This window comes from Lolium rigidum, chromosome 4, assembly GCF_022539505.1.
Source record: "Lolium rigidum isolate FL_2022 chromosome 4, APGP_CSIRO_Lrig_0.1, whole genome shotgun sequence".
Taxonomy (NCBI): domain Eukaryota; kingdom Viridiplantae; phylum Streptophyta; class Magnoliopsida; order Poales; family Poaceae; genus Lolium; species Lolium rigidum.
In genome coordinates, this window is record NC_061511.1 from 138,260,837 (window position 1) to 138,326,063 (window position 65,227).

Below are 65,227 nucleotides of genomic sequence, written 5' to 3' on the forward strand. Positions count from 1 at the left end.
TTCCATTTTAAAACAAATTCTTCCTCTAGGCCCTTAATATCCGGGTATCATAGGCTTTTCAGTAAACCCATGCCGGCTACGTGTTCACTTGAAAACCTGCGGGTGGTAAGCCTTTTGTAAGCGGATCTGCGAGCATTTTCTTTGTGCTTATATGCTCTAAACTTATGGTATGATCCTGAATTCTATCTTTCACAACATAATACTTGATCTCAATGTGTTTGGCAGCATCACTTGACTTATTGTTGTGAGCATAAAATACTCGTCGGCTCATTGTCGCAGTACATCCTAAGTGGTCTTTGAATGCTGTCTACCACTCTCAACCCGGGTATAATTTTCTTTAACCAGTTTGCCTGCCCCGAGGCCTCATAACATGCTACATACTCAGCAACCATCGTGGACAGTGTTGTGATAGATTGCTTGAAGCTTTTTCACGATATAGCTCCACTGCGAGAGTGAATACATAACCCGATGTGGATTTTCTTTCATCTACATCTCCCTGAAAGTCCGCATCCGAATACCCTTCTATCTCAAGGGAATCGAGTTCTTCCGTATGTTAGCATGAGGCCTTTTGTGCCTTGCGCATAACACAATGCCTTCTTCACCATTTTTCAGTGATCTATTCTTGGATTATTTTGGAATCTGCCAAGTACCCCAGTAACAAAAGCTAAGTCAGGGCGTGTACATACTTGAGCATACATTAGGCTTCCGACAACTGAAGCATATGGAACCGCTTTCATTTGATCGATCTCATATTGGTTCCTGGGACATTGAAAATTTCCAAATCTATCGCCCTTGACTATAGGGGCAGGCGTGGAATTACTCGCATGCATACCATACTTCTTTAGAACTTTATCTAAGTATGCCTTTTGCGATAATCCTAAAACCACTCTATGTCTATCTCGATGAATTTCAATTCCTAGAACGAATGAAGCTTCACCAAGATCTTCCATATCAAAGTTCGAGGACAAGAACTTCTTCGTCTCCAATAGTAGACTAACATCACTACTAGCAAATAGGATGTTATCCACATATAGGATAAGGAAAATGAATTTCCCTTTCTTAAACTTTGCATATACGCAATTGTCCTCTCTATTCTCATTAAACCCAAAACTTTTAATTGTCTCATGGAACTTCAAGTACCATTGCACTGGAGGCTTGTTTTAATCCATAAATGGATTTCTTCGGATGGCATCCCATATGTTCTTTTCCTTCCACGACAAAACCCTTGGGTTGTGCCATGTAAACATTTTCCTCCAAGTCTCCATTTAAGAAGGCCGTCTTTACATCCATACGATGCAACTCTAAATCATAGTGTGCCACTAAAGCCATTATAATTCTAAAAGAATCCTTACATGAGCCCGGAGAAAATGTCTCATTATAGTCTATTACTTCTCTTTGAGTGAAACCCTTCAGTAACAAGTCGTGCTTTATATCTTTCAACATTCCCTCTAGAGTCACACTTTGTTTTGTAGACCCATTTACGAGCCTCATTGTTTTGGCTCCTTTAGAAATTTCTTCTAAATCCCAAACTTTGTTGCTACTCATTGATCTCGTTTCATCAACCATGACTTCAAGCCACTTCGATGAATGAGCACTTCTCGAGGCTTCTTCAAATATGGTGGGATCACCCTCCATTTGAACTTCTTCACTGACATAGATCTCAAAATCGGCAGTGGCTTTCTTGCTCTTTGAGACCTTCTAAGGTTTTCAACATCTGGCGCACTTTCTATGTGGGGTTGTTGCATCTCTTCCTCATGTGTGGTAACATTCTCTCTATTTTCATTCGCTGTTACCACAAGAGAACTAACAACATGTGTCGCAGTGACATTGTCCTGTGTCGGTGCAGCAGCAACAGGTATCGAGAAAAATGGTTCCTCGATCATCGGAGTGGGTGCATACACCCGCTTCTCCTCAAGGTTGATTTCTCGGGATACCGTGCTCCCCCTGATCATCTCATCCTCCAGAAACACAACGTGTCTCGTTTCTACAAACTTAGTGAGTCTGTATGGACAATAGAAACGATAACCTTTCGACTTGTCTAGATAGCCAATAAAATGGCAACTTACTGTCTTAGGATCTAATTTCCCAATGTTCGGGTTAAAGAGTTTAGCCTCGATTGGACATCCCCACACTCACAAATAATTGAGTGAAGGTTCTCGACTAGTTCACAACTCATATGGTGCTTTAGACACCGACTTACTAGGAACTCGATTAAGTATGTGAATAGCTATTTTTAACGCCTCCATCCACAAACTAACTAGGTAAAGTGGAGTAACTTAATATGCTTCTCAGACATTGAAAGGACACGGATGTCGCCTAGAGGGGGGTGAATAGGCGATTTAAAACTTTTACGAGATGGGCTTAACAAATGCGGAATAAAACAAGCGTTTACTTTGTCAAGCCCAAAGCCTATATACTATTGTTCACCTATGTGCACCAACAACTTATTCTAAGCAATGGTTCACCTATGTGCACCAACAACTTATGCTAAGCAATACAAGCCAGTATGTGATAGCAAGATATATATAACTTCAAGCACGATGGCTATCACAAGGTAAAGTGCATAAGTAAAGAGCTCGGGTATAGAGATAACCGAGGCACGCGGGGAGACGATGATTTATCCCGGGAGTTCACACTCTTGCGAGTGCTAATCTCCAGGTGGAGAGTGCGGTTGCTTAGTGCTCCCGAACGCCACAAGAGGCTCACCTTGAGGTGTGGTTGCTCGATGCACACCAACGCCACAAAGGCCTCATCCCAAGATGCGGTACTCACACCACACACCGAACGCCACGAAGGCGCCTCACCTAAATCTCCGGTGACCCTCGCCACAAAGGCCTAGGTCACGGTTCCACTAAGGGATTTCCTTCGAGGCGGAAACCGGGCCTTACACAAAGATTGGGGCACACATCCACAACTTAATTGGAGGCTCCCAACAAATCGCCACAAAGGCGTAGAATCCGTCTAGGGTTCCAAGAACCCAAGAGTAACAACCTTCTTGCTTTCACCACCACGAATCACCGCGGAGAACTCAAACCGATGCACCAAATGCAATGGCAAGAACACCACAAAGATGCTCAAGTCCTTCTCTCTCAAATTCCAACAAAGCTACAAAAGCTATTGGGGGAATAAGAGAGGAAGAACAAATAAGAGGAGGAACACCAAATTTCTCCAAGATCTAGATCTAGTGAATTCCCCTCACAAGAGAGGGATTTGATTGGTAGAAATGTAGATCTAGATCTCCTCTTCCTTTTCCCTCAAAAAGATTCAAGAAGTATAGGAGGAGTAGAGAGATATGGCAAGCTCTCAAGGTCAACAATGGTGGAGAGCACAAAGGGGAAGAGGTAGCTGCCCAAGGAGGAAGAAGGGGGCTTAAATACCCCCTCCCATCGAAATATGACCGTTTGGGTGTGCTCAGGCCGGATTTTCCGGGCCGGATATTTGCAAAATATCCGCCCCCAAAAACGACTAAGGACATGAGAAAAGCTGCTCGCGATGAGGGGTCGGATATTTGGCCGGATTTTTCTAAGCCGGATTTTGGGGGGGGGCGGATTATCCGCCCCAAACATGGGCGGAATATCCGCCCCCTGAAAGCTGAGCGAAACATCAAGCTGAAACGGGCATAACTTCAGCATCCGGACTCCGATTTTGATGATCTTGGGCTTTTTTAAAGCTAGGAACAAGCTCTACAAGATCATGCAGGGAACCATCATAATCCAACAATGTAGGATAGAAACAAATGATGAAAGGTTTGATCTATCTAAAAAAGACATACAGGTGAAAACCTCCAACCTTGAAAATGCAACAAGTTGTCTATGCGAAATCCGTTTTCGATGAACTAGAGCTTGTCATGAGAATAAGCACAAGCTCTAAAACATCACATGGATAAGATCCAAATAACAACCAAGAAATATGATGCAAGGATGCAAAGGTTTGAGCTCTCTCCGAACGATACGATCGAGTTACTCACTCGAGAGCCCTCTTGATAGTACGGCAACTAAACTATAAACCGGTCTCCAACTACACTATGAGACCGGTGAGAAAGAAACCCTATCAAGAGCAAACCTTATACTTGCGCATTCCACTTGAGCTCGATGATGACGATCTTGACCTCAACAAGATGGAACGCCTTTCTTGATTGTGCTTGCTTGACGAAGTCTTATGGATTGCTCCCCCATAATCCACCATGGGAGAGCTTCTTCTTCGGTGCATCTTCACATAACCATGACCACCATGTGGATTGCTCCCCCATAATCCACCATGGGAGAGTTTATTCTTCAGCGCATCTTCACATATCCATGATCACCATATGGATGGCAAGACTCAAGCAAAGGATCGCTTCGAGATGGCTCATCTTGAACTTGCACTTCATTTCTCCATGGCAAGCTTCAAGCTTATGAACTCTTCGAGTTGGCTCATCTTGAACTTGCACTTCATTCTTCATTCTTCATCATGTTGATGTCTTGAAGTAACTTGAGGGCTCACTTCATCTTCATCTTCAAGACATACTTGACACTTGATATCCTTCATCAAATTCTTCTTATTGCAACCTTGAAGCCAACAAATGGTTCAAGAATTTCCTATGGACAACTCCTACAAATATAAATCAATGCAAACATTAGTCCATAGGGATTGTCATTAATTACCAAAACCACACATGGGGGCTCCATGCACTTTCAAGCATATCCATCGGAGTACGGTTTTGACTTTCGACTACTCCATTCATCGAGGCTCGCCCGGTGTAGAATATCTGGGCAACTATACCATGTTCTCGTAGAAACCTTGCAAACGGTCTAGGAACTTGGCCATATGGGGTGTCTTGACCATAGTACTCACCACCACGGTTAGACCTTACTACTTTAATCTTTATGCTATGCTGATTTTCTACTTCAGACCTTAAATATCTTGAATTTATCCAATGCTTACGAACGATCTTTAATTGGATAAATATAACCATAACGCGAATAATCATCCGTGAATGTTATGAAGGAATCATAGCCATCCTCGGATTTCACGGAAAACGAACCGCATATATCCGTATGAATTATTTCTAAAACTCATGTGCTTCTTTTGGCGCCCTTCTTAATGTTCTTTATAAACTTTCCTTTAATGCAATCGATGCATTGTTCTAAATTCAAAAATTCCATAGGCGAAAGGATTGATTCTTTTACTAAGCGTTCTATTCCCCCCTCAAAATATGTGCCTAAACAACGGTGCCATAATTTCGAAGAGATTTCATCAATTCTCTTCGCTTATTATTTTCATTCGGGGATGTGGAGACATTCTCATTATCAGCTTTTAAAACATTCACATTCTCATCACAAAGTGACAACAAATAAAGTTTGTCTTGTCTGAAGGCAAGACCAACAATCTCATTATTAAACTTGATCTTACATTGACCATACCAAAATGGCAAGCAAAACCATCATCATCTAAGCGCGATACACTTATTAAGTTCCGATGCAAAAAGGGTACATAAAGCATATCTAATAATAAAAGTACAAAGCCATTTGCTAATACTAATGGGAGATCTCCAATGGCTTCGACTTACGCTTGGAGCGCCGTTTGCTACTTTAATACATCTTTCTCCTCTTTGCGAGGTCTGTCTCATACGGAATCCACTGTAATGAATTTGCAACATGAACGGTTGCACCGAGTCAATCCACCAAGTAGATTTTGCATAACTTAAAAATAAGGATTCATCTACAAATGTAATTAAATCCTCACCTTTCTTGCACGAGATGTTTCGGGAATGCCACACGGTATTTATGGTAGTGGTCCTTTTCCTTGCACCACTTGCAAGTGTCCTTGGCCACTTCCTCATGCGGGCTGGTGATCTTGAGCCTTTTCATGCGGATTAGCAGAAGGAGGATTCCACGAGGTTTCCCTTGTGGCTTGGAACTCTGAAAGTTCCTCTTCTTGGATGGGCTTAGGTAATTGACAGAATCACCACATTGCCCCTTGATCCTCTCTTCTTCTTGCACACACATGGCAACCATCTTCTCAATGGCCCACTTTTCTGGTTGTGCATTGTAGTTCACAACAAAGGTGTCAAATTCTTTTGGGAGTGAGGCAAAGATCAGATGGATGATGAAGCTGTTCGGAATCTCCATCTCTATAGACTTCGGCTTGGAAGACATATGGCTCATCCTTAATATGTGATGCCTTACTCCACCACCAACGTACTTTGTAGTGACAAGTTTTCTTATGAGAGTGCTAGCATAGGCCTTGGAAGACCCGATGAACTCGACTCTCTACCTTTTTGAGGTACTCACTTTGGTGGTGTCACATCGTGGGATTGCTCCCCTTATAGCCTCCAAAATGGAGCTCTTGATCACCATCAAGCACTTTACGTTGGACGAGTCCCACTTAGCACGATCAAGATCGTACTTCATTCTTTTTGGTCCATGGTCAAGAACCCTTTTGTTGAAGTCAACTTCACTTTCTTTGTCGCCCCTCACGGGGTCCTTAGGTTCTACGAGACAAGCCTCTATCAGTGCTAAGTCGAGGTCAAGCAAAGCAAGCCCCACCTCAATCTTCTCTCGCCATGAGCCATAGTTCCCTCCATTGAGGGGCTCAATAGCCAAGATAAAACTCATATGATTTCCCGAAACAAAATTTCCATCAAAATGAGTCAATTTAATGTTGGTCAAATCAAAACATGGCACTTTTCAATATCAATTCTACATCACCGTTGGGAAGAAATAGAACCAATAATGATAACTCTGAATCTTGCGGAATACAATTTTATTAACAACGTTGGTCATTAAATAAAATCATCATACTCAAAATTGACTCTCATTTACTAATTCAATTTCCCCGTTGGTTCCAATTAAATTAGGAAACAATAAATATGACTTCAACTTAATTAAACTTAACTTAATTTTCGAATTTTAACCCACTGGAAAAATTCCATATCTCACTTTATTCATATTACTAAATTATTTCCAGAAACTAAAAACAGAAAACAATTACTAGAAACAAAAGCAAAACATGCCAAAACAGCCCAGATGGGCTCTGTCACTCTCTCTTAAAAAGAAAACCGCGCACGGGCCGAAAACGAGATGCGGTGCTAGCTGGGCCGCGTCAAGCCTCCGGCCCACGGCCTCTTCTCTCTCTCCCTTCGCCCGAAACGGCTCCTGGAATCTGCTGGCCGTCGGATCGCATCGGACGGTTGTCCACTGGAGTCGGCCGAACAAAACAGTCCGGGAGAAACCCCGAAACCCTACCCCCTTCATTCTTTCCTTCTCTCCCTCTCGCCTCTCACCCTCACCCACGACGGCGGCGCGAGGAGACAAGGGCGATGCGGCCGCCGAGGGGCCGTCGTGGAGGGAGATCGCGACGCCGTGGCCGACCCTCTCGCCGGTGCGCGTGTTCCCCTTGCGGGTGGGCGGGCTGCCGTCGAGTGGATTAGCTACGGTGCCCTTGCGCGGCGCCTCTGCGGAGGGCCCTTCCCGGAGCTACGCCGGTAGGTGGAGGCGGCGGGTGTGCCGCCTCCCTCTATGTTCTTTTCTTTCTTATCTATTTCATGATGCGTTGTGCTTGTTCTACTCGGGCTATTACCGATCTAGGGTTAAGGTTTTGATTCTATCCCGGTTTGGGTTGCTACCTCAACTAGATCAACAACTAAACATGCTCTGATACCATTGTTAGCACCGCTAGGACCTATAGCTACTGATCTAGCGAGTACAGGGCTAACCGGGATGAAAACTAGAGGGGGCAGTAGTGTTCATACCATCGTGCTTGTTCGTCGAGGAGCTCGCCATGGCGGCGACGAAGAGGTGGCGGCGGTGTCGGTAGAGCTTACTCGTCGCTATATCGCCTCACCATATCGGATGGTCTAGGGTTTGGTGTGTCGGTGAGGAGGATGGCTGCGGACGAACCTTGGCGTCCGTGTCCCGGCCCCCACCTCTTTTATATGGCGCTGACGACAGAGGCCCACCAACCATACGTGGTTGCGCGCCCTGGATCAGGGCGCGAGACAGTGTCGTACGACCGTTGGGTCGAGACGTGGAGATCAAACTAACACCAGCGACGACGGGGGCCCACGGTGCGGTTCGCCAACAGCGTGTGGGTCGATGTTGCGATGCGCCTCACGCCGTCGTCTCCGAGCACTACCGCTCCCAGGCGCGCACGACGTCCTTCAAAGCCATGGTGAGTCCCGCCCCCTCTGGATCACTGCAGCTTTTGAGCAGGAATTCGTTCGTCGCAGTGCTCGACTCCAAATTTCCTTCGTGTCCTGACTCCTGAACTCTTGGATGCTTGCAGAGTTGCAGCCCGAGGAAGCAAGAACCCAGATCAACCAGTGGTTCGAGAGCGTGACGGCGGGGTGGATCACGGAGGCTCCATCGACAGCTACACGATGGGGCGCCTGGCGCAGCAAGTTCGACCCCCGGCGCACGCTGGACGGCACCTTCTACCTGCACGCCTTCGGCCACCACGTTCGTGCGCTCTTCATGTCGAGCGGCGAGCCGCAGTACATCGCCTGCCGTTCCGGCTACAAGGTGCTCAGGCTCCCGTACGCGCTCGGCCGCGGCCGCGGTGGCGAGAGCCTCAGCCGACGGTGCTTCTCCATGTACATCTACCTCCCGAACGAGCGCCATGGCCTGCAGGCCCTGCTGCAGATCGCTGGGGTCCAACCCGGCGCTGCTCGAGGACTCCTCGAGCGGTCGAGCCTGATGACCCAGGTCCGTGGGCACCTTCAAGGTGCCCAATTTCACCGTGTCGTGCAAGACGGACGCGACGGCCCTGCTGAAAGACCTCGGCCTGCGCATGCCGTTCGACCCCCGCGCCGACTTCTCGGAGATGCTAAACCCGGCGGCGCCGCTCGTCTTCTTGGCCGTCTTCCACCAGGCCTTCGTCGAGGTGAACGAGGAAGGGACCGAGGCGGCCGTGGTGACCGCCGTCGTTGGAGGCTTCACCTGCCCGACGCCGATGAGGACGCCGGTTCAAGTCGTGGACTTCGTCGCCGACCACCCTTTCATCAAGGAGGACCTCAGCGGCGTAGTGGTCTTCGCGGGGCAAGTCGTCAATCCTTTGCTTTCATAGATTGATCCGGATATGCAGTGCAGACACAACGATTTTCAACTCTTTGTACCCGTAGACACATATGTAAAGAGATTGCAATTCTCTATACCCAAAAAGGCGACCATGAACGGAGCATAGCGCACACAAGTAGATAACCTGCAATAAAGAACAATTTTTATCGTTAAAAGCCTTGTCATTCTACATAGCCAAACCGGTCAAATAACGACACACGCTCACGTCCTAATAAGTACTTAACCTATGGTCTAACCCATTTAGCCAATTGCTGAAAATATTGCAACACTACGTAGAGGGTATAAATTATAACCTATTTGGATGATTGACCATGTAGACCATGCAAACTGGCACTAGAAGAATATGTGTTTTATTGTCTCATCGTGATGATAAAAAGCATATTTTTTACTTCCCTACCATTTGTGTTTTGTAAGGTTGTCTTTAGCGAGGATGACCTCTCGACGAAGATACCGTGCGGCTTAGTTTTCAGCGGTATCTTCATCTTCCAAATTTTTTTATTGTTAACTAGCGAGTGTAATGGTTGAATAAACTCTAAACATAGAAGCCACGAAGAATTTGCCACTCTAAACTCATCCGCCCCATGCGTCAACTGGACGGAAGATAAACTTTGTAGCGGATGCATTCCAAGATGCAATCCGGGGCCCAACTATATCTATTCTCAACGTCACATTCGGTGGAAAAGTTTCGATTACCTTAGCTAAGGTGTCCCCTTTGGGACGAACGATGTTGTAAAGAGCATGATATTATTCTCGGAGCGTAGTATTTTCTAACCATTTATCCTCCCAGAACTTTACCTAAAATCCATCCTTAATACAGAAAGAACCATATGGGAAAAAAACATCTTTATCGCTATAAGGCCAGCCTAAAATGTGAATCCCCATGTTTCAGTAACTTGAGATATCGCACGGAACCAACATATTTGCTCATCGGAATGGTTTGCCAAAACCCGTCTTCGGTAATTACCTTGGCCAGCCATTTACCCAGAAGAGCCTTGTTCTTAACCTCAAGATCGTGAACGCTAAGCCCTTCTTGATTTTTTGGGCCGCAAACGGCACTTTATTTTCTAAGTCGATATTTCTTTTCTCACTATGACCTTACTAAAAGAATCTTGATTGGAAATAATCCAATCTATGCAAGACTTCCTTGAAAAGTTGGAAGAAGAAAATCATGTACACCATCATATTGGTAAGTACTAAATTAATGAGCACTAATCTTTTCCCGGTGATAGTAATTTTTTTCCAACTAATGAGGCGGTTTTAAAATCTCTTGTCGACGTATTTTCATTCAGCATATGTAAGCCTCCAAAAATATATCAAACTTCCTAGATAGCTAATTGGAAACCAAACCAATCCATAACCAAAAAGCTCAGCGTATAAGTTGGCATTGATTTGAGCCTAACCGAAAGAGAAGTGTTTAGCATGCTTGCACCAAAGGAACCAAATACCCTCCATTCTCAAAATATTCATGGCAAACTGAGCATCCAGTGGTATCCAAATCAACTCTCCGTCTGGAAATATTCACCTATCATCAAAATATATATATACTTTCTCCTGTATATGGAAAATGTATGGGTAATACATTGTGAAGGTCTTTTTAGGGTATCTTCAGCGGCGCGACATAAACGGACGCTGAGCGACCGCGGACCGGAAATGCGTCTGACACCACCTCCAGCGGGGCGACGCATCTGTTGGAGATATGCCCAAGAGGCAATAATAAAGTGGTTATTATAATATCTTGTGTTTATGATAAATTTTTGCATACCATGCTATAATTGTATTAACCGAAACATTGATACATGTGTGTTATGTAAACAACAAGAAGTCCCTAGTAAGCCTCTTGTATAACTAGCTTGTTGATTAATGGATGATCATGGTTTCGTGATCATGAACATTGGATGTTATTAATAACAAGGTTATGTCATTAGTTGAATGATGTAATGGACACACACCCAAATAAGCGTAGCATAAGATCAAGTCATTAAGTTTAATTTGCTATAAGCTTTCGATACATAGTTGCCTAAGTCCTTCGACCATGAGATCATGTAAATCACTTACATCGGAAGGGTACTTTAATTACATCTAACGCCATTGCGTAAATGGGTGGTTATATTCAAAAAGTGTGAGTTGATGCATATGGATCAATAGTGGGATTTGTCCATCCTGATGACGGATAGGTACACTCTGGGCCCTCTCGGTGGCACGTCGTCTGAATAGCTTGCAAGCATGTGATTAAGATCACAAGAGATGACATACCACGGTACGAGTAAAGAGTACTTGTCGGTAACGAGGTTGAACAAGGTATGGAGATACCGATGATCGAACCTCGGACAAGTAAAATATCGCGTGACAAAGGGAATCGGCATCGTATGTAAATGGTTCAATCGATCACTAAGTCATCGTTGAATATGTGGGAGCCATTATGGATCTCTAGATCCCGCTATTGGTTATTGCTCGGAGAGGAGTCTCGACCATGTCTCCATAGTTCGCGAACCGTAGGGTGACGCGCTTAAGATTCGATGTCGCATAAGTAGATTTGAATATGGTGTGGAGACGAAGTTTGTTCGGAGTCTCGGATGGGATCCATGACGTCACGAGGAGGTCCGGAATAGTCCGGACAATAAGATTCATATAAGGGAAGTTGATTTCTAGGTTTCGGTAAAAGTTCGGGATTTTTCCGGTGGATGATCTGGAAGGTTTTAGAAGGTTCCGGGGGTCCCACCAGTGGGCCCACGACCCTAGGAGGCCTAGCATGGGCCGAGGGGGTGCTCCCTAGCCTGATGGGCCAGGGGCACATGCCCCTCAAGGCCCAGCCGGCCAAACCCCTAGGGTTTCCCCAAAACCCTAGGGGGGATCAACTTGGGGGGAAGAAATCCCTCTTCCCCCCACTTGGCCGCCGCCCCCCTAACCCTAGATGGGAAAGGGGACCACCCCACCGACCTGGCCCCCTATATAAAGAGGGGAGGGGATGGTCGGCCACCATCCCATCCATTGTCCCCTCCTCTGGCCGCCTCTCTCCTCCACCATACGCTGGTCCGGCTTAGGCGAAGCCCTGTAGCTTTTCTTCCTCCACCACCACCATCACGCCGTCGTGCTGCTGGAACTTGGAGGAGATCTACCACACCTCCGCTGCCCGCTGGAACGTGGAGAGGAAGGGCTTCATCGACACCGTACGCGCGACCGAGTACAGAAGTGCTGCCGGATTGCAGCACCGGGGACGATCGTCTACACCAACAACGAGATTAATATCGTAGGCTTTGGAATCTTCGAGGGTTAGTCTCATCTCCATCTCGTTGCTCCGATCTTGTAGATTAGATCTTGGCTTTTCCATAGATTAGATCTTGGATTTATTCGTCTTTGCGGTAGGAATTTTTTTGTTTTCTATCCAACGAACCCATCAGTGGTATCAGAGCCATATCTATGCATAGATCTGTTGCACGAGTAGAACATAATGGTTTTGTGTGTGTTGATGCTTTTGTTTTTTTAGTTAGTGCACTTTGCATCTTGCGGGATGGTGGGATGAAGCGGCCCGGGCTAACTTCACATGACCGCGTCTCATGAGACTTGCTCCACGCTTGACATGCAACTTGTATTGCATAAGTGGCTTTGCGGGTGTCTCGTCTCTCCCACCATAGTGAAGATCTAATTTTCTCTTTCTATTGACAACACTAGTATCACCGTTGTGGTTCATGTTCGTAGGTAGATTGGATCTCACTCGAAAACCCTAAACCACGTAAAATATGCAAACCAAATTATAGGCGTCTAACTTGTTTTTGCAGGGTTTGGTGATGTGATATGGCCATGTGATGATGATTATATTTGATGTATGAGATGTTCATTATTGTATTATGGCAACCGGCAGGAGCCTAATGGTTGTCTTTAATTTTTGTTAAAGACATGCGTGTCTATTCATCATGTAATAGCTTTATTTCAAGTAGTTATTATAGTAGCTATAAGTGATGGACAACCATGAAGTGGCGCCACTGACCTTGACGCCATGCTGGTGATGATGGAGATCATATCCGTGCTTTGGAAATGGAGATCAAAAGCACAAGAAGAAAGGCCATATCGTATCACACATTATGAATTGCATGTGATGTTAATCCTTTATGCATCTTATTTTGCTTAGATCGCGACGGTAGCATTATAAGATGATCCCTCTCACTAAAATATCAAGATAATAAAGTGTTCATCCTTAGTATGCACCGTTGCTAAGACTTGTCGTTTCGAAGCATCACGTGATGATCGGGTGTGATAGATTCTACATGTGCATACAACGGGTGCAAGCCGAGCTTTGCACGCGCGGATACTAAGGTTGCCTTGACGAGCCTAGCATGTACAAACATGGTCTCAGAACACGGGATACCGAAAGGTAGAGCATGAGTCATATGAATGATATGATGAACACTTTGAGTGTTCGCCTTTAAAGCTACATCTTTTCTCGTGAAGATCGGACTTGGTGTAGTGGATTTGGTTCGTGTAATCACTAAGACAATGCGAGGGATGTTGTTTTGAGTGGGAGTTCACCTAGTTAATTTAAGAATTAAAATTGAACTCAATTTATCATAAACTTAGTCTAAACTCTTTTGCAAATATGTTGTAGATCATGGCGTCCTCCTCCATCACTTTTAACCAGTTCCTAGAGAAAGAAAAGCTTAAGAGAAACGGTAGCAACTTCACCGACTGGTTCCGCCATGTGACGTAAAGAATGTTTACGAGACTCGGGTCATTCGGTACTTGATACGTCTCCGACGTATCGATAATTTCTTATGTTCTATGCCATATTATTGATGATACCTACATGTTTTATGCACACTTTATGTCATATTCGTGCATTTTCTGGAACTAACCTATTAACAAGATGCCGAAGTGCCGCTTCTCGTTTTCTCGCTGTTTTTGATTTCGAAATCCTAGTAACGAAATATTCTCGGAATTGGACGAAACGAAGACCCAGGTGCCTATTTTTCCACGGAGCTTCCAGAAGACCGAAGAACATACGAAGTGGGGCCACGAGGTGGCGACACCACAAGGCGGCGCGGCCCAGGGGGGCCCGCGCCGCCCTATGGTGTGGCCCCCTCGTCTGGCCCCCGACTCTGCCCTTCCGCCTACTTAAAGCCTCCGTCGCGAAACCCCTGATGCGAAAAACCACGATACGGAAAACCTTACTGAGACGCCGCCGCTGCCGATCCCATCTCGGGGGATTCTGAGATCTCCTCCGGCACCTCGCCGGAGAGGGGATTCATCTCCCGGAGGACTCTACACCGCCATGGTCGCCTCCGGAGTGATGAGTGAGTAGTTCACCCCTGGACTATGGGTCCATAGCAGTAGCTAGATGGTTGTCTTCTCCTCATTGTGCTTCATTGTTGGATCTTGTGAGCTGCCTAACATGATCAAGATCATCTATCTGTAATTCTATATGTTGTGTTTGTCGGGATCCGATGGATAGAGAATACTATGTCATGTTAATTATCAAGTTATTATACATGTGTTGTTTATGATCTTGCATGCTCTCCGTTTCTAGTAGAGGCTCGGCCAAGTTTTTAGTTTTAACTCCAAGAGGGAGTACTTATGCTCGATAGTGGGTTCATGCCTCGCATTGACACCGGGACGATGACGAGAAAGTTCTAAGGTTGTGTTGTGCTGTTGCCACTAGGGATAAAACATTGGCGCTATGTCCGAGGATGTAGTTGTTGATTACATTACGCACCATACTTAATGCAATTGTCCGTTGCTTTGCAACTTAATACTCGGAGGGGGTTCGGACGATAACCTGAAGGTGGACTTTTTAGGCATAGATGCAGTTGGATGGCGGTCTATGTACTTTGTCGTAATGCCCAATTAAATCTCACTATACTTATCATGTCATGTATGTGCATTGTTATGCCCTCTCTATTTGTCAATTGCCCGACTGTAATTTGTTCACCCAACATGCTTTTATCTTATGGGAGAGACACCTCTAGTGAACTGTGGACCCCGGTCCATTCTTTAATACTGAAATTCAAATCTGCTGCAATACTTGTTTTACTATTTTCTCTCGCAAACAATCATCTTCCACACAATACGGTTAATCCTTTGTTACAGCAAGCCGGTGAGATTGACAACCTCATCTGTTTCGTTGGGGCAAAGTACTTTGGTTGTGTTGTGCAGGTTCCACGTTGGCGCCGGAATCTCCGGTGTTGCGCCGCACTACATCCCGCCGCCATCAACCTTCAACGTGCTTCTTGGCTCCTCCTGGTTCGATAAACCTTGGTTTCTTTCCGAGGGAAAACTTGCTGCTGTGCGCATCATACCTTCCTCTTGGGGTTGCCCAACGAACGTGTGAAATACACGCCATCAAGCATATTTTCCGGCGCCGTTGCCGGGAGATCAAGACACGCTGCAAGGGGAGTCTCCACTTCTCAATCTCTTTACTTTGTTTTTGTCTTGCTTTATTTTATTTACTACTTTGTTTGCTGCACTTATATCAAAACACAAAAAAATTAGTTGCTAGCTTTACTTTATTTGCTGTCTTGTTTGCTATATCAAAAACACAAGAAAATTAGTTTACTTGCATTTACTTTATCTAGTTTGCTTTATTTACTATTGCTAAAATGGCCAACCCTGAAAATACTAAGTTGTGTGACTTCACTAGCACAAATAATAATGATTTCTTATGCACACCTATTGCTCCACCTGCTACTACAGCGGAATTCTTTGAAATTAAACCTGCTTTACTTAATCTTGTTATGCGAGAGCAATTTTCCGGTGTTAGTTCTGATGATGCTGCTGCCCATCTCAATAATTTTGTTGAACTATGTGAAATGCAAAAATATAAAGATGTAGATGGTGACATTATAAAATTAAAATTGTTCCCTTTCTCATTAAGAGGAAGAGCTAAAGATTGGTTGCTATCTCTCGCCTAAGAATAGTATTGATTCCTGGACTAAATGCAAGGATGCTTTTATTGGTAGATATTATCCCCCTGCTAAAATTATATCTTTGAGGAGTAGCATAATGAATTTTAAACAATTGGATAATGAACATGTTGCTCAAGCTTGGGAAAGAATGAAATCTCTCGAGTTAAAAATTGCCCAACCCATGGACTCGACTACTTGGATGATCATCCAAACCTTCTATGCAGGACTAAATTTTTCTTCGCGGAATTTATTGGATTCAGCTGCTGGAGGTACCTTTATGTCCATCACTCTTGGTGAAGCAACAAAGCTCCTTGATAATATGATGGTTAATTACTCTGAATGGCACACGGAAAGAGCTCCACAAGGTAAGAAGGTAAATTCGTCGAAGAAACCTCTTCCTTGAGTGATAAGATTGATGCTATTATGTCTATGCTTGCAAATGGTAGGCCTAATGTTAATTATGATAATGTTCCGTTAGCGTCATTGGTTGCTCAAAAAGAATATGTTGATGTGAATTTCATTAAAAATAACAATTATAATGATTCTAGGCCATATCCTGCTAATGGTAATTCTCATGGTAGATATGTTTCACCTAATGAAGAGAAGATGTTGGAAATTGAAAGATCCACTAAGAGCTTCATGCAATCACAATATGAGCAAAATAAATTGTTTACTAAAACAATGAATGAGCAATCTACCTTGTTGAAGAATATAGGGAATCAACTTGAAAATCTGAATAGGGAGATCTCGGGGTTGCAAACTAAACTTGCTGATGTCGAAAACCGAATCTCATACATGTCTCGCATCACAATCTTCTTTAATTAATAAAATGGCTGCTAAACTCTGAGGATTTAGATGATAACATTACTACTACAGCAAATGCCATCCAAGTTAGAATTAATGAGAATATAAGATTAATGGCTGAACTGCGTGCTAGGTGGGATAGAGAAGAAAATGAAAAACTAGCTAAAAAGGAAAATGTAGCTAAAGTTTGGACTATTACCACCACTAGCAATGCTAATGATTCATATGTTGCTGCACCTCCTACTATCAATGGTAAAATAATTGGTGTTAGCAATGCTTCTACTCCTAGTGCAAAGCGCGCAAAATTACTCGAACTCGCTAAAGCTCATTGAACTGCTTGTGATAAAACTGCTGAAATTTTTTCCAACCTTGGGGATGATAATCCCATTGCTTTAGATTGTAATGATTTAGATTTTTATGATTGCCACATCTCTGAAGTTATAAAGTTCTTGCAAAAACTTGCTAAGAGTCCCAATGCTAGCGCTATAAATTTGGCTTTCACAAAACATATTACAAATGCTCTCATAAAAGCTAGAGAAGAGAAACTAAAACTTGAAACTTCTATTCCTAGAAAGCTAGAGGATGGTTGGGAGCCCATCATTAAAATGAGAGTCAAAGATTTTGATTGTAATGCCTTATGTGATCTTGGTGCAAGTATTTCGTTATGCCTAAAAAAGTCTATGATATGCTTGACTTGCCACCATTGAAGAATTGTTATTTGGATGTTAATCTCGTCGATAATGCTAAAAAGAAACCTTTGGGGAAAGTTGATAATGTTCATATTATGGTTAACAATAACCTTGTCCCCGTTGATTTTGTTGTCTTGGATATTGAATGCAATGCATCTTGCCCCATTATATTGGGAAGACCTTTTCTTCGAACCGTTGGTGCTACTATTGATATGAAGGAAGGTAATATTAAATATCAATTTCCTCTCAAGAAAGGTATGGAACACTTCCCTAGAAAGAGAATGAAGGTACCTTATGATTCTATTATTAGAACAAATTATGATGTTGATGCTTCATCTATCGATGTTACTTGATATACACTTTCTGCGCCTAGCTGAAAGGCGTTAAAGAAAAGCGCTTATGGGAGACAACCCATGTTTTTACTCCAGTATTTTTGTTTTATATTTGTGTCTTGGAAGTTGTTTACTACTGTAGCAACCTCTCCTTATCTTAGTTTTATGTTTTGTTGTGCCAAGTAAAGTCTTTGATAGAAAAGAAAGTACTAGATTTGGATTACTGCGCAGTTCCAGAATTCTTTGCTGTCATGAATCTGGGTCTATCTCCCTGTAGGTAGCTCCGAAAATTACGCCAATTTACGAGCATGATCCTCAGATATGTACGCAACTTTCATTCAATTTGAGCATTTTCGTTTGAGCAAGTCTGGTGGCCTAATAAAATCCATCTTTACGGACTGTTCTGTTTTGACAGATTCTGTCTTTTATTTCGCATTGCCTCTTTTGCTATGTTGGATGAATTTCTTTGATCCACTAATGTCCAGTAGCTTTATGCAATGTCCAGAAGTGTTAAGAATGATTGTGTCACCTCCGAACATGTGAATTTTTATTATGCACTAACCCTCTAATGAGTTGTTTCGAGTTTGGTGTGGAGGAAGGTTTCAAGGATCAAGAGAGGAGTATGATGCAATATGATCAAGGAGAGTGAAAGCTCTAAGCTTGGGGATGCCCCGGTGGTTCACCCCTGCATATATTAAGAAGACTCAAGCGTCTAAGCTTGGGGATGCCCAAGGCATCCCCTTCTTCATCGACAACATTATCAGGTTCCTCCCCTGAAACTATATTTTTATTCGGCCACATCTGATGTACTTTGCTTGGAGCGTCGGTTTGTTTTTGTTTTTTGTTTTGTTTGAATAAAATGGATCCTAGCATTCACTTTATGGGAGAGAGACACGCTCCGCTGTTGCATATGGACAAATATGTCCTTAGGCTCTACTCATAGTATTCATGGCGAAGTTTCATCTTCGTTAAATTGTTATATGGTTGGAATTGGAAAATGATACATGTAGTAACTCTAAAATGTCTTGGATAATTTGATACTTGGCAATTGTTGTGCTCATGTTTAAGCTCTTGCATCATATACTTTGTACCCATTAATGAAGAAATACTTAGAGCTTGCTAATTTGGTTTGCATATTTGGTTTCTCTAGAGTCTAGATAACATCTAGTATTGAGTTTTGAACAACAAGGAAGACGGTATGGAGTCTTATAATGTTTACCATATGTCTTTTATGTGAGTTTTGCTGTACCGTTCATCCTTGTGTTTGTTTCAAATAACCTTGCTAGCCTAAACCTTGTATCGAGATGGAATACTTCTCATGCATCCCAAATACTTGAGCCAACCACTATGCCATTTGTGTCCACCATACCTACCTACTACATGGTATTTATCCGCCATTCCAAAGTAAATTGCTTGAGTGCTACCTTTAAAATTCCATCATTCACCTTTGCAATATATAGCTCATGGGACAAATAGCTTAAAAACTATTGTGGTATTGAATATGTACTTATGCACTTTATCTCTTATTAAGTTGCTTGTTGAGCGATAACCATGTTTCGGGGACGCCATCAACTATTCTTTGTTGGATATCATGTGAGTTGCTATGCATGTCCGTCTTGTCCGAAGCAAGAGAGATCTACCACCTTCATGGTTGGAGCATGCATATTGTTAGAGAAGAACTTTGGGCCGCTAACTAAAGCCATGATTCATGGTGGAAGTTTCAGTTTGGACATATATCCTCAATCTCATATGAGAATAATAATTGTTGCCACATGCTTATGCATTAAAGAGGAGTCCATTATCTATTGTCCATGTTGTCCCGGTATGGATGTCTAAGTTGAGAATAATCAAAAGCGAGAAATCCAAAATGCGAGCTTTCTCCTTAGACCTTTGTACAGGCGGCATGGAGGTACCCCATTGTGACACTTGGTCAAAACATGTGCATTGCAAAGATCCGGTAGTCCAAGTTAATTAGGACAAGGTGCGGGCACTATTAGTATACTATGCATGAGGCTTGCAACTTGTAAGATATAATTTTCATAACTCATATGGTTTATTACTACCGTTGACAAAATTGTTTCATGTTTTCAAAATAAAAGCTCTAGCACAAATATAGCAATCGATGCTTTCCTCTTTGAAGGACCATTCTCTTTACTTTTATGTTGAGTCAGTTCACCTATCTCTCTCCACCTCAAGAAGCAAACACTTGTGTGAACTGTGCATTGATTCCTACATATTTGCATAATGTACTTGTTATATTACTCTATGTTGACAATTATCCATGAGATATACATGTTACAAGTTGAAAGCAACCGCTGAAACTTAATCTTCCTTTGTGTTGCTTCAATACCTTTACTTTGATTTATTGCTTTATGAGTTAACTCTTATGCAAGACTTATTAATACTTGTCTTGAAGTACTATTCATGAAAAGTCTTTGCTTTATGATTCACTTGTTTACTCATGTCATCACCATTGTTTTGATCGCTGCATTCACTACATATGTTTACAAATAGTATGATCAAGGTTATGATGGCATATCACTTCGAAATTATCTTTGTTATCGTTTTACTCGCTTCGGGACGAGCAGAACTAAGCTTGGGGATGCTCGATACGTCTCCGACGTATCGATAATTTCTTATGTTCTATGCCATATTATTGATGATACCTACATGTTTTATGCACACTTTATGTCATATTCGTGCATTTTCTGGAACTAACCTATTAACAAGATGCCGAAGTGCCAGTTCCTGTTTTCTTCTGTTTTTGGTTTCAGAAATCCTAGTAACGAAATATTCTCGGAATTGGACGAAACGAAGACCCAGGTGCCTATTTTTCCACGGAGCTTCCAGAAGACCGAAGAACATACGAAGTGGGGCCACGAGGTGGCGACACCACAAGGCGGCGCGGCCAAGGGGGGCCCGCGCCGCCCTATGGTGTGGCCTCCTCGTCCGGCCCCCGACTCGCCCTTCCGCCTACTTAAAGCCTCCGTCGCGAAACCCCCGATGCGAAAAACCACGATACGGAAAACCTTACCGAGACGCCGCCGCCGCCGATCCCATCTCGGGGGATTCCGGAGATCTCCTCCGGCACCCTGCCGGAGAGGGGATTCATCTCCCGGAGGACTCTACACCGCCATGGTCGCCTCCGGAGTGATGAGTGAGTAGTTCACCCCTGGACTATGGGTCCATAGCGGTAGCTAGATGGTTGTCTTCTCCTCATTGTGCTTCATTGTTGGATCTTGTGAGCTGCCTAACATGATCAAGATCATCTATCCGTAATTCTATATGTTGTGTTTGTCGGGATCCGATGGATAGAGAATACTATGTCATGTTAATTATCAAGTTATTATACATGTGTTGTTTATGATCTTGCATGCTCTCCGTTTCTAGTAGAGGCTCGGCCAAGTTTTTAGTTTTAACTCCAAGAGGGAGTACTTATGCTCGATAGTGGGTTCATGCCCGCATTGACACCAGGACGAGTGAAAGAAAGTTCTAAGGTTGTGTTGTGCTGTTGCCACTAGGGATAAAACATTGGCGCTATGTCCGAGGATGTAGTTGTTGATTACATTACGCACCATACTTAATGCAATTGTCTGTTGCTTTGCAACTTAATAGTATTGGGGGTTCGGACGATAACCTGAAGGTGGACTTTTTAGGCATAGATGCAGTTGGATGGCGGTCTATGTACTTTGTCGTAATGCCCAATTAAATCTCACTATACTTATCATGTCATGTATGTGCATTGTTATGCCCTCTCTATTTGTCAATTGCCCGACCGTAATTTGTTCACCCAACATGCTTTTATCTTATGGGAGAGACACCTCTAGTGAACCGTGGACCCCGGTCCATTCTTTAATACTCGAAATACAAATCTGCTCGCAATACTTGTTTTACTATTTTCTCTACAAACAATCATCTTCCACACAATACGGTTAATCCTTTGTTACAACAAGCCGGTGAGATTGACAACCTCACTGTTTCGTTGGGGCAAAGTACTTTGGTTGTGTTGTGCAGGTTCCACGTTGGCGCCGGAATCTCCGGTGTTGCGCCGCACTACATCCCGCCGCCATCAACCTTCAACGTGCTTCTTGGCTCCTCCTGGTTCGATAAACCTTGGTTTCTTTCTGAGGGAAAACTTGCTGCTGTGCGCATCATACCTTCCTCTTGGGGTTGCCCAACGAACGTGTGAAATACACGCCATCAGTACTCTCAAGTTCAGTGTGCCATCCTGTGCAGCCTAGAGGCGGAGCTCCAAAAACGGTTTGAGCACCGCGACCCTTATGAGCTGGTCCATGAGCTAAAAGCCATCTTTGAAACTCATGCGGCTGTGGAAAGCTATGAGGCCTCTAAACACTTCTTTGGCTGCATGATGGAAGAGGGCAGCTCCGTTAGCGAGCACATGCTCAAAATGTCTGGGCATGCGAAGACGCTTAGTGACTTGGGAATTGTGATTCCTAACCAGCTGGGCATTCATCGTGTCCTCCAATCACTGCCACCTAGTTAAAAGAACTTCGTGATGAACTACAACATGTAGAACATGAACAAAGAGTTACCTGAACTCTTCTCCATGCTGAAATCTATTGAAATTGAGATACAGAAAGAGCACCAAGTGTTGATGGTCAACAAGACCACCAGTTTCAAGAAGCAGGGCAAGCCTAACAAGAAGGGCAACTTCAAGAAGGGCGACAAGAAAGCTGATGCGCCTCCTGAGAAGCCTAAGGCTGACCCTAAGCCTGATACTGTGTGCTATTACTGCAAGGAGAAGGGGCAATGGAAGCGGAAGTGCCCCAAGTACTTGGCCGATCTGAAGAGCGGCCACGTCAAAAAGAAAGGTATATTTTATATACATGTTATTGATGTCTATCTTACTGGTTCTCATAGTAGTGCCTGGGTATTTGATACTGGTTCGGTTGCTCACATTTGTAACTCGAAACAGGAGCTGCTGAATAAACGAAGCCTGGCGAGGGACGAGGTGACAATGCGCGTTGGAAATGGATCCAAGGTCGATGTGATCACCGTCGGCACGCTCCATCTACATCTACCTTCGGGATTAGTTTTAAACCTCAATAATTGTTATTTGGTACCTGCGTTGAGCATGAATATTATATCTGGATCTTGTTTAATGTAAGACGGTTATTCGTTTAAGTCAGAGAATAATGGTTGTTCGATTTATATGAGTAATGTACGTCTTTTATGGCCATGCACCTGAGATGAATGGTTTATTCTTGTTGAATCTCGATAGTAGTGATACACATGTTCATAACATAGATGCTAAGAGAATTAAATTGAATGATAATTCTACTTATATGTGGCATCGTCGTCTTGGTCATATTGGAGTGAAACGCATGAAGAAACTCCATTCCGATGGACTTCTTGAGTCACTTGACTTTGAGTCACTTGATAGATGCGAAGCATGTCTAATGGGAAAAATGACTAAGACTCCATTTTCTGGTACAATGGAGCGAGCTACAGACTTATTGGAAATCATACATATCGATGTGTGCGGACCAATGAGCGTAGCATCGCGCGGTGGTTATCGTTATGTTCTAACCTTCACGGATGATCTGAGTAGAGATATGGGTATATTTACTTTATGAAACATAAGTCCGAAACTTTCGAGAAGTTTAAGGAATTCCAAAGTGAAGTAGAAAATCAACGTAACAAGAAGATTAAGTTTCTACGTTCTGATCGCGGAGGCGAATATCTGAGTTATGAGTTTGGCATGCATTTAAAGAAATGCGGAATACTTTCACAGTTGACACCGCCGGGAACACCACAGCGCAATGGTGTGTCCGAACATCGTAACAAACTCTCTTAGACATGGTTCGGTCTATGATGTCTCTTACCGATTTGCCTTTATCGTTTTGGGGTTATGCATTAGAGACAACCGCATTCACTTTAAATAGGGCACCATCTAAATCCGTTGAAACGACACCGTATGAATTATGGTTTGGGAAGAAACCTAAGCTGTCGTTCCTTAAAGTTTGGGGTTGCGAAGCTTATGTAAAGAAGTTACAACCTGACAAGCTAGAACCTAAATCAGAGAAATGCGTCTTCATAGGATACCCTAAAGAAACAATTGGGTACACTTTCTATCACAGATCCGAAGGTAAAATCTTTGTTGCCAAGAACGAATCCTTTCTTGAGAAGGAGTTTCTCACGAAAGAAGTGACTGGAAGGAAAGTAGAACTCGACGAGGTTGATGAACCTTCTCTCGTAGATCAGAGTAGCGCAGGTCTTGGAAGATGTTCTCGTGCAGCTCGCACCGATAGGAGAGGAAGCTAATGATGATGATCATGAAACTTCGAACGAGGAAGCTACTGAACCTCGCAGATCGACGAGGGAACGTACCACTCCTGATTGGTATGACCCCTGTCTAAATGTCATGATTGTGGACAACAATGATGAGGACCCTACGACGTATGAAGAAGCAATGGTGAGCCCGGATTCCAACAAATGGCAAGAAGCCATGAAATCCGAAATGGGATCCATGTATGATAACAAAGTATGGACTTTGGTAGACTTACCTGATAGCCGCAAGACTGTCGAGAATAAATGGATCTTCAAGAGAAAAACAGATGTCGATGGTAATATTACCGTCTATAAAGCTCGACTTGTCGCAAAGGGTTTCCGACAAATTCAAGGAGTTGACTACGATGAGACTTTCTCACCTGTAGTGAAGCTAAAATCTGTGAGGATTTTGTTAGCAATAGCTGCATTTTTCGATTATGAGATTTGGCAGATGGATGTCAAAACGGCATTCCTTAATGGTGATATTGAGGAAGAGTTGTATATGGTACAACCCAAAGGTTTTGTCGATCCTAAAAATGTCGACAAGGTATGCAAACTTCAGCGTTCCATTTATGGACTGAAGCAAGCATCCCGGAGTTGGAACCGACGCTTTGATACGGTGATCAGAGACTTCGGGTTTATACGGACTCATGGTGAGGCCTGTATTTACAAGAAATTGAGTGGGAGCTCTGTGGCGTTCCTGATATTATATGTAGATGACATATTATTGATTGGGAATGATATAGAACTATTAAGCAGTGTTAAAGGTTATTTGAATAAGTGTTTTTCAATGAAAGACCTTGGTGAAGCAGCGTACATTTTAGGCATCAAGATTTATAGAGATAGATCAAGATGCCTAATAGGGCTTTCACAGAGTACATACCTGGACAAGATTCTAAAGAAGTTTAGAATGGATGAAAGCAAGAAAGGGTTCTTGCCTATGTTGCCGAGTAAGGTCTTGAGTAAGACTCAAGGTCCGGCTACGGCAGAAGAAAGAGAGAGGATGAACAAGATCCCCTATGCCTCGGCAGTAGGCTCTATCATGTATGCCATGCTGTGTACTAGAACGGATATCGCACATGTTGTTAGCTTGACCAGCAGATATCAGAGTGATCCAGGAATGGAACACTGGACAACGGTCAAGAATATCCTGAAGTACTTGAAAAGGACTAAGAAAATATTTCTTTGTTATGGCGGTGACCAAGAGATCCTTGTAACCAGTTACACCGATGCAAGTTGGAACACTGATCCTGATGACTCTAAGTCTCAGTCTGGGTACGTGTTTATACTGAATGGAGCTGCAGTAAGCTGGATGAGTTCCAAGCAGTGCACGGTGGCGAAGTCTTCAACTGAATCTGAATACATAGCGGCTTCGGAGGCTTCATCGGAAGCGGTATGGATGAAGAGGTTCATTGTTGAGCTTGGTGTGGTTCCTAGTGCATTGGACCCGTTAGTCATCTATTGTGACAACACGGGTGCCATCGCCAATGCAAAGGAACCAAGGTCACACAAGAAGCTAAAGCATATCAAGCTACGTTTTCATTCGATTCGCGAGTACATCGAAGATGGTGAAGTAGAGATTTGCAAAGTGCACACAGATCTGAATGTGGCAGATCCGTTGACTAAAGCTCTCCCTAGGGCAAAGCATGATCAACACCAGAATGCCATGGGTGTTAGGTACCTTACAATGTAATCTAGATTATTGACTCTAGTGCAAGTGCGAGACTGTTGGAGATATGCCCAAGAGGCAATAATAAAGTGGTTATTGATACGTCTCAAACGTATCTATAATTTCTTATGTTCCATGCTACTTTTATGATGATACTCACATGTTTTATACACACTTTATGTCATTATTATACATTTTCCGGCACTAACCTATTGACGAGATGCCGAAGAGCCAGTTGCTGTTTTCTGCTGTTTTTGGTTTCAGAAATCCTACAAAGGAAATATTCTCGGAATTGGACGAAATCAACGCCCAGGGTCTTATATTTCCACGAAGCTTCCAGAAGACCGAAGGGGATACGAAGTGGGGCCACGAGGTGGCCAGACCATAGGCCGGCGTGGCCAGAGGGGGGCCCGCGCCGCCCTATGGTGTGGGCCCCTCGCGCCGCCTCCAACCCTACCCTTCCGCCTACTTAAAGTCTTCGTCGCGAAACCCCCTGTACCGAGAGCCACGATACGGAAAACCTTCCAGAGACGCAGCCGCCGCCAATCTCATCTCGGGGGATTCAGGAGATCGCCTCCGGCACCCTGCCGGAGAGGAGAATCATCTCCCGGAGGGCTCTTCATCGCCATGATCGCCTCCGGATTGATGTGTGAGTAGTTCACCCCTGGACTATGGGTCCATAGCAGTAGCTAGATGGTTGTCTTCTCCTCATTGTGCTATCATGTTAGATCTTGTGAGCTGCCTATCATGATCAAGATCATCTATTTGTAATGTTACATGTTGTGTTTGTTGGGATCCGATGAATATGGAATACTATGTCAAGTTGATTATCAATCTATCATATATGTTGTTTATGTTCTTGCATGCTCTCCGTTGCTAGTAGAGGCTCCGGCCAAGTTGATACTTGTAACTCCAAGAGGGAGTATTTATGCTCGATAGTGGGTTCATGCCTCCATTGAATGCGGGACGGTGATGAAAAGTTCTAAGGTTGTGGATGTGCTTGTTGCCACTAGGGATAAAACATCAATACTTTGTCTAAGGATATTTGTGTTGATTACATTACGCACCATACTTAATGCAATTGTCCGTTGTTTGCAACTTAATACCGGAAGGGGTTCGGATGATAACCTCGAAAGTGGACTTTTTAGGCATAGATGCATGCTCGGATAGCGGTCTATGTACTTTGTCGTAATGCCCCGATTAAATCTCATAGTAGTCATCGTGACATGTATGTGCATTGTTATGCCCTCTCTATTTGTCAATTGCCCAACCGTAATTTGTTCACCCAACATGCTATTTATCTTATGGGAGAGACACCACTAGTGAACCGTGGACCCCGGTCCATTCTTTACATCTGAAATACAATCTATCGCAATACTTGTTCTTTATCGTTCTTCGCAAACAAACATCATCTTCTACACTATACGGTTAATCCTTTGTTTTCAGCAAGCCGGTGAGATTGACAACCTCACTGTTACATTGGGGCAAAGTACTTTGATTGTGTTGTGCAGGTTCCACGTTGGCGCCGAAATCCCTGGTGTTGCGCCGCACTACACTCCGTCACCAACAACCTTCATGTGTTCCTTGACTCCTACTGGTTCGATAACCTTGGTTTCTTACTGAGGGAAAACTTGCTACTGTACGCATCACACCTTCCTCTTGGGGTTCCCAACGGACGTGTGTTAACTGCACGCATCAATTATTATAATATCTTTGTGTTTATGATAAATGTTTTTCATACCATGCTATAATTGATTAATTGTATTAACCGAAACATTGATACATGTGTGTTATGTAAACAATAAGAAGTCCCTAGTAAGCCTCTTGTATAACTAGCTTGTTGATTAATGGATGATCATGGTTTTGTGATCATGAACATTGAATGTTATTAATAACAAGGTTATGTCATTAGTTGAATGATGTAATGGACACACACCCAAATAAGCGTAGCATAAGATCAAGTCATTAAGTTCAATTTGCTATAAGCTTTTAATACACAGTTGCCTAAGTCCTTCGACCATGAGATCATGTAAATCACTTACATCGGAAGGGTACTTTGATTATATCAAACGCCATTGCGTAAATGGGTGGTTATAAATATGGGATTAAGTATTCGGAAAGTGTGAGTTGATGCATATGGATCAATAGTGGGATTTGTCCATCCTGATGACGGATAGATACACTCTGGGCCCTCTCGGTGGCACGTCGTCTGAATAGCTTGCAAGCATGTGATTAAGATCACAAGAGATGACATACCACGGTACGAGTAAAGAGTACTTGTCGGTAACGAGGTTGAACAAGGTATGAAGATACCGATGATCGAACCTCGGACAAGTAAAATATCGCGTGACAAAGGGAATCGGCATCGTATGTAAATGGTTCAATCGATCACTAAGTCATCGTTGAATATGTGGGAGCCATTATGGATCTCCAGATCCCGCTATTAGTTATTGCTTGGAGAGGAGTCTCGACCATGTCTGCATAGTTCGCGAACCGTAGGGTGACGCGCTTAAGGTTCGATGTCGCATAAGTAGATTTGAATATGGTATGGAGACGAAGTTTGTTCGGAGTCTCGGATGGGATCCATGACGTCACGAGGAGGTCCGGAATAGTCCGGAGAATAAGATTCATATAAGGGAAGTTGATGTCTAGGTTTCGGAGAAGTTCGGGATTTTTCCGGTGGATGACCGGGAAGGTTCTAGAAGGTTCCAGGGGTCCCACCAGTGGGCCCACGACCCTAGGAGGCCTAGCATGGTCCGAGGGGGTGCTCCCTAGCCTGATGGGCCAGGGGCACATGCCCCTCAAGGCCCAGCCGGCCAAACCCCTAGGGTTTCCCCAAAACCCTAGGGGGGATCAACTTGGGGGGAAGAAATCCCTCTTCCCCCCACTTGGCCGCCGCCCCTAACCCTAGATGGGAAAGGGGGCCACCCCACCGACCTGGCCCCCTATATAAAGAGGGGAGGGGGTGGCCGGCTACCATCCCATCCATTGTCCCCTCCTCTGGCCGCCTCTCTCCTCCACCATACGCTGCTCCGGCTAGGCGAAGCCCCTGCAGCCTTTCTTCCTCCACCACCACCACCACGCCGTCGTGCTGCTGGAACTTGGAGGAGATATACCACACCTCCGCTGCCCGCTGGAACGGGGAGAGGAAGGGCTTCATCGACACCGTACGCGCGACCGAGTACGGAAGTGCTGTCGGATTGCAGCACCGGGGACGATCGTCTACACCAACAACGAGATTAATCTCGTAGGCTTTGGAATCTTCGAGGGTTAGTCTCATCTCCATCTCGTTGCTCCGATCTTGTAGATTAGATCTTGGCTTTTCCATAGATTAGATCTTGGATTTATTCGTCTTTGCGGTAGGAAATTTTTTGTTTTCTATGCAACGAACCCATCAGCATCGTGTCCGCGGCGTCCGTGGCGACGCAAACGCGACGCAAATATGCGCTAGGTTTGTGTCTCCGCGGACGCTGCGCGGTCGCGCCTAGCGTCCGCTTGCTTCCCCACGGGCCCTCATGGCAGCGACCTAGATTCGATCGGCCTCGAATTCACAGCAAGCGCGCGAATGTCAACCGCCGGTGTGGCAACCGCGCCGATCAACCCGCCAACCGCCGCAATGGAGCGCCGAACCTCCGCGGAAGAGCAACTGCCGGCCTCTTCGTTATACGCGCCGCCGTTAATCCCCGCAGATTATAACCCCCGCGTCTACGGTAATTCAAGTTGAACCGCCTCCTTCTTCTTCCTCTTCTTCTTCTTCTTCTCCAACACCGGCACGCCATGAGCGACTACACGCTGCCGTCGGACTCGGAGAGCGAGGGCAAGTCGCCCGGATTTCTGCATTGGTGGGAATCCCCTGCGACGCCAAGCGATCCGGGCTCCACGCCCAGCGACCCTGCCTCCATGCCGAGTGAGGAGGAGGAGGACGGAGGCGGCAATGCCAGCGAAGGCCAGGACGAGGACGGAGGCGGCGCTGGCAGCGACGCCGAGGATGAGGAGGAGGGGCAGGAGGAGAAGGAGGACTCCGACACCAAGTTCGCCCGGTTGGAGGCGCAGGAGGCGGCGGACGACAAGGCGGCGGCAAAGAAGAAGTCCAGGGCCCGGGCAAGGGCGCTGGCGCGGGCGGCGCGTCGTCGTTGTCGTCCGTTCACCGACGACGACGACGAAGACGACATTTCTTCCAGGTCCAACTCCTCGACGGGCGTGTCGTCCTCCAGTTCCTCTTCCGACGAGGAGGTGACAAGCAAGAGGCGTAGAAGTTTGGACGACGAGGCAGGACCTTCTAACAAGAAGGCCAAAAATTAGTTTTAGTTTATATATTTTTAAATTTGTTCTTTGTATGTTAAATATGTTTGAACCTATTCGATTGAAGTATCCGGTGAATCTATTCGATTGGATCAACCTGACATCATTGAGTACTACTTTTTCGCGAGCACCAAAAAAAAAAAAACACTTGCATGTCCAAAATGCGTTGAACCGCTGCCCGACGCAAACGAACATTTCGCCCCTCGCGATCATTTTGGTGTCTGCCTGGCGACGCAAAGCGGACGGCCGCGGGAAATGTGTCGCACCTGGAGATGCCCTTAGCCTGGATAATATGCAACCCACCAACGTCTGCTTGGCACAATGGCGATCGGAAGCGGCACTCCACCACGCGTCGAAAGCACGCACCATTGCCGTACTACTCCTACTACATAATCCAAAGCCATTTAAAGTTTGTGAAGACAAGAACACCACAAGCGCCCAATCAAAGGTAAATGTTCCTTTTCCCCTCAGATCTATATCATGTTTCTGATCATCTTTTGAAGTTTTAGATACTGGTCATATTTAAGCTTTAACTGAACCTCAACTATTTCCTACAGAACTTCATGAGTATATGGTATCTATTTTCTTTTAACTGTACATGACATGATATCTAATTTCTTCATGAATATATGAATATATGATATGGAGATGCTTAGAAAATAAAGACACATGAACAAACTTTACAGTAGACGAACCAATTTTTTTGCTCTGGACAGCTGTGGCTTTGCTCTGCCTACAGCTCGTAGTTATATACACCAGTATGATAAGTTTTAGTTGCTGGTCATCTTTTGTAGTCTGGGCTCAATGTTTTCGTAGCTAGGAAGAAACCATTGCTGTAATTTTCAAGGTATGCTGTCAGCTTGCGATAATTTTCTAATTATTCTCTACAGCCTGGGGGATTGAATGATGCAGTACTCTTGATGTCTGCTGTTATTGGAACATGCTTCCGTTGTTGATGTGCTTTTTCAAGTTTGAATTTTAGGAAATAAAACCAATTTGCATCCTTCTTACAAATATGTAAGTGATTTTACAAATATGCAAGCTCGCTTTTGTAAGCAACCCTTCTGGTCCGTATGTGAGGAATGCTACTAGGCCATCCCTTGGCAAGATCCTCGGCCCGAGCTATGGCCTCAACTTTATATATTTGTATGTGTGGCACGAACTATTGCCCAAACTTGAACTTTATCTGCTATGCATGGCATGAAGTATGGGCCAGAGTTCTTTGCGGCCAATTACATATGTTTCGATTCGCTGCTGTAGGTACAGCTTGTTTTGCTTTAAGAAAAAATAGGAGGAATATCATGTCCAAATTAAGTTACAAATCTGTCATAAATTGAGCGATCTTTGCAAAATGACTGCACCACAAACTTGGGGTAACAATCATTCTGTTTTACTGAAACAACTTCCTAGAGCACCAGCTGGACAGAGCTAATCAGTATTCACACATGTTTTAGGTACTTCTATATTCAGTAGGATGGAGATTGTTTTAACAGATCTCACCTTCATGATGCTTGTTTCACTGATCTTCACATGCACCACATATTTTCCATTAAATCTGAGATCTCCAAGTAGTTGTTACATCAGGTGCATACTACCAATCTTGAATGGTTGTAGAAACTGAAACCAAGTGCAACCAAAATGTGATTAAACGAAAGATTTTTGTTGCCATTGATAATCGGCTTATAGTCCTGATCTTTTGCCAGGAATGCACTTCAAGCTATGATATATTTTATGCTATCTATAGGTTACACAAATTAAATGGCCTACTGACAAAAGACTATTAGTTTGTTTTAAAGAGAACATTGAAATAAACTCTGCTTGCTTGTTTTGGTGGATTCATTCTCTCTGTTAGTTTGCTTATTACTTATTTCACGGTTTTCAGTGCAGATATTTACTTCATAATTCTGAATGCCAGATTGCAATGTGGTCTAAACTCATACTCCTGATGATGCTTGATGGCTCTACTACCACGCGAATATGCAAGAATATAGCACACGTGCTACAGGTTTTAAGCCAACATACATACTATAGATCTAAACAACATACTACTGATAGTATTAGCTATATATTCCTGCTCCTTGTTTACTCCCAGTCCATCTCCAGTATTCTTAAATCGCTGCTTTGCAAGCTGCAGATCAACCAAAAAGGCTTTGTGCAACCCAGCAACAGGTGCTGCTGCATTTCATCCTGTACAGGAAGTTAGCTTGTTCTTCTTCTGGATGCTCCACCACTAGCTTCTGGCAATACTCCTCGCATGCGTGGATCCCATCAACCATTGGCTCCCACTGAGAAAGGGCTTGGAACCCATGAAAGTAGCAAACCACAGAGCTTCTTTTGCCTCGACAACATATACCTCTCCGTGTGATCTGTGGTTATAGTTCAGATCCACCAGGCAAATAGATTTCCCGCTCTTCAGAACTGATATGGCAGCTTTGCAGCTGCTCTTTACTGCCTCTTCCTTGGATGAAGCTTCAGGACTGGTAATAGCTACTGTCTTCGGCGCCTCACCTACATGTACGTGGTTTGGAAACACATATGTTTCACAGAAATAAAGACTCTCTCCTGAACAAATAACATCGCATATGAGTCAAATGATTCGCCTTGCTTAGCCAAATGAGCTAAATAATGTCTCTGTTCTGCCAAGAAAGATAAAAAAATAAAACTAAAGTGAGTGAATGTTGATCCATTTAAATCAATTAACCAACCAATTTATAAAATTTAAAACATATTATTGTAAAACTTATAGCTTGAATACTGTCTTGCTTCAGCCTTTTGCGCCAGTGGTGCAACGGGTCATCTAGTATGAATAAATGATATGGGGATGCTTAGAAAATTAAGACACATGAACAAACTTTACAGTAAAATAACCTTTTTTTTTCCTGAACAGCTGTGGCTTTGTTCTGCCTACAGCTCGCAGTTATGTACACCAGTATGAGAAGTTTTAGTTGCTGGTCTTCTTTTGTAGTCTGGGGCTCTGGGCTCAATGTTTTCGTCGCTAGGAAGAAACCATTTCTGTAATTTTCAAGCTATGCTGTCAGTTTGAGGATAATTTGCTAATTATCCTCAACAGCCTGGGGGATTGAATGATGCAGTACTCTTTTTTTTTTTCTCGAGCACATGCCAAAACATGTGTCATTATATGCAAGCGATTTAACTCTTCGGTAAGTGTCCGCTTTTGGCAGGGATCCTTTCTGTTCCTAATCATCTCCATTGTATTGTAGAACCATATTTTTTTAATATATGGCAGGGATTCTGATATATTAGAACTAGAAAAGTAGTACTGTGTGAAGAGATGAAATCAAGTGTTTGTTTATATGTTAGTAAGAGATGATAGAATGTGGGTTGTAAGTTTTGTAAATGATAGACTTGGGCTAGATGAATCTAAAAGTTATGGAGTATGCACATGACTTGGGTTTATCTGTTGGTTATGTACCGTTAAAGTATGTTATATCAAGTCTACATTTCTTCTTCTTTTCTGTCAGTGTTTTATCTGTCAGCTTTATTACCAGATTTCATGAACTGAACAAGTAGAATCTTTGATGGGATTATATGCATCTAAACAAGTTGAATCATGGACTTTAATGAACAAGCACAGTCCCCGTCTATCATCTTTACGTTTTCTATTTCTTCCCTTGATTTTTGGCAGGAAGAAAACAACAAAAGAGAAAAGTAGAGGAAAGACGACAGAGATTCTAGGAGGGAAATAGATAAACCTGGCTAAGTTGGGTGTTCTCTAGGTTAGAATCTGCATCAACATCCTTTTCCTCCACCGAGATCCTCTCGTGGAGGATTTTCCCTCTCTTTTTCTCCTTGTTTCTGTTCTTGGCTAAGTTGGATTCTTTTCTACAGTTACGTGAGCTGCACACAAGTTTACATCATTTTATCAGGCTGATAAGGTTCACATAGCTCAAGCTTCTTAATTGAAATTGTAGTAAGTGAAAGAAATACAAACTGAGAGGCTTTACAGAGTTCTGCTATCAGGATCAAACAAAAAGCAAGGGAACGAGGGACAAAGGCTTTTCAGAGTTCTGCTGAAGCTTCTAAGGTACTGCAATGGAGAATTGGCGACTACCATGTACCATTGCATCATAAGTTATAACAGAAAAGTATCAAATGTTTATTTAAAGATGACCCTGACTGAGTTATTGCCTTTCTGTTCAATTCCTGAGAACTTTGCCTTTGTTTCACTTATTTTTCTAATCCATAAAGAATTTTTAAGATTGTACTTCTCTAATGATCCGCTGTTCATTGCAGGAGTTGTCCCACATTTAAGAGGCATTCTGAAGACTTGAAGGTGAAACAGCGCTTTACGTGGTAGGATGGTTGCTACAAATATCCGTTGTGCCGAGAAAACAGTACGAGTATGTACTTTATGCTCCTTCATCTATGAAATAGGTCACTCTCTGCCTACTTAGAGCTTTAGTATTCTTATTAGGCTTGTCAGTCAATAAAAGAGAACATGAGAAACCAGAAGCTCATAATTGACGGACTGTATTTTTTTTATCTTCAATGCCTGCTTCTCAATATCAGCATCCCGAGCAATGGCCTTTCCTGCCAGCTCGCCATCAACTACAAATAAATGAACGCAAAGAAGTGCAACATCACCAGGTATTTAAGATAATTTTTGAAAGGTCACAGTGAAATAAATTCAGAATTGTCGGAGGCAGTTTATGAATACATTTCTCCATGTTATCCATGAGTTCAATCAGGCTATTTTAATTTGTCTCTGTCTCTTCTAGATGAAATGACAATCTGGTTAATTAACTCATATATGTTGCTATCTGTAAATATATCTCCTCTCTCTAAAATATCTATAAACCTTTCAATTTGAGTACCAAAAAAATCTATTATGGCAGTATCATCTAATTTACCAATGAGTTGGTTAATAGTAGAATTTGACTGTCAGCATTTACTAAGAATTGTTGATAATCTAAAAGCTATATACTACAATCAAGTTCGCTAAGCCAGAACACAACCGGCAGTGCTTTAGTGTACACATGTATGGGAAATTGTAAAACAAATCCATTAGCAACACACTGGATTGGTGCCCATGAGAGTACACACCTTGTAATTATTATTTCTTATCGTTGTGCTTGAAACGTTTTTTAAGCACCCAAGTGATATATGCCTTATACCCAATAGTGATTGGTGGGTAGCTTTGATTGGTTCGTAACTTATTATCTGTGAAAACACGAGAGAGTATATATCTCCTAAGTAGCCTAATGGGTACAGGAGAACCAGTTTGCCACATCAAATTCGCTTGTGAACTTGTTTGCTGCTCCAACTACTGGAAGGGTGCTCTGCCTTATTTCTTGCCGTAACATATGACAGACTTTCTTCAATGGCCGAGAGGGGAATGCAAATGTGAAGATCCGTCTTGACAGGATGTTGGCCAGCCCAGCCATGGATGATCTATACAGTGGGTCAGTAGTGAGGCATTCTCCTTCTCCAAAATCTGACCATTGTGTGTTGATCACAAAGTTGCGTACGCTCTTGGATAGTGAAAGTGAAAGTGAAAGAGGGCCTAGGCCTTTTATGTATGAAGACGCTTGGCGTAGGGAGGAAAGCTACGAAAAAGCTATTATTGACAGTTGGCAGAACGGATCTGGTGCAAGAGACCTTGCAGGTCTGCAGGAGGCGTTAAGCCAGATGCAAGTTGGTCTTTCGACCTAGAGTTCAAAGAAGTTTGGTGATATAGGAAGAAGGATAAAAAAGTGTCGAAAGGCATTTGAAAAAGAGCGTGCAGATTCTTTGTACCGTGGGACTTCGGTGAGAGAAAAGGATTTGGCATGAAAGCTCTCTGAACTTCTTCGGATGGAGGAGATCATGGCTAAGCAGCGTTCGAGAGTAGACTGGCTGAAGAAGGGGGATCGGAATACATCATTTTTTCATGCAAGATCTTCAGTTAGGAGAAGTCAAAATCGGATCAGGGTGCTTACTGATGAGAATGGTGTAGTACTGGAAGAGAAAGAGCATAGATGTGCAGGCTATTCTGAATTCGGTCCCAGTTAAAGTAACTAATATGATGAACAACAGATTATGCAGGCCTTTTGAGGAAAAGGAGGTGGAGAAAGCCTTGTTCGATATGAAGCCATCAAAAGCCCCTGGGGTGGATGGATTCATAGCCGGTTTCTTTCAAACACTGGCAGCTGGTTAAGGATGATGTTGCTAGTGCTGTATTGGCATTTCTACAAGGAGGTCTGTTATGGTCGGTCTGACCTATACACGCAAGAAGCCCACTAGTGGCTAGTTGTGGGCTTAACCCAAGTAAATTAGGGGCATATCCCAAGTAAATTAGGGTTTAGAGGAGGCCGTCCTCCTATATAAACACATGTACCCTTCGTGATTAATCAGACAAATATTCAGTATCATACTGTCTCGTCTCCTGAAGGGAGACGGGAGACCCCCTAGGCCCAGCCGCACCCAACCCTAGCCGCCGCCTCCTTCCTCCGCGACGGCGCCCAGCCGCCGGCGCCGAGCCCTCCAGCCTCTCCGCCCTCACTTCCACCCTTACCACCTCCGCCCTAGACCCGTAGAACCCTAGCCCCTACCAAGGTCATATGCCTGAAATTGTCAATACAACCATTATCGTTCTGATTCCAAAAGTGAAGAATCCTCAGAACATTACCCAGTATAGGCCGATATCTTTATGTTCAAAGTGCGTTTGTTCCCAGGAGACTAATCACAGACAATGTTCTGACTGCCTATGAGTGCATCCACTCAATGAGGAAGAAGAAAGGGTGCCAAGGTTGGTGTGCGGTGAAGCTTGATATGATTAAAGCCTATGATAGAGTGGAGTGGGCCTATCTACAAGGAATTTTGCAAAAAATGGGCTTTGATGAACAATGGGTTTCTCTTGTTATGAGATGTGTGGGTACAGTCAATTTCCAGATCAAAGTTAATGGAGAATTGCTGCAGAGTTTTAAGCCCTCCCGGGGATTGCGGCAAGGTGATCCAATATCACCATATTTATTTCTTTTGTGTGGTGAGGGTTTATCATCTTTACTGAAGTTTTATGATGGAGGATGGATAGATAGAGGGATTCGGGTGTGCCCTAGTGCTCCATGGATCTCTCATTTGCTCTTTGCTGATGATTGCCTTGTCTTCCTGAGGGCTGATCAGTATTGTCTTGTTTTTGCCTTAATGCCGGTTCTGTTCCCAGTGCAGTTGAAGGGATGATAAAGCGGAGGCGTCGTATTTATACATGTATTATTTTTGTAAGGCAGATAGATCTAACAGTTTCTTGAAAGATAGACGAAGTACATAATCGTCCTTTTATAATTCCTGATTTAACTTCCTCTTCTCTCCCAGTGGTGCCCAAACAATAGGCTTATTTTTCCTAAAAAGAATACTTATAAGTTTAATAGCCGTGCTCTCAAGGGAAATGCACATTTGAGCCCATGCGCACATGCTGTTGCTACCGGAAAAAATATTTTATGTGTCAAATAATTCCGAACAAAAAATTGGCTCGCACATATCGACATTCTATGTACGCACGCCAAGTTTCATGGATAATCAACTTATATTGTGTCTTGTGTAAAAAAGATAAAAAAAAGTCTCACTAAGAGCCTTTTCTTATCACTAAATTTTGTCTTATTATATATGACACCAAAGATATCAGTTTTTCGTGAAACGACTTTACGAGGACATAGAATATTAATATGTACTCGACGCATTTTTGCCGGATCTTTTTGATATTTTGAAATAGGTTTGAAATGCATTTAAAAAATCAGGAGTATATGCACCTGGGTTCAAACCTGCTCTCAAGGACTACTTATGTTTGGTCTCTGTTGGTTGTCCAGGTAATCTTCTCCTTTTGTTTTCACTTCTTCCATCTGTTACTTGCACGGTTGCACCGGTGTATATGATGGAATGCATCAAATGTTTTTAAGCTACTTACTCTGTTCTGAAAATGAGGGAATGTGACTAACCTACTAGATTGTTAACTATTCTAACACTGAAAATATTATACCGTTTTGCTATGCTGCAATGCCCTTGCAACATTAAGCATCAATATACTGCAGCCGTGCCTTGCGTGCACAAGAACGCCAAGGTGGTGTAGGAGGCTCTAAAACAATCTGACGTTTTGAATGATCGCATAACACTGAATCTACTCTGAGACTCTCTTCTCTTCACGTTTGGCTGTAAAAAAAAGTCTCTTCAGTCCCCAACTCTAGGGACTTTACTTTTTTGGCTCAACACCCTGCTCTCGACGTTTGCTTGGGACGGGAGGCTATGAAATAGTTGAAAGCAGATGCAACATTAAAGAAAGTACATCCAGTATATTGGTACAACATAGTTCATACATAGTTGACTATCATACTCGAAGAAATACCAGACATCACATATCCTTCACTGAAAAAGCATTAGCAGCATCACATATACTTCACTGAAATCATATATAATAATTTCATAACATCACAGACTGTATATGATGCTTCTGAGTCTGAGATCAAGTTCAAGTGAAGCATAGAGCATCTGTCAAGCCACAGGATGGTCCTTCAGGAAGCCGAGGAGGAGCTCATTGACCATGTCGGGGAACTGCTCCTGAACGAAATGGCTTCCTTCAGGGATGTATGTGACCTTCAGGTCTGGCGCAAACTTCGCCATGACGCCATCTTTCAAGACAGCCTCGATCCCCGGAAACTTGAAGACGTAATCTTTCTCCCCCATGACAACAAACACTGGGACTTGGAACTTGGGATCTTCGATTGGCTGGCTCTTATGGAGTGCCCTGTCAAATGGTACATCATACATCTCTTTCTGTCAAGATATTGATAAATGGGCCTAACAACAGTAACTATCAAGTTGCCACTATCACATGACCTGATTAACCAAGTTATGTTTACCTGTATGGCATCTCCATTGGGTACCGGAAACCGGATTTCTCGTACAGGGACGCGTAGACGGCAAGATCCTCCTCGGTGAACCACTCTGGAAGGGGAGTCGACAGGTCCGCAAGATCCATGATCTCTTGATCCTCATTCGCTATCGGGATCTCACTTCTAGAGAAGAGAACATAGATGGTGCGCACAACTCGCTTGACGTCGTACCTGCCGAAATCCGCCTCTGCTCTTCCTGGTTCCTACAACACACAAGCTTTCTGTATCTCATCATGGAAAAAAATTCTCTGCTCATCTTTACCATGGGATTTTCAGGTTAGGGAAAAACCCGCCAACGCCGAATGTAGAAGCCTTCTGGCAAGGTGGTGAAGGAGGAAGCACCATGAAGAAAAGGGATTCCCAAGCACACAACGCCACATGTGCGGTTGGGGTTACGAAGAGCGAAGTCATAAGCTGGCATGGCTCCAAAATCCTTCGCCACAAGAAAAACCTGAAGTTCAGCGAGAAGGGAAGTTGTCAGAAGAGAAAATTTGATTTGCCGGTGCAATTTCTGAAGCATGGAACTTCTTTTAAGTAATTAAGGAGATATCTAATGATCTTATTTCTTGGAACACTTTTATGAGAAAAATACAGAAGCTTCATAGTTAGACCAGAATTCTGGAAATATAGCAATTTGGTGGCCTGTCAACAAGTGAAGGATCAGAGTACATTGCATAATCCTCTTGAGCTTTTTCTCGCAAAAGCTTGCAAAACATCCTATGATGGTGGGAAGAATTTTCGTATTTCTGTTGTAGACTATCAAAGGGTTAACTGTTGAATCAATTCATCTCAAAATACTTCAAATATGCAGTTATGTCTGCTTTTTTTTTATTCAGAAAAGAGAGGGGCAGTCCTGGGCCTGCATCCAGCAATTTACGCAGATTGGTTACTCCAGTGTCCAGTTCAGTCATTTGTTGGAATTGGAGCTGAGGGGATCAAAGGAATCCACAGATTGATTGATTTCAGGAGACCAACACCAACCAAGAATTTTTTATCCCCAACTAAGAACCGACCCCTGGGTCAGGAGAAACTAATTATTTCCCCAAGATTGTCGGGGAGAATCAAGGGCTGGATATGCTAATACCTTGGGGACGGAGAGCGCATCCATGATGGCGAGGAGATCATCCAGCAGGTCTTGGTAGGACGCCGCCTCCGGCTCCGGCGGCTGGTCGGATAGCCCGTACCCTCGCCAGTCCGGCGCGACGGCACGGTACCCGGCGGCGGCCACGGCCAGCATCTGGTGACGCCACGAGTACCATATCTCCGGGAAGCCGTGCAGGAACAGCACCGTCCCGAGCTCACCTGGAAGCAAGAAGCAACGGTCACCACTCACCGCCGATGTCCGTGTGAGTTCTTGGTGGCAGAGGACTGCTTGGTGGAGGAAGGAACGGAGGGGCAGGCTGAGTACCTGTGCCTGCTTGGGCTACGTGGAGGTTGAGGCCTCTGATGGCTAGGTGGCTGTGCTCGATCTGCGGCTGCTCCACCGTAGCCATGGCTCCTCTGTGCCTCTCTCCCGCTACTTCTTCACTTGATGCGGGACACACAGAGCCAAACCTCCTGCAAGGCGGATAGTCATTTCTAGCGGAGCCGGTAACTACCGGACTCACACCAGCCAATCATATGCTGCCATCTCATTCAGTACAAGTCTACCTCATTGTGTATTCGTTTATTGAGTTATTTTCTGCAGCCTACGTGGGTCCCAGCCACATGGCTTTGTCGGCTCTACATGCGTGGCTCTCTCTTTTCGTTTAATGCGGCGACTTCATCACAGCTAGCTAATAATCTCATATTACAGTATAATCTATCTAGTTTTTCGATACAAATTTAAAATCATGATTAGTATAATTTTTTTTGAAGAAGCTCAGTTTGTTTTTCACGCATACTCCAGTTAATAGATGCCAAATATTTTTTCGCACATATTCCTGTTTTATTTCTTTTTCACACAAATATGATTCACATATATTATAGTTCACTACTAGAAAACAGGCTATCAGTGGCGCACCACTTTTTACTATCAGTGGCGCACTAGTGGTGCGCCACTACTATCACGCCACTGCTAACAGTTAGTAGTGGCGCACCACTCATGCGTCATTGCTAACTCAAGTCTGGGGTGGAGCTGAATCATAAAATAAATATAGCAATGGCGCATGGTTGTTGTGGTGCGCCACTAGTATTTTCATAGCAGTGGGGCACCTGTTTTTGGTGCACCACTGCTATATATCAGTGGAGCACCACTAGAGGGGTGCGCCACTACTAGTCATCTTACGGCTAGCAGTGGGTATAATTTTACCATTTATTATGTGTTATTTTTCATTCCAATTGATAAATCGTCAAATTAGTTTCAGTTCCATTTTAGAAAAATATCAAAATATCCTCAATGTTTGTTTTGATTGTGGATACCAGTATCACATCAACATATTTTTTATATCGCATGGGAATATGAGACATCCTTTTTATGATCCAAATACTGGATGACACAACTAACATACGCTAATCGAACCAGATATGTTAAGCAAGCATGGTTAGTGTACCTAGTTGGTACGAATGCCATATGACACATATTCCATTTTTGTTATTGAGAAGTATATGATATATCTAATTTACGAGGACCAAATATTATCCAATTAAGCTTTAGAAATCAATCACATTTTTAGGCAGAAATCAGTTGTAAATCAAAAAGTTCTCACATTTATTTTAGATTGGCCACACATGAGAATGAAAGAAGAAACATGGCACAATAGATCATAGCATTTCATACAGTTTTTCATTTGTATTTCACATATCGTACACAAATTTCGATATCATTTCGAATTGATTTGACATTCATTTCAGTGCACCACAAATATTTCACAAGTTTATAGAGAAATAGAGTAATCAAATTCGTACTTTTTTGCAAATGAAATCAAATTCGTTTCAAATCTTAGAGCAAACGAAAGAGTAGATCTACATATCCATCAAAACCATTGCCTATATTTGAATCGACCTCAAAATCCATCAAAAAAATCCCTAGATCTAGAAACCGAATCCCAAACCTAGGCTGCACATAGAAACATTGGCAGACGCAGCTTTGTCTTCCTCCTGTTAATCCTCATGCGGGACGCCGTAGACTCACCGTCGTTGCGGCCACAATTCCGCAGCCTCGGCTTCTTGCAAGCGGAGGCTCTGTGCTACAAGCTCGAGCCGTCGCTCATGCATGCCGCCGCCGTTCTAGGCGCAGCCTTGCCGCGGTTCTGAACGCCGTCTTGGCCCGCAAACTCGAGCTTCCTGTTCCGGCCGCGGGCCGCCAACTCGAGCTTCCTGGTCTGGCCGCCGTCACATAGCTGCAGTGGAGTTTTTCCTCGATCAAGATTGAGAGAGAGAGAAGAGAGAGATTCAGGGGATGGTCTGCGCGTTGATATTTAGTGTATCAAGTGGGCCAGCCACGTATTCTATACGTATATCAGAACTGTTTGGTACAAGCAGCATGAAATACGAAACCAGAAAGAAAAATACGACGCTTTCAACCCCGAATCGCGAGGGACGAGCGAACCGCGGATGCTTCACCGGTAGTTACCGGTTCCGTTAGAAAAATCGCGTCCTCCTGCAAGGCTGCAACCAGATTTGTGTGTACTGCGTACCTACTGTATAGTACTAGTACTACAGTAGCTTCCAAAGCGGGTACTGAGTAGCGACGAGGACAAGGCATACTGGTTACTACATGATAGAATAATGTACACCACTTATTCAACAGTATTGTTTTTTTTCTTTGTATATGCCTGGTCCAAACCTGGTTTTTTTTTATAAAAAGGGTAGGGTGCTGAGCACCCTAATTGCATTACTCATAGACATTGTACAGATACAAATATGGTTCCTGATGATAGTAATCTGTTGACCGCTACAGAAACAAGGCAAGAAGATCAGTGGCGGAGCTTGAAAGAAAACCATAGACGGGTTACTGCTTATAAAAATAAATTTGTTTTCAACCAAACCAGTTCACTAGATCATTATTAATTAGTTTTTTTTTAGATTCTTTGGCGATTCCTGGCCTGGCCGGAACTGAAGTTTGTTATCATCGCGTATCAAGCTACCCATTACTTGATGATTTTATCAACATATGCTAATCAAATCCACGGTCTTATAGATTTAACCATACTAGGCTGCAGCTGCGGTGATTTTGGGCCGTCCTCCTGGTTGTGGGCGCGGCACTGCTGCCTCTGTGCCGCTCATGCTCCACCGGTTACTGCTTATTTTGTTTCTAACTCGCTAGATTAGGGATTGTGAGGTGCACCCATCCCCATGATCGTGGTTTTTGTCAAGAAAATAAGGAGTAAGAGACTGGGGAAATCGAGCGAAGGAGACAGGCAATGTCACGGGCCAGCCAATGCGCGTTGATCGGATGGGCCTCCGATACATAGTACTCAACATTCGTTTTGCAAAATACTTAGGCGGGTCATGGTCCAGTTTGGCCCCAACTAAGCCCCGCCAGTGAAGAAGATGATCTATGAGCAGGGTTATTGCAAGAACATAAAGGTGAGACTCTAGACAGAGTTTTTGCCTTACGAGCACAATTGTGTGCAATGACATTTAGAGCTCTGCTTATGTGTATAATCCTTGGGTGAAACAGCTGAAGTGTTTCCTGAAATTGCACCGCCTGTCTTGTAATCTTCCACAGGATATTTGGATTTGCACCTCCATTCGCCTGAACTGCTTTTGCTAAGCCGAGGTTATCTGTGAAGAAAAAAGAATCCAGCAGAAGAACAGAAGAGGTGATACTTGCTGCAATCAGCTGCCCTTCCGCCTCTGCCTGAATTGGAGTTAAGACTGGAGGAGTCTTTGCTGAAATAAAAGCATCAGTTGTGTGTTAGCCATGCTTCCAAGTGATATGTATTCCAACTCCTGCTTTTGAAGGTTTTCCATTTGCTCTTTTCTTCCAGGATGCATCAACAGAAATCTTTGAACTAGAATATAATAGTTCCATAGCGTCTATTTTCCCATAGTGGGACGGTCAAGGCGGTATGGTCCAACATCTCGAGAGCTCCACAACTACACCACTCCGATTTGCAATGCGAAGAAAAATATGAACTAACTGCTTTCCTCTCCGTAGTCACAACCCGCATCCTCCTAGGGGACGGTGCCCTCCTCTTCCTCAGAGCATCTCCAGCCCCAAATGGGCGCCGACAGGGGCGCTGGCACCTCCGTTGAAGGACGCCGACACTGCATCCTCTATTTGGGGACGATGCTCCCACACCGACGTCTCCAATATGCTAGCCCCCATAGATTTTAAAATTTAAATTAGAAAATTTGCAAAACGATATTCATACGAAGTTCGAACAAAATTTGTACAAATTTAACGCGATTTCAAACGAAAAAACTAGAAAAAATAACTAGCGGCGCAGGGAGTCGAAGGCGCTGAAGTCCAGGTCGTCGCCGCTGGATGACCCGAAGGACCAGCTGTCGATGTTGTCGGCCTCCTCCTCGTCGGCCTTCTCCTCCTTTGGCGCCGACAGCTCGAATGGTCCGGCGAGGTCGACGTAGTTGGCGCCGTGGTCCCTGGCGGACCACACCGCCGCCTGCCGCGGGTCGATCGCGATGTGACGATAGTCTTCGTCGACGGAGCGGTCGAGGATGAAGTTTAGGGTGGGGAACTCCTCGTCGTCGCCGTCGCCACGGAGGGCCGCCTGCGCCTCGGCCTCCTTCTCCCACCATTGCTTCTTCACCGGCGGAAGTGGTGGCGAGGTGTCCTCCTCCTTGACGCGGGAGCGGCGGCCCGACCCCGTCGTCCGACGAGCTGGAGCAGAGGACGCGTGCCTCGCGTCGTCGCGGATGACAACGCCTCCGGAAGGAGGCGCAGGCGCGGCTGAGCGCGTGCGCGCGACGGCAGACGATCCAGTGCGTGAGGTTCCGGACGCCGCGGTCCGTTCCGGCGCCCTCTGCCGGGTAGGCGACGGCGCCATGTTCACCGCCTGCAGGAAGTATAGCGGCTCCCGTTGCCCGCGGACGCGTGGATGGAAGCCGTATTGGCGGAGCGTGTCGTCGACGGAGCGGCCGTACTAGCAGGCACGGCGGCCGACGTTGTTGAAGCGGCCGCCTGAGGGGTTGTCCGTCCGCGCGAGCTCCACGGCGCGCTCGTGTTTGAAGCGCCCTGCCCAGGACGGGCTTTCGACGGCGTTCTCCGGCAGGCTCCTCTCCTCCGGTGTCATCTCGGCCCGCCGTTCCCTGGCGAGGGCCCGCGTCTGTGGTCCTCGGGATGGTGGCGGCGGCACGGCAAAGCCGCCGTTGGAGACGTGCCAGCCGTGCGACAACTTGTACTGTACTGGCACGGGAATGCGGTGCCAGTACAGCACGTCGGCCTCATTGAACGTCAGCTGCGTCGAGCGGAGCATGCCGCCGTCGCTGCCGCCGACCTGGTCGTTGTGCGCCATCGCGTCGGTGGGGTGCGTGGGTGGTGGTTCGCGCGGAGGTTGAGGACGGCGGTGATACGTCTCCAACGTATCGATAATTTCTTGTGTTCCATGCCACATTATTGATGTTATCTACATGTTATATGCACACTTTATGTCATATTCGTGCATTTTCTGGAACTAACCTATTAACAAGATGCCGAAGTGCCGGTTCTGTTTTACTGCTGTTTTTGGTTTCAGAAATCCTAGTAACGAAATATTCTCGGAATCGGACGAAATCAACGCCAAAGTTCCTATTTTCATCGGAAGCATCCGGAACACCGGGAAGGACCGGAGGGGGGCCACGGGGCCACCAAACCCTAGGCCGGCGCGGCCGAGAGGGGGCCGCGCCGCCCTATGGTGTGGCCCCCCTGTCGACCCTCTGCGCCGCCTCTTCGCCTATATAAAGCCCCTGGATCGGAAAACCCGATACCAATTGACGAAACCCACGAAACACTGCCGGAGCCGCCGCCATCGCGAAGCCAAGATGCGGGGGACGGGATCTCTGTTCCGGCACCCTGCCGGAGCGGGGAAGTGCCCCGGAAGGCTTCTCCATCGACACCGCTGCCATCTCCACCGCCATCTTCATCACCGCTGCTTGCTCCCATGAGGAGGGAGTAGTTCTCCATCGAGGCTCGGGGCTGTGCCGGTAGCTATGTGGTTCATCTCTCTCCTATGTAGTTCAATACAATAATCTCATGAGCTGCCTTACATGATTGAGATTCATATGATGATGCTTGTAATCTAGATGTCATTATGCTAGTCAAGTGAGTTTTACTTATGTGATCTCCAGGAGACTCCTCGTCCCACGTGTGTAAAGGTGACGGTGTGTGCACCGTGTGGGTCTCTTAGGCTAGATTTCACGAGAATACTTACTCATTGAATGGCATAGTGAGGTGCTTATTTATATCTCTTTATGATTGCAGCATGTTGTATCACAATTTATCTATGTGCTACTCTAGTGATTTGTTATTAAAGTAGTTTTATTCCTCCTGCATGTGTGCAAAGGTGACGGTGCGTGCACGTGTTAGTACTTGGTTTATGCTATGATCATGATCTCTTGTAGATTATGGAGTTAACTATTGCTATGATAATATTGATGTGATCTATTCCTCCTACATATGCATGAAGGTGACGGTGTGCATGCTATGCTAGTACTTGGTTTAGTAGCGTTGATCTATCTTACACTAAAGGTTACTTAAACATGAGCATTATTGTGGAGCTTGTTAACTCCGGCATTGAGGGTTCGTGTAATCCTACGCAATGTGTTCATCATCCAACAAAAGTGTAGAGTATGCATTTATACTATTACGTTATGTGATCAATGTTGAGAGTGTCCACTAGTGAAAGTGTAATCCCTAGGCCTTGTTCCTAAATACTGCTGAGTTACTACTGCTTGTTTACTACTCTTGCGTTACTACTGCTTGTTTCTTGTTTCTTGCGTTACTACTGCTGCAATACCACCACCATCAACTACACGCCAAGCACTTTTACAGCACCGTTGCTCTTGCTCATACTTATTTATACCACCTGTATTTCACTATCTCTTCGCCGAACTAGTGCACCTATTAGGTGTGTTGGGGACACAAGAGACTTCTTGCTTTGTGGTTGCGGGGTTGCATGAGAGGGATATCTTTGACCTCTTCCTCCACTGAGTTCGATAAACCTTGGGTATCCACTTAAGGGAAACTTGCTTGCTTGTTCTACAAACCTCTGCTCTTGGAGGCCCAACACTGTCTACGAGAAAGGAGGGGAACGTAGACATCAAGCACTTTTACGGCGCCGTTGCGGGGAGGAAAGGTAAAAGGCTCTCATACTACGGTCTCGGGTAAAGTATTTTTACGGCGCCGTTGTGTGTGTGCTCAAAGCTATTTCCTTTAGATCCTGCAATTGCATCTTGTTGTTTCTTGTTTACACTAGTTTGGCATAATGTACAAGAGTGAGCTTCTTATTCTATTTCCTGATTTAAAACATGGATTGTTTGATGCGAAAATTAAAAAACCTATGAAATCTTCTTTGCATCTTTGGTAGTAATATTAGTATGAACGCTTTGAACACCATTGTTGACAATAATATAGAAAGTTCTAAGCTTGGGGAAGCTGGTTTTCATGATATTTTTAGTCCCCCAAGCATTGAGGAGAAAATTTTCTTTGATGATACTTTGCCTCCTATTTCGATGATGATAATGATAGTGGTCTTTTGGTGCCACCTACTATGGAGAGTAAATTTTGTTGTGATTATACTATGCCTCCTACACTTGATGAGAATAATAATGATAGCTACTTTGTTGAATTTGCTCCCACTACAACTAATAAAATTGATTATGCTTATGTGGAGAGTAATAATTTTATGCATGAGACTCATGATAAGAATGCTTTATGTGATAGTTATATTGTTGAGTTTGCTCATGATGCTACTGAAAGTTATTATGAGAGAGGAAAATATGGTTGTAGAAATTTTCATGTTACTAAAACACCTCTCTATGTGCTTGAAATTTTTGAAGCTACACTTGTTTTATCTTCCTATGCTTGTTACTTTGCTCTTCATGAACTTGTTTATTTACAAGATTCCTATGCATAGGAAGCATGTTAGACTTAAATGTGTTTTGAATTTGCCTCTTGATGCTCTCTTTTGCTTCACATACTATTTCTTGCGAGTGCATCATTAAAGCTGCTGAGCCCATCTTAATGGCTAAAAAGAAAGAACTTCTTGGGAGATAACCCATGTGTTATTTTGCTACAGTACTTTGTTTTATATTTGTGTCTTGGAAGTTGTTTACTACTGTAGCAACCTCTCCTTATCTTAGTTTTGAGTTTTGTTGTGCCAAGTAAAGTCGTTGATAGAAAAGTAAGTACTAGATTTGGATTACTGCGCAGTTCCAGATTTCTTTGCTGTCACGAATCTGAGCCCACTGCCCTGCAGGAAGCTCAGAAAATTATGCCAATTTACGTGCATGATCCTCAGATATGTACGCAACTTTCATTCAATTTGAGCATTTTCATTTGAGCAAGTCTGGTGGCCTAATAAAATCCATCTTTACGGACTGTTCTGTTTTGACAGATTCTGCCTTTTATTTCGCATTGCCTCTTTTGCTATGTTGGATGAATTTCTTTGATCCATTAATGTCCAGTAGCTTTATGCAATGTCCAGAAGTGTTAAGAATGATTGTGTCACCTCTGAACATGTTAATTTTTATTGTCCACTAACCCTCTAATGAGTTGTTTCGAGTTTGGTGTGGAGGAAGTTTTCAAGGGTCAAGAGAGGAGGATGATATACTATGATCAAGGAGAGTGAAAGCTCTAAGCTTGGGGATGCACCCGGTGGTTCACCCCTGCATATATCAAGAAGACTCAAGCGTCTAAGCTTGGGGATGCCCAAGGCATCCCCTTCTTCATCGACAACATTATCGGGTTCCTCCCCTGAAACTATATTTTTATTCCATCACATCTTATGTGCTTTTTCTTGGAGCGTCTGTTTGTTTGCTTTTGTTTTTGTTTGTGTTTGAATAAATTGGATTACATCATGCTTGTGTGGGAGAGAGACACGCTCCGCTGGTTCATATGAACACATGTGTTCTTAGCTCATAATATTCATGGCGAAGTTTCCTCTTCGTTAAATTGTTATATGGTTGGAATTGGAAAATGATACATGTAGTAATTGCTATAATGTCTTGGGTAATGTGATACTTGGCAATTGTTGTGCTCATGTTTAAGCTCTTGCATCATATACTTTGCACCCATTAGTGAAGAAATACATAGAGCATGCTAAAATTTGGTTTGCATAATTGGTCTCTCTAAGGTCTAGATAATTTCTAGTAAGGTGTTTGAACAACAAGGAAGACGATGTATAGTCTTATAATACTTGTAATATGTCTTTTATGTGAGTTTTGCTGTACTAGTTCATCCTTGTGTTTGCCTCAAACAACCTTGCTAGCCTAAACCTTGTATCGAGAGGGAATACTTCTCATGCATCCAAATACTTGAGCCAACCACTATGCCATTTGTGTCCACCATACCTACCTACTACATGGTATTTCTCCGCCATTCCAAAGTAAATTGCTTGAGTGCTACCTTTAAACAATTCAAAATTTATTACCTCTTATTTGTGTCAATGTTTTATAGCTCATGAGGAAGTATGTGGTGTTTATCTTTCAATCTTGTTGGGCAACTTTCACCAATGGACTAGTGGCTTCATCCGCTTATCCAATAATTTTGCAAAAAGAGCTGGCAATGGGATTCCCAGTCCCAAATTAACAAACTAAAAATAGACACTCCTCCATGGTATGTGATTGTTGGACGGCACCAGAAGGATTCGGTTAGCCATGGCTTGTGTAAGCAAAGGTTGGGAGGAGTGTCATCATAATAAAACTAAAATAAAAAGGTACTCCTTCATGGTATGAGATTGTTGGCGGGCACCGAGGATTCGGTTAGCCATGGTTTGTGAAAGAAAGGTTGGAAGGAGTGCCATCCAAAAATAAAATAAAATGGGAGCCGCTCTTTGAAGGTTTGTACGGCAAGGGGTTAGAGTACCCGCTACCATTCGTTGACAACAACATACACCTCTCAAAACTTTATTTTTATGCTCTCTTTATGTTTTCAAAATCAAAGCTCTAGCACAAATATAGCAATCGATGCTTTTCCTCTATGAAGGACCATTCTTTTACTTTTATTGTTGAGTCGGTTCACCTATTTCTCTCCACCTCAAGAAGCAAACACTTGTGTGAGCTGTGCATTGATTCTTACATATTTGCATATTGCATTTGTTATATTGCTTTGCATTGACAATTATCCATGAGATATACATGTTACAAGTTGAAAGCAACCGCTGAAACTTAATCTTCTTTTGTGTTGCTTCAATACCTTTACTTTGAATTATTGCTTTATGAGTTAACTCTTATGCAAGACTTATTGATGCTTGTCTTGAAGTGCTATTCATGAAAAGTCTTTGCTTTATGATTCACTTGTTTACTCATGTCATACACATTGTTTTGATCGCTGCATTCACTACATATGCTTTACAAATAGTATGATCAAGTTTATGATGGCATGTCACTCCGAAATTATCTTTGTTATCGTTTTACTGCTCGGGACGAGCGAGAACTAAGCTTGGGGATGCGATACGTCTCCAACGTATCGATAATTTCTTGTGTTCCATGCCACATTATTGATGTTATCTACATGTTTTATGCACACTTTATGTCATATTCGTGCATTTTACGGAACTAACCTATTAACAAGATGCCGAAGTGCCGGTTCTGTTTTCTGCTGTTTTTGGTTTCGAAATCCTAGTAACGAAATATTCTCGGAATCGGACGAAATCAACGCCAAAGTTCCTATTTTCATCGGAAGCATCCGGAACACCGGGAAGGACCGAGAGGGGGCCACGGGGCCACCAAACCCTAGGCCGGCGCGGCCGAGAGGGGCCGCGCCGCCCTATGGTGTGGCCCCCCTGTCGGCCCTCTGCGCCGCCTCTTCGCCTATATAAAGCCCCTGGATCGGAAAACCCGATACCAATTGACGAAACCCACGAAGCACCTGCCGGAGCCGCCGCCATCGCGAAGCCAAGATGCGGGGGACGGGATCTCTGTTCCGGCACCTGCCGGAGCGGGGAAGTGCCCCGGAAGGCTTCTCCATCGACACCGCTGCCATCTCCACCGCCATCTTCATCACCGCTGCTTGCTCCCATGAGGAGGGAGTAGTTCTCCATCGAGGCTCGGGGCTGTGCCGGTAGCTATGTGGTTCATCTCTCTCCTATGTAGTTCAATACAATAATCTCATGAGCTGCCTTACATGATTGAGATTCATATGATGATGCTTGTAATCTAGATGTCATTATGCTAGTCAAGTGAGTTTTACTTATGTGATCTCCGGAGACTCCTCGTCCCACGTGTGTAAAGGTGACGGTGTGTGCACCGTGTGGGTCTCTTAGGCTAGATTTCACGAGAATACTTACTCATTGAATGGCATAGTGAAGTGCTTATTTATATCTCTTTATGATTGCGGCATGTTGTATCACAATTAATCTATGTGCTACTCTAGTGATGTGTTATTAAAGTAGTTTATTCCTCCTGCATGTGTGCAAAGGTGACAGTGCGTGCACCGTGTTAGTACTTGGTTTATGCTATGATCATGATCTCTTGTAGATTATGGAGTTAACTATTGCTATGATAATATTGATGTGATCTATTCCTCCTACATATGCATGAAGGTGACGGTGTGCATGCTATGCTAGTACTTGGTTTAGTAGCGTTGATCTATCTTACACTAAAGGTTACTTAAACATGAGCATTATTGTGGAGCTTGTTAACTCCGGCATTGAGGGTTCGTGTAATCCTACGCAATGTGTTCATCATCCAACAAAAGTGTAGAGTATGCATTTATCTATTACGTTATGTGATCAATGTTGAGAGTGTCCACTAGTGAAAGTGTAATCCCTAGGCCTTGTTCCTAAATGCTGCTGAGTTACTACTGCTTGTTTACTCTGCTGCGTTACTACTCTTGCGTTACTACGCTTGTTCTTGTTTCTTGCGTTACTACTGCTGCAATACCACCACCATCAACTACACGCCAAGCACTTTTACGGCACCGTTGCTACTTGCTCATACTTATTTATACCACATGTATTTCACTATCTCTTCGCCGAACTAGTGCACCTATTAGGTGTGTTGGGGACACAAGAGACTTCTTGCTTTGTGGTTGCGGGGTTGCATGAGAGGGATATCTTTGACCTCTTCCTCCCTGAGTTCGATAAACCTTGGGTATCCACTTAAGGGAAACTTGCTGCTGTTCTACAAACCTCTGCACTTGGAGGCCCAACACTGTCTACAGGAAAGGAGGGGGAACGTAGACATCAGCGGCGGCTAGGGTTGGACGGCGGGAAAAAGAGAGAAGTGCGCGCTGGTGGGGTTTTAAGGGAGGCGACGGACGCGCATTGAAGGCGCGTGGGTAAGGTAGGTGGACGCCGCGTGGCCAGTCGCCGCCCTCGCCGTTTTGGTTTCCGCGCGGAAGGCCATTAACGCCGATGACCAACCTCCCCGCGTCGTTTCCGATGCGAACCGCCGCGTCCCCTCGCTGACAAGGCGCCCCCACCCGCGAAACCATCGTTCCACGAGGAGCCGGCGCGCCCGATTCGCGCCCTTGGCTAAGGGGCCGGCACGGGGTTGCCGGTGATTCTATTGGGTTCGAAAATTGGCCGGCGCCGTTTGGGGCGCGCTGGTGCGAACCCATTTTCGCTCCCAGCCCCCAAATTGCTATCGGGACCGCTATCGAGGCCGCCGGTGGAGATGCTCTCACGCCTCCTCTCCCTCCCGAGGCGGTTGGCAGACGAAGGAGAAAGTCGGCACCCTCCTCTTCTTCCCAAGGAGGGAGGACAGCTCCACCACCATGAAAAAGAGCTTCTCCATCAGCTCCCCTAACTAGCCTCTGCCTTCACCGGCCTCCGCCGGCCTCCCCTGCCCCTAAGCCACCGCCTATCCCAAGCTCTCCATGCTGGAACTCTTCCTTGTTATATCATATATGTATAAGCTACAAGCTTTTGTTCGCCTCTATGCACGGGTGAACAATGCACGCGCATGAACATTATCCTAAGCTCCCCTTTTTCTACATATTTTTACAGAATTTTTTCTAATAAGTTTTTCAGCGATTTGATAATAAATTTTTATAGTAATTTATTAGTTGAGATCATTAGTTTTGGCAAGTTTTTGATGCATGAACAATATCTTGGGTCCGTGTTTGTTTTACATTTCTTTGACAATTTTTTTCTAATAATTGTTCAGCGATATGCTAATAATTTTGACTGTAATTATTTGTTGAGATTCTCAGTTTTGGCAAGTTTTTCGACAGTAATTCATCAATGAAAATATTCATCCTCGGCAAAATTTGACAGTAGTATATACTTTTTCTCGAAAATAATTTATCGGTATAAATCTTTTCAGCTTTGACAGTCCACATATCAACAATGTCCTCAGCCCGCGTTTTTCTTACATTTCTTTGACAGATTTTTCTCTAATAATTTCTTCAGCGATTTGCTAGTACTTCTGAGAGTAATTTATTGGTTGAGATCCTCAGTTTTCTCAAGTTTTTCGACGGTAATTCGTCAATTAAAAGCTTCAACCTATATGACAGTAGTTTTTAGAGGATGGTTAACTTTATATTTTTTCTCGAAAATAATTTATCGTTACAAATCTTCAGCTTCACCATTAGTTTCAGCTTCACCAGTAGTTTACCAACATTAACTATGAACAATGTTGTGGGCCTGATTTTTTAAATACATTTTTACATATTTTTCCTAAATAATTTCTCCAACTATTATCTTAATAATTTCCGATAATATTTTATCAGTTGAGACCCTCAGCTTTGGCAAGGTTTTGAACATTGAAAATCTTCAACCTCCGCAGTAATTTGACAGGGCTCTAAAACAATCTGACGTTTTGAATGATCGCATAACAACGTCCAGTATAATGAAGATACATATAGCACGTAGTTGACTAGCATACTCGAAGCATTACGAGACATCACATATTCACACATATCCTTCACTAGAAAAGCATTAGCAGCCATCACATATCCTTCGGTGAAAGCTCATATAATAATTTCATAACATCACGGACTGTATATGATGCTTCTGAGATCAACTTCAAGTGAAGCACAGATCATCTGTCAAGCCACAGGATGGTCCTTCAGGAAGCTAAGGAGGAGCTCATTGACCATGTCGGGGAACTGCTCCTGCACGAAATGGCTTCCGTCAGGGATGTATGTGACCTTCAGGTCTGGCGCGAACTTTGCCATGACGCCATCTTTCAAGACGGCCTCGATCCCAGGAAACTTCAAGACATAATCTTTCTCCCCCATGGCGACAAACACCGGGACTTGGAACTTGGGATCCTCGATTCGTTGCCTCTTATGGAGAGACCTGTCAAATGGTACATCGTACATCTCTTTTCTGTTACAAATATTGATAAACAGGCCTAACAACAGTAATTATCAAGTTGCCATTGTCACATGCCCTGATCAACCAAGTTATGTTTACCTATATGGCATCTCCATTGGGTACCTGAAACCGGATTTCTCGTACAGGGACGCGTAGACACCAAGATCCTCCTCGGTGAACCACTCTGGAAGAGGAGTCGACAGGTCCGCGAGATCCATGATTTCTTGATCCTCGTTTGCTACCGGGATCTCGCTTCTAGAGAAGAGAATGTAGATGGTGCGCACGACTCGCTTGACGTCATACCGGCCAAAATCCGCCTCCGCTCTTCCTGGTTCCTACAATGCAAAAAACTTTCTGCATTACATCATCGATCATGGAAGAATTCCTTGCTTATCTTAACCGTGGAGTTTTCAGGTTAGGTAAAAACCTGCCAACGAAGAACGTAGAAGCACTACGGGAGAATTTCAGTACGCCGACGGCCAGGCGATGTGCCGACGGCCAAATGTCGGGGCCGTCGGCACAGTAGCCTCCGGAGCGCGGCGACGAGGATGACCGTCGGCGTTAAATTGGCCGTCGGTACAGAGCTGGAGGTGCCGACGGTCACCGTCTCGGCTACAGCTCTCGGCCGTCGGCACAGGACCAGTCTGGCCGTCGGCACAACATTTTTTTTTCTTTTTTTTTCCACTACAGAACTGTGCCGACGGTTAAACCGTCGGCATAGCTTTTTCCTATTTCTCAACGGCAGTCTTCAAAAAAGCATAACTAAATCATTCTAACCGAGAAAAATAAGTATAATATATCAAATTTTGCAGAAAAACAAGATCTATCATAGAAAAATATCAAAAATGGAATATTTCAAATACCTAAATAAATTTTCTTATAAATGAGCTATAATGTTCGAGGTTTTATGGCTTTCACACACGCCAAAAATGAAAAAATGGTCGCTCGTGGGTCGGATTAGAAATCCGTGTCCAGGGTATTGCTTACCATCCTAGGGCCCACACACGTGCCAAATATGACCTCGTTTCGGAAAATTATGCCATGTCGAGGCCGTTTCCCACCTCATTTCCCCTGAAATCAATAGAACTCCGGACGTGATAGCTCTTTTCGTGAAGGGTTTACCAAAATAATTGTCACATCCCAGTTTTGACAAACGGAATAGTTACTATGACATATAAAATGACGCCACGCGGCTCCGTGAGATTTTTTGACTTCGTTCAAATTGCCATCTGGCCAAAACAGCCCCCAAGACATGCGGTATCGCCGTACCGGGCGTGCGGGTGCACCCATTCGCGAAAAACTAAACGGACAAAAAATAGCACATATAATGATGCGTCGTAGAACTAAAAACATTTTTCCGGAATTTCGGAGCGACGGATAGTTGAGCCCTAGTTCAAATCCCAGTCGGCTTCCAGCGGAATCGGCGGGACACCGCCGGAAGCTGCATGGGTTCTCAAATAGCTAACGCGTGTACATGCCATGTGATAGGTGGTGCGTAGGTGGTCTACTATCATCGCACGGAGGTTTCACGTCATACTAAAATGCGCCCCATGTAGCTGCTTCACAAATAAAAACCGCTTGGGCACGCTAAAAATGAAAATATGGTCGCCCGTGGGTCGGATTAGAAATCCGCGTCCGGGGTCTTGCTTCCCATCCTAGGACCCACACACGTGCCAAATATGACCTCATTTCGGCAAACTATGCCATGACGAGGCCGTTTCCTACCTCATTTTCGATAAAGTCAACCAGATTTAAACTAGAGGTACTTGATCTATTGCTCATGATTTTTGGGTAAATTAAATTGTAGGTTCAAAATATGATATGGATGTCATATTTGTATTCCTCTTATTTTTCTGATCAATTTAGACATATTATTTGCCAAATTCGTATTTACTGATATTAATTATTCTATATTAAATAAAAAGACAAAAATTAAATCATTTAATTGTTTTTTCAAATTCTATATTATTATTATTTATATATATTCATTGTTGTTTACTTAAGTAATTGTTTAGAATTCAAAAATATAAAGATGTGGCAGCATGGTCAAAGGGTTAATATGATTGATATGGTAGTATTAACAACAAGGGCGTCATTTCTTTCATGGAAGCTCATCCGAAGAGAACAAAGAAGTTAAGCGTGCTAGGACAGGAGTAGTGTGAGGATGGGTGACCAACTGGGAAGTTTGAATACAAGTGCAATTTAACCTATGATTAGATGTACTAAGTGTAAGTGTGATTGTGAAAGATTAGCAAGTAAAAAAAGAATAAGAAGGAAATTGAAAAAAAATAAAAAATATATTTTTTCAAAAAAATATTTTTAATCTTTTTTCAAAAAAAAATTTGAAAAATTTGAAATACTATGCCGACGGTTATACCGTCGGCACAACAATCTGTGCCGACGGCCAGTCTGTGCCGACGGTGATCGGGCGATCCCTGACCGGAACTATGCCGACGAAGCTACGCCGACGGTCACCGTCGGCACAGCCTGTACCGACAGCCTTCCTTGCTGTGCCGACGGCTGGCGGCCGTCGGCATACTGGAGCTCTCCCGTAGTGAAGCCTTCTGGCAAGGTGGCGAAAGAGGTGCCACCATGAACAAAAGGGACACCCAAACACATAACGCCACATGTGCGGTCGGGGTGATGAAGAGCAAAGTCATAAGCAGGCTTGGCTCCAAAATCCTTTGCCACAAGGAAAGCCTGACGTGAAACAAAATGGAAGTTGTCAGAGAGATCGGATTTGCTGGTGCCAATTCTGAAGCATGGAGCGTCCGTTAGTAAGGGAGATATCTATGATCTTAATTGTTGGAACACTTCTTTTTAGCCTTTTAATTTTCTCTTATGTAAGGTGTTTATGTCTAGATAATGATCGACGTCGACCAAAAGGGTTAATTTGATTCCTCGTGATGCCTCTATTCTGTCAAGTGCAAGCATGTTTTAACAAGATCAACTTGATACTGCAGTTAAAAAATAAGCGAACATTTCACGGCTAAAGTGATGTGCATATTAAAATTTAAAAGTGTGATACAACACTTCCAAACAACGTACATACACAGAGTTGAGTTACAGAGATATTTGACCTGTTCCAAAAGAAAAGTACACTAGCTTCACGGTTAGACTGGTCTCTTGGAAATAGAGAATTATTTCCCCAAGATTGTCGGGGAGAATCGAGGGCTGGATATGCTAATACCTCGGGGACGGAGAGCGCATCCATGATGGCGAGGAGATCATCCTGCAGGTCTTGGTAGGACGCCGCCTCCGGCTCCGGCGGCTGGTCGGATAGCCCGTACCCTCGCCAGTCCGGCGCGACGGCGCGGTACCCGGCGGCGGCCACGGCCAGCATCTGGTGACGCCAGGAGTACCATATCTCCGGGAAGCCGTGCAGGAACAGCACCGTCCCGACCTCACCTGGAAGCAAGAAGCAACGGTCACCACTCACCGCCGATGTCCACTCACCGCCGATGTCCGTGTGAGTTCTTGGTGGCAGAGAACTGCTTGGTGGAGGAAGGAACGGAGGGGTAGGCTGAGTACCTGTGCCTGCTTGGGCTACGTGGAGGTTGAGGCCTCTGATGGCGAGGTGGCTGTGCTCGATCTGCGGCTGCTCCGCCGTAGCCATGGCAGTCCGCAGGCGATGTGCAATAACACAAAACAGATTTGTCTGTTCTGCGTACTGTACAAGCTTGCACGACCCTAGCTAGCGACCGATCTTTCCATCCCACGCGAGCGCTCAGTTTCCGAAAATAGAAATAGAATCGGTTGTTTCCATTTCTGGAAAGTCCGCGCGACCTGGGCTGTAAAAAGTAAATCGCGCTCTGGCGGGGATTCGAACCCGCGACAGCGCGCAGGAGGAAACCGGGCCGCGCCAACTCCTCCACCGAACACTTCATGCATTACGGGAAGACAAACAAATTTTATACCATCATCAATAACCTGGCAGAATAAAAAATCAGAAACTTCTCAACACGTGTATTTGCATTATGGGCATTTTTTCTACAGTAAATATAATGAAGTAGCAACCTTAAAAAGTTAATTTCATTCAAAATATTTTAGCAATTTTTTTTTATCTTACAAGCTATCAACCCCGTGCCCCGTTATTTATGAACAATATATATAAATAACTATCAACCCTAAAAGCTAATTTTATTTAGAATATTTTAGTGAATCTTTTTTAGTTACAAGCTATCAACCCGTTGTCCCGTTATTTACCAACGGTAAATGTAAATAACCACCAACCCTAAAAAGCTAATTTCATTAAAAATATTTTAGCGACTCTTTTTGTTAAGTTACAAAGCTATCACCCCGATGACCCGTTATTTACCAACGGTAAATCTAAATAACTACCAACCTTAAAAAGCTAATTTCATTTAGAATATTTAAGCGTCTCTTTTTTAGTTTACAAAGCTATCAACCAGGTGCCCCGTTAATTATCAACGGGAAATTATAAAACTATCAACCCTAAAAAGTTAATTTCACTTACAATATTTTAGCGATTATTTTTTAGTTTGCAAGCTATCAACCCGGAACCCCATTATTTATCAACGGTAAATATAAATGACTACCAACCCTAAAATGTATTTTATTTAGAATATTTAGCGATTATTTTTGATTTGCAAGCTATCAATCCGGTGACCCGTTATTTATCAATGGTAAAAATAAATAACTATCAACCATAAAAAATCTTTTATTTAGAATATTTAGCAATTATTTTTAATTTACAAGATATCAACCCGGTGCCCCGTTATTTATTAACCGGTAAATATGAACAACTACCAACCCTAGAATGTATTTCATTTAGAATATTTTAGTGATACTTTTTTGTTTGCAAGCTATCAATCCGGTGATCCGTTATTTATCAATGGTAAAAATAAATAACTATCAACCATAAAAATTATTTTATTTAGAATATTTAGCAATTATTTTTAATTTACAAGCTACCAACACGGTGCTCCATTATTTATTACCGGTAAATATGAATAACCACCAACCCTAAAAAGTATTTCATTTAGAATATTTTAGTGACTCCTTTTTAGTTTGCGAGCTATCAACCCGGTGACCCGTTATTTACCAATGGTAAAAATCAATAACTATCAACCCAAAAAATTATTTTATTTAGAATATTTAGCGATTATTTTTCATTTACAAGCTATCAACTCGGTGCCACGTTATTTATCACCGGTAAAAATGAATAACTACCAACCCTAAAAAGTATTTCATTTAGAATATTTTAGTGACCCTTTCTTTAGTTTGCAAGATATCAACCCGGTGACCCGTTATTTATCAATGGTAAAAATAAATAACTATCAATCCTAAAAATTATTTTATTAGAATATTTAGCTATCATCAACCCGATGCCCCGTTATTTATCACCGGTAAATATGAATAACTACCAACCCAAAAATTTATTTCATTTAGAATATTTTAGTGACTCCTTTTTACTTTGCGACCTATCAACCCGGTGACCCATTATTTATCAATGGTAAAAATAAATAACTATCAACCCTAAAAAATTAATTTCATTTATAATATTTTTAGAGACTCCTTTTTTTGTTTAGAAGTTATCAACCCAGTGCACGTTATCTATCAAAGGTAAATATAAATACCTAGCAACCCTAAAAGTTTATTTTAATTTAGAATATTTTAGCAACTTTTTTTTACCTTACAACTTAATAATGGTACTTAATTTGAGTAGCAAGTGGTAGTTCATTTGAGTTGCAAGTGAATCTCCCACCCGTTATTTCCCCCCCTAAAAACCACAAGCCCGAAAAAAGGAATTATAATAGTTGGTTAAACGAAACATGAATCAGCTTACATAGTAATAAAAAAAAGGGAATTGTAAAAAATGGAATTGTACAAAGGGAATTGAAAAAAAAATTGCGTAGCTAGGATAAATTTAAGCAATCGAAAATAAATGACATAAATGAAAAAATCAGAAAAGAGAATTCGCGAAAAAAAGTTCATTTTTAACGTTTCTAACATGTACATTCTATAGTACAAAAACAATCCGCCTCTGGTTGGCCCGTTAGGCTCGCGTGCGGGCGAGAGGTTGCTGGTTCGATTCCCTGCGGGAGCAATTCATTTTTAGTGCCCCGGACGCGAAGCGAGAGCAGGCCGGATCGAATACGACAAAATCAGGTACGTGGACGCGGACGGGTTTCGCGCGCTCAGGCGGTCGGTCGCCAGAAAGGAAATTCGTTGCACAGGGTGTACAAGCTTGCCCCGTCCGGTCCGTCGTGCCAAACGTGTCGGCTGGGTGACCAGCAACGCTAGTTTTTTTTAGACATGCAGGAGAACTACATGTCCAGGAGAGTAGTACTAGTTTTATTTTATTTTGGGGGAAACGACTTGATTTTATTGGTGATTGATAAAAGGAACATACTAGCAGACTACTCCCTCTCCCGTAATTTATTAGGCGTGCGTGTGCCCTAGATCGCAAATTTGATCAAGTTAGCATTAGTTATTTTTACTATTAAACGCCAATAAGACCGTGGTACGTCCAAACCCGCACAACGCCCGGCCTCGCACTTCACACGCCCCGATTTTCGTTTTGCCTCCCGCTTCACACGCCTGGTCGCCTTTCCAAGCACCCACACACGAACTCACGAACTCCCCAAATCTCTCCGTGGAGGTCACCGTCCTGAGGGATCGACCGTTTGACCTACTGTCGGGCGCTCACCACGACAGCGAGCTGCGCACGCATACCGACGGCCTCAGCCTCGAGCCGCCTGATGCGGGAGGGGATTGTTTTGATCGATTGATCTGACTGGGGTTCCGGCCGCTAGCTGCTCAGCGTGCTCGCGGAGGTCACGTGACGAGATTGTTTTGATCGATTGATCTGACTGGGGTTTCGGTCGCTAGCTGCTCAGCGTGCTCGCGGAGGTCCTCGACGGTGTCGTCGCGCTCGGCGAGCTTTGTGCGCATACCCACAGCCTCAGCCTCGAGTCGCCCGACGCAGGACGCTAGGGTCCCGACGCGCGAGGTGCTCGTCGTCGATCAGCAAGGGCTGGTGGGGGAGCGCGGCCAAACACGAGGCCAAAGGGACGGCGCAGGAGGTCGTTCTTATCTGCGGGGATTGACGACGGAGGCCGCCACATGGCTAGCGGGGAACCGAAGGCGGCGCTGCAGTTCCTATCAAGTCCGCCTTCCTCCGTCTCCTGCAGGCGAGCGCGGACGGGAGAAAGCTCTACGGCCGATTCGCCGACCCAGCTTGCTGTCCGACCTTTACCAGGTTGCGCACCTCCGCTGCCTCTGCCGCATGGAGCACGATAGAGGGGAGGGTGGGGGCACTGGGGAGATGTCGGCGGCCAGGACGCGTGCTGCAAGGAGGCACTCCAGCCATGAATCAGAGGAGCGGCGATGGTCAGATTGCTGGGAGATGTGTTCGACTGCTGGCGACCATCTTTTTTCGTGATTTCTTTTTCAGCCAACGCATAAGTCAGGATGGCCACGTGCGTTTCTGCTGGCTGCTGTGTCAGGGCCACGTGTGTGTATGTAAGGTAGAACATGTTGTCAATATGCAACGGATTTTTTTTGGCAAAACAATGTTAGAGTAGTAACATTTTTCTGCGATAATATATAATTTAAAAAAATTCTGAGCTCAAAGCACGCTCATTTAATTCCAGCATTTGTTTTGCCATATATCATAATAATTCCATCATTTATTCTGCAAATATATCATAATTGTTATCGCACTATCTACCGATCTCCAGACAAGAGGTCATGTCAACCCTTCTCAACAAAAACCTGTTTCATGCATCTTCTATATTCATGCCTATTTGTGTATTCATGGCGAAGTAAATCTTTACTATCAAACACGGATGCGACCGTGGTAAGTCGCCCCATCGGATCCAATCGGGAAAAACGAGCTCACGCCAAAGTCTTCTTCGTACCGAATCAAATCTTCTTAGCTATTAAACTGAAGGAGCGATGACGACCGTGTTTGGGCGTCGGGAGGTAGCGGCCAGGGAGGAGCATGGCGGGGTGACAGGTGAGACGACGGCCGGCTGTTGCAGGCAGCGCAGGGAGGACACGACCGGCCGCTCCCTTCTCTCCATCTCTCCTGCTCGCTCCGCCCAATCCAGCGCGCGTCACCCCGATCCGCCGATGTGACCCGCGTGCTAGGCATGTCTGGTGGAGGACGGCCTCCTTCGACCGAGCCTCATGGCAGTGGGCTCCTCGGGCCCTCCCTCTCCCAGCTTGCTGGAACACTAATCCCCTTTAACCTCTTGGCAGTGTGAATCAAATGATTATTTAATATGTTGATTTTGATTTGGCAGTGTGAATCGAGCTGAGCTCTTTTCCTCCTCTAAAAGTGTGGACGGCAGTGCAGTTTCTCGAGTATTGTACAACTTCGCTCGGAAAATAGGAGATGATAGGTGTAGAGCTGGTACAAAAGACATAATAAGTTCAATACTTCGTCTTGCAAAAACACGATTTAGGTAACCTACTGCCCGTAATCTAGAATTATCCTCAGTTTATAACAATCCAGGAAAAATAAATAAAAAATCCCTTTATAAAGAGTTTATAAAAAATGATAGAAAATGTTTTGTCAATTTTCAAAAGATGTAAACTTAGTCAATTCGACGGTGCATATAACTGGTGCGGGTGGTGAGATAAAAAAACCGGCTGAGGACATCGATGCGAATGCAACATCGGGAAGGGAGCTACAAAATGAGAGGCTCGAGGCCACCAAGTGCCATTCTCATCATAGTCGCGGGGACTCCAGCAAGACAATCAACGAGACCTCAGTACCTCCACAAGACGAAGAGGAAGATGATGATCACGTGCCCTACATGAGGAAAAACAGGGTGAAAAAAATAGCCGCATCATGGCGCGGGCACTTTGCTAGTATGTTATAAAAATTATATTATTAAAAAGTTTAAATATTTTATTTTCTAATTTTTACATTATATAATTTAAATTATGTAGGTCAAATTGGCAACTTACCGATACGGGGAAGATTAAAAAACTAAGACAGAGGGAGTAGATTGAAAAAAACTAGAAAAAAAAACAAAAAAACCTTGGAGAAAACTAGAAAGTAGCATCAAAATCACCATTTACTACAACTTTTTAGTATGTAGGCGTTCTTCCAAAAGCCTCTGATGAAGGAACCGGAAAAGATTGCAAATCAACGCGAACTAAAGATTTGGAAAACCACATGAGTCGTCCTGCTCGACAACGTTATGACAAGGCCACATTCTAATTTATCCGAAGGATTTTCCAACTCCCAATTCTAAACGTATCTTAGGGATTGCTGTGTGTTAATTTTTTAAAAATTGCTTGAAGGTTTGGGTGGGATTTGGGGTTAATTTTTTTAATTGCTTCAAGGTTTGGGTGGGATTTGGGTAATCAGTGAGACATTGATCACGTGGATTAGACAATCCGGATTAGGCATCAAATCGCCCCCAACAAATTATCAGGTAACCTAACAAGAAGGATATTGTAGGGTAATTTTGCACGTGCATCTAGCGGTGCGAGTCCGGAGTATAGTTTTGTACACACATGTTCCCCCTACTTGTTTGTGTTCACCCGGCGATCTTTTTTCTGGCTTCGGCCCCGCACTGCCTAGCAACCACTAGTGTCAGTTTGAAGATTTTAGGACAGACTTCACACCTTCTGACTAAATGCAGAATTAATTCGTAGAAGAAAAACCAAATAAATAGTTAATTCGTATTGTTTTTTTTTGCGAATTTAATTCGTATTGTTAAGTACACGTTCGTGTTCATTTTTCATGTGTACCGTGTCATGGTGACATCTGATACCGCATAATTTCCTAGTTCGTGCTTTATATGCATTTAGGCAAGGGCTGTGCTACATCGAGGTCGATCTCGATTCATGGTAAAACGAGGTCAGTCCAAACCAGGTGGACTTTCCTTTTCTGGCCCAGCGTGGGAACCACGCACTTTCCTTTTTTTGGCCCACCGTGGGGACCCCCTGATACGTCTCCGACGTATCGATAATTTCTTATGTTCTATGCCATATTATTGATGATACCTACATGTTTTATGCACACTTTATGTCATATTCGTGCATTTTCTGGAACTAACCTATTAACAAGATGCCGAAGTGCTGGTTCCTCGTTTCTGTCGTTTTTGGTTTCGAAATCCTAGTAACGAAATATTCTCGGAATTGGACGAAACGAAGACCCGGGGCCCTATTTTTCCACGGAGCTTCCGGAAGACCGAAGAACACACGAAGTGGGGCCACGAGGTGGCGGACTATAGGGCGGCGCGGCCCAAGCCCGGCCGCGCCGACCTATAGTGTGGGCCCCTCGTGACGCCCCTTGACCTGCCCTTCCGCCTACTTAAAGCCTCCGTCGCGAAACCCCGATGCGAAAGACCACGATACGGAAAACCTTACCGAGACGCCGTCGCCGCCGATCCCATCTCGGGGGATTCTGGAGATCTCCTCCGGCACCTCTGCCGGAGAGGGGATTCATCTCCCGGAGGACTCTACACCGCCATGGTCGCCTCGGAGTGATGAGTGAGTAGTTCACCCCTGGACTATGGGTCCATAGCGGTAGCTAGATGGTTGTCTTCTCCTCATTGTGCTTCATTGTTGGATCTTGTGAGCTGCCTAACATGATCAAGATCATCTATCCGTAATTCTATATGTTGTGTTTGTCGGGATCCGATGGATAGAGAATACCATGTCATGTTAATTATCAAGTTATTATACATGTGTTGTTTATGATCTTGCATGCTCTCCGTTTCTAGTAGAGGCTCGGCCAAGTTTTTACTTTTAACTCCAAGAGGGAGTACTTATGCTCGATAGTGGGTTCATGCCTGCATTGACACCTGGGGAGTGACAGAAACCCCTAAGGTTGTGTTGTGCTTGTTGCCACTAGGGATAAAACATTGGCGCTATGTCCAGAGGATGTAGTTGTTGATTACATTACGCACCATACTTAATGCAATTGTCTCAGTTGCTAGCAACTTAATACTCGGAGGGGGTTCGGACGATAAC

General features: G+C 44.0%; 2 protein-coding genes, 2 long non-coding RNA genes and 1 pseudogene across 5 annotated transcripts; 3 read left to right on the forward strand and 2 right to left on the reverse strand.

Annotated features, from left to right (window-relative positions):
* The first annotated feature begins 6,237 nt into the window (after positions 1 to 6,237).
* LOC124647554 lies at positions 6,238 to 9,045 on the forward strand (annotated as a pseudogene).
* A 21,394-nt stretch (positions 9,046 to 30,439) lies between these two features.
* Positions 30,440 to 32,517, forward strand: LOC124648559. 2 transcript variants are annotated; one of them, XR_006986447.1, is made up of 3 exons: positions 30,440 to 30,484; positions 31,919 to 32,041; positions 32,171 to 32,517. It is a non-coding gene; the product is annotated as an uncharacterized LOC124648559 (long non-coding RNA). The 2 variants fall into 2 exon arrangements; XR_006986446.1 differs by having other exon boundaries at positions 31,924 to 32,041.
* Positions 32,518 to 33,708: 1,191 nt separating this feature from the next.
* Positions 33,709 to 34,616, forward strand: LOC124648560. Its single transcript, XR_006986448.1, has 5 exons — positions 33,709 to 33,773; positions 33,886 to 33,932; positions 34,018 to 34,081; positions 34,291 to 34,391; positions 34,576 to 34,616. It is a non-coding gene; the product is annotated as an uncharacterized LOC124648560 (long non-coding RNA).
* A 3,661-nt stretch (positions 34,617 to 38,277) lies between these two features.
* LOC124705782 (AB hydrolase superfamily protein YfhM-like) lies at positions 38,278 to 42,593 on the reverse strand. The gene is made up of 6 exons (XM_047237475.1): positions 42,513 to 42,593; positions 40,327 to 40,481; positions 40,003 to 40,220; positions 39,208 to 39,369; positions 38,886 to 39,121; positions 38,278 to 38,770 (listed from the first exon to the last, which is right to left on the reverse strand). Exons 2-6 carry the CDS (start codon positions 40,409 to 40,411, stop codon positions 38,518 to 38,520), a joined length of 954 nt encoding a protein of 317 aa, XP_047093431.1. The 5' UTR covers positions 40,412 to 40,481; positions 42,513 to 42,593; the 3' UTR covers positions 38,278 to 38,517.
* An 11,276-nt stretch (positions 42,594 to 53,869) lies between these two features.
* Positions 53,870 to 57,916, reverse strand: LOC124708988 (AB hydrolase superfamily protein YfhM-like). Its single transcript, XM_047240621.1, has 4 exons — positions 57,797 to 57,916; positions 57,456 to 57,673; positions 54,365 to 54,600; positions 53,870 to 54,247 (listed from the first exon to the last, which is right to left on the reverse strand). The coding sequence occupies exons 1-4, from the start codon at positions 57,879 to 57,881 to the stop codon at positions 53,995 to 53,997; spliced, it is 792 nt and encodes a 263-aa protein (XP_047096577.1). The 5' UTR covers positions 57,882 to 57,916; the 3' UTR covers positions 53,870 to 53,994.
* Between the last annotated feature and the right edge of the window lie 7,311 nt (positions 57,917 to 65,227).

Coding starts and splice junctions, on each gene's coding strand:
- LOC124708988 (XM_047240621.1), bottom strand. CDS start 57,881: ATGGCTACGGCGGAGCAGCCGCAGATCGAGCACAGCCACCTCGCCATC. Junction 57,674..57,796: donor CGTAGCCCAAGCAGGCACAG/GTACTCAGCCTA, acceptor TCTTGCTTCCAG/GTGAGGTCGGGACGGTGCTG. Junction 54,248..54,364: donor CCAATGGAGATGCCATATAG/GTAAACATAACT, acceptor ACCATTTGACAG/GTCTCTCCATAAGAGGCAAC.
- LOC124705782 (XM_047237475.1), bottom strand. CDS start 40,411: ATGGCTACGGTGGAGCAGCCGCAGATCGAGCACAGCCACCTAGCCATC. Junction 39,370..40,002: donor ATGCGCTCTCCGTCCCCAAG/GTATTAGCATAT, acceptor GCTGAACTTCAG/GTTTTTCTTGTGGCGAAGGA. Junction 38,771..38,885: donor CCAATGGAGATGCCATACAG/GTAAACATAACT, acceptor ACCATTTGACAG/GGCACTCCATAAGAGCCAGC.